The sequence below is a fragment of the Prionailurus bengalensis genome, chromosome E1 (assembly GCF_016509475.1).
Source record: "Prionailurus bengalensis isolate Pbe53 chromosome E1, Fcat_Pben_1.1_paternal_pri, whole genome shotgun sequence".
NCBI classification, from domain to species: domain Eukaryota; kingdom Metazoa; phylum Chordata; class Mammalia; order Carnivora; family Felidae; genus Prionailurus; species Prionailurus bengalensis.
Genome location: NC_057347.1, coordinates 29,309,457 through 29,379,927, shown reverse-complemented (window position 1 = coordinate 29,379,927; position 70,471 = coordinate 29,309,457). Strand labels below are relative to the sequence as shown.

Below are 70,471 nucleotides of genomic sequence, written 5' to 3'. Positions count from 1 at the left end.
AGGATCAGGAGCCCTTTCATAAAAGTCATGTAAATCTTTTCTTTTTTTTTTTAAAGTAGGCGCCACACCCAACGTGGGGGTTGAACTCATGACCCTGACATCAAGAGTCACATGCTCTACTGACTGAGCTGGCCAGGTGCTCCGACCACCCCCTCTTCTTTTTTTTTTTTTTTTTTTTTCCAGTAGGCTTCATGCCCAGCATGGAGCCCAATGCAGGGCTTGAACTCACAACCTTGAGATCAAGACCTGAGCTGAGATCAAGAGTCAGACACTTAACTGACTGAGCCTTCCAGGTGCCCTTGACCACTCCCTCTTTTAACACTTGTACAAAGACGTGGAACATATCCTGGAGGAGACTGGCAAATTCATTTCACACAAATGACACCTTGTAAGGGATGCAAATATTTATTAGTCTATAAAGATACCTTTACCGGATGGATGGAAGCTTTCCCATGGAAGACAGATAAGGCTAGTGAAGTAACAAAGACTTTATTAAGGGAAATTATCCCCGGTTTGGGCTTCCTTGGTCTCTTCAAAGTGTCAAAGGCCCATCCTTTACACCCCTAGTAACTCAACAGGTAGCCCAAGCCTTGAAAATTTAATATTTTCTTGCATACAATCTGGCATCCTTAGTCATCAGGCAAAGTCGAAAAGGCTAACCATAATGTAAAAAGATACCTCACTAAGATGAGCCTAGAAACACAAGAAAACTGGATAACTTTTTTACCAATAGTTCTCTTGAGAATAAAGACCACTCCACAGGAAAGATAGGGGTTATGCCCTTTTGAATTAATGTATGGTAGACCTTTCCTTACCATTGACTTATCCGTGGACCCGGATTATCATAATCTGTTACATTTTTCATTACAAACTGGGTTAATAAAAAAATAAAAAGGAGAAGCTGGATTAATCCATAAAACTCTTAATGAATATGCTAATAAGATACTGCCAAAACCAGATCTGATGAGACCCAAAATTCTCTGCAAGTAAACCCCAGAAGACTAGTCTGTTTAAATGCTCAGAGGAGCACAGGGGTGGCTCAGTCGGTAGAGCATCCGACTTAGGTTCAGGTCATGATCTCGAGGTTCGTGAGTTTGAGCCCCACATCAGGCTTGCTGCTGTCAGCACAGAACCTGCTTTGGATCCTCTGTCTCCCTCTCTCTCTGCCCCTCCCCTGCTCGTTCTCTCTCTCTGTCTCAAAAATAAATAAACATTAAAAATAAATAAATAAAAGATTGGAAGGCAAACAATTCTGGAGAACCAAGTCCTAAATGGAAAGGACCTTACAGGGTCATGTTAAGCACTCCCTCTGTGGCAAAACCAGAAGGCCACTCAACATGGACTCATGTTTCCAGAATGAAACTTATACTCCCTTCAACACAGGATGACAAAGAACGGGACCACGTGCTGTCATATTCCTGTGAACCAGTGGCAGATCTCAAACTCCTCTTCAAACAATGAGATTAAAAAAAAAAAAAAAAGGTCTTTGTTTTTATGCCTGCCATCTGCACATCATACCTAATTGATAACTCTTTTCTACAATGACCACAGCATTATGCCGAGCTACAAAATCAGTTGTTGTGCTGGATTTGTGGCTTACTGCCCATATCAAGCACTTCAGGCTTCCCTTGGTGGGTTTCTCCATTACAAGGTACAGACTGGCATTATTTGCATTAATATATAGCCGATATAATACATTACCCGAAGACCAGCACATCTAGGGATATTTCTTTTTTATCTTAAAAAATTTTTTTAATGTTTATTTATTTTTGACAGAGAGAGAGAGAGAGAGAGAGAGAGAGCATGAGCGGGAGAGGGGCAGAGAAAGAGGGGGACACAGAATCTGAAGCAGGCTCCAGGCTCTGAGCTGTCAGCACAGAGCCCGACGTGGGGCTTGAACTCACAGACCACGAGATCATGACCTGAGCCAAAGTTGGACACTCAACCGACTGAGCCACCCAGGTGCCCCTTTTTTATCTTTTTTTTTTTTAAACTTTTATTTATTTTTGAGAGACAGAGAGAGAGCACAAGTGGGGGAGGGTAAGAGAGAGAGGCAGATACAGAATCCAAAGCAGGCTCCAGGCTCTGAGCTGTCAGCACAGAGCCCAATGCAGGGCTGGAACTCATGAACCCTGAGATCATGACCTGAGCCGAAGTCAGACGCTCAACCGACTGAGCCAGGGATATTTCTATTACTAAAAAGAATGTTTCTTGCTGGCCTATGGTAAATGTTACATGGGACTCTCCAGGCCATGATAGGCCTTTCTCTTATCCTCAAATGATCAACATTTTAACTGAATATACCAACCCACAGGTAGGCCCATGACAACAGACTCCCTGCCTAACATAGTCCTTCCTATCGATACACCCAGGAAGGATTATATCGAATATAGGATGGATAAGTATGGCTTACTCCCACAATAGGACAACTAAGCCAAAAGGCTCTTTTCTTCTGGGAACAGAAAAACCATACCCTGATTCATGGCCCAATAGTACTCATCAAATGGGATGGTTTGCCCTAGAAGCCTGTGACCATACCATTATTTTACGGGCAACCGACTGGTTTGCTACTGACTAGACAAGGGGGCAAGACATCAGATGGCCAGCACCTCATGGAACTCAATGGTTATGTGGGCCAAATTTATGGCCATGGCTTCTACCAAGCTGGATTGGAAGATGTACTATAGGTTATGCCTGGACGCACGGCCATAGCAGTAAGATGATCACAAGTCCAGCGAATCTTCCATACCTAACACAATGATGGGTGAGGTCCATGTTCCATTGGCATGACCTTCTGACACCTATTTTTCTTTCATCATTAGGTCTAGAAGATGTTATCTGGCACATGGAGGCCCTTGATAAATATGCAGTTAAGGCCTTAAATAACTCTCAAAATAGCATTACATTATTGAACACTAAAATGACCTAAGTGGGCAAAGCAGTTCTACAAAACACAACGGCATTACATGTCTTAACAGTAAAAGCAGGGGCTGGTGCCATTATTAGAGCAGAATGCTGTGTCTACACTCCAGATTAAGATGAAAATATAACAGGGTTATTTACTGATAGGAATAATCAAGTTGGTGCTCATGGAGACCCTACATTGCTACTTAATGACTAGTTGCATTCCCGGTGGAAATGGTCCACACTAAAGGACCAAGTTTCTCACTGCTTTTCTTATTTTCATTATAATAATCCTAATATGTTGTTTCTTTGGCTGTGTTCTCTCCTATTGTCTAGATACACGCAAGGAGTTCTTGACTCCTTTGCCCAGACAACACATGGTCCTGACTACTCGAAGTAAATTCACCCCGATGTCCACTCTGGACTCCACAGCAATGGCTTGCCATTATAGTTACTTGTAAGGACAGATAGTGACCAATTGCCGTCCATAAGGAGAGACATCTCTCCCACCTCTGTCAGCTCGAAGAAATTCTAGAAGATGAACCCTTTGCCCTTCAACAATCTTAAAGATTTAAGGACTGAAAATTGGTCAGGGGGGAAATGATGAGTAATAGGAGGAGAAAAGTGTTCACCTTTAGCCCAGAAGGCTGACCTAAAGCCTGCATAGTTTCGATAAAGATCACATACGTGCCGGTTGCTGCATTCTTAAAGGGTCTCATGACTGCCTGTACTTCTTACTGATAGTTAATATCAAACTGAATAATAAGCACCAGAGAAATCTTGCAGACGTATTTTAATGTGTAGAAATTTGAAGACATTTATGATCTAATACTCCCTGCATGTCCTTGGAACTAAGCATATAACCGTGAGCTTCATACAGCAAAAGTGTAGCTCTTTCTGCCCACGGATCCAGTCTCCTGGCTACTCAAACCAAGCTGCACTTTCTTGACCGGCACTCTCAACAACATTGCAACACATATTCTTGAATGTTGCTAAGAAAGTAGATCTTAAATGTTCTCACTACAAAAAAAAAAAAAAAAAAAAAAAAAAAAGGTAATTAAGTGACAGGATCGAGGTGGTTGTTAACACTCTGGTGTAATCATTTTGCCATTTATAAATGCATACAATCAATACATTGTATACCTTAAATTTACACAATGTTATGTGTTGATTTTTTTTTTTTCATTTTTTAAAATGTTTATTTTTGAGACAGAGAGAGAGACAGAGGAAGACAGAGACAGAGCACTAGTGGGGGAGGGGCAGAGCGAAAGGTAGAATCTGAAGCAGGCTCCAGGCTCTGAGCTGACAGTATAGAGCCCGATGCGGGGCTCGAACTCACTGGCCGCGAGGTCATGACCTGAGCCAAAGCTGGACGCTTAACCAACTGAACCGCCCAGGTGTACCATATGTGTCGATTGTTTCTTAATAAAGCTGGGTGGGTAATGGGGGTGAGAAATGAGCCACCAAGCCAGGAAAAGACATGCAGGAAATTTAAATGCATATTATTACTTAAATGAAAGAAGCCAGTCTGAAAAGGCTACACACTCTATGATTTTAACTGTATCACATTCTGGAAAAGGCAAAACTACACAGACAGTGAAAATATCAGTGGTTGCCAGTAGTTAAAGAGGAGGAATGGAAGACAGGAATGAATAGTTGAAACAGAGGATTTTAGACCAATGAAACTGTTCTGATACTGTACATGACATTATGCATTTGTCAGAACCTATAGAACTATAGAACACAAAGAAGGAGGCTTGATGTAAACTAGTTCATAACAATGTATCGATACAATGTATTGAATGAATCGATATTGATTCCTTAATTGTAACAAATGTACCATACCCATGCAAGATGTTAATAACAGGGAGAAACGTGTGTAATTGGGAGAAGGGGGTATATGGGACCTCCCTGTACATTCTGCCCAAGTTTTATATAAACCTAAAACTGCTCTAAAAAAGTCAAGCCTGCTCATTTTTTCTTTAATTGAGAGAGAGAGAGAGATCATGAGCAGGGGAGAGGGGCAGGGGGGGAGGGGCAGAGGGAGAGAGGGAGAGAGAGAGAGCATGAATCTTAAGCAGGCTCCACGCTCAGCACAGAGCCCAATATGGGGCTCGATCCTGCACCCCTGGGATCGTGACCTGAGCTGAAATCAAGGGTTGGATGCTCAACCAACTGAGGCACCCAGACACCTGAGTCTGCTAATTTTTAACAAAATAAGTGAAGTGGAAGTAAAAATCCAAAGTATATGTTTTAGAATTTCTCAATAAGGGAGGGTTGCTTAAAAAAAAATCTTTTGGGGCACCTGGATGCCTCAGTAAGTTGAGCGTCTGACTTCGGCTCAGGTCATGATCTCACGGTCTGTGAGTTCGAGCCCCACGTCGGGATCTGTGCTGACAGCTCAAAGCCTGGAGCCTGCTACAGATTCTGTGTCTCCCTCTCTCTCTGACCCTCCCCCATTCATGCTCTGTCTCTTTCTGTCTCAAAAATAAATAAACATTAAAAAATAAATAAATAAAAATAAAAAAAAATCTTTGAACTTAGATTTGGTTGAGATAACTAAGAATGATGGGAAGAAAATTATTACCACCTAGAAGGACTTTACATTCAAGTTTCCTCTAAGTGACTCCAAGTTCTTGTTGTACATTAATAAGAAAAATGGAAATCCTAAAAAAAATTAAAAGACCAAAATATGCACTCTTTTTTTAATTTCTTTTTTTTAAAAATTTTTTTAAACGTTTACTTATTTTTGAGACAGAGAGAGCATGAACGGGGGAGGGTCAGAGAGAGAGGGAGACACAGAATCGGAAGCAGGCTCCAGGCCCTGAGCCATCAGCCCAGAGCCCTACGCGGGGCTCGAACTCACGGACCGCGAGATCGTGACCTGAGCCGAAGTTGGACGCTTAACCGGCTGAGCCACCCAGGCGCCCCTAAATTTCTTTTTTTTTAATGTTTATTTATTTTTGAGAGACAGAGATAGAGCATGAGTGGGGGAGGGGGGAGAGAGAGAGAGACAGAGACAGAGAGAGAGACAGAGAGAGAGACAGAATCTGAAGCAGGCTCCAGGCTCTGAGCTGTCACCACAGAGCCAGCATGGGGCTTGAACCCACAAGCCATGAGATCAGGACCCCATGAGCCACAAGATCATGACCTGAGCCAAAGTCGGATCCTTAACCAATTGAGCCACCCAGGTGCCCCCAGAAATATGCATTCTTCTCTCTGCAAATGTATCTTCCAATCTCTCTCTTTGTTTTAGCCCAGCAGTGTTATTTCATGTAACCATCCTGTATTTGCTGCCTTTGTTTTCTGGTCCCGGGGGGAGGGTGACTCATATTCACAAAGGGCGAGGTGCGCAGGGAGGCCTTCCAGAAATTTGAGGAGGGTGAGGGAGAACTTTGAAATATTAATTCCAGCCAGTTTTGCAAACACTGCTGAGATGGCTGGGAATTGCCTCCAGAGGTTGGGATACTGTGCTGTTAGAAGCCTTCCCCAGCAGAAGTGGCCTTGGTTTTATGGCTTTTCTTTTTTTTTTAAAGTAGGCTCCATGCCCAACATGGGGCTTGAACTCACGACCCTGAGATCAAGCATCGCAGGCTCTACCCACTGAGCCAGCCAGACGCCCCCGGTTTCACTGCTTTTTAACTGTCGGAAGCCAGCTTCCCGCCAGGTGTCTGGGAAGGCACACCCAGTTCCCCAGCTGTGGCTAGAGGTGAAAGTGAAAGGTTTACACTGAACTCGGTGGCTGGGAACTGAGCCACCTGTCAGGAGGGAAACCGGGTTGCACTTAACTCGAGGGTGCTCCCAAGTGGTTGTGGACCAGCAACAATCGCCTGCAGAGAGAGGCAAGATGTGGGAGCCAACCTGTAAGCATAAAAGTACGAGTAGATGGGGAACCGGAGAAGCCCGGGGTGCAGAATCCCTGACTGTGACTTCCAATAGTGGGCTGGATATGCCAGCACCACAGGGTAAACCAGGAGCTTAGAACAACTAACCAATAACTAGTACTTATTCAGCACTTCACCTGGACCAGGCACTGGGCTAAATGCTTCTGTGAAACATCTCACGTAATCTTCACAACAGTCGTATGAGGCAGGCACTACTCGTAACCCCGCCTGATAGAGGAAGGGATGAGGCACAGAGAAATTCAGTCCCTTGCCCAGGTCACCAAACTGTGATGTGGCACGGCTGGGAATGGAGTCCGGTTCGCTGGCCCTGAGACCTTGTCCTTTTACACACACTAGTGGAGAAGAGAGCAGAGAGATTAGGGAGAGAAAATGTTCCTTAAGTGGCTACTGTGGCCTTTAGCCGCTACTGCTCGATATCAGGTACAGTTGGGCCTACTGAGAAAGCAAGAAGCTAAGAGGGGGTGGGGGTGGGGGCGGGCTACAGCTGTGATGGTGACGAGGGCTCTGTTCCAGGCAGAAAGATTTTCAAGGTCAGAAGTACAGTCTCAGTACCCCCAGTGCCTGGCATAGTGATGGGCACATCGTAGGTGCTCAGTCAAAATTTGCCAGCTGAGTGCGGGAAAGATCTGGTGTTTTTTTGGCCACCACAGCCATTTACATGGATGGCATCACCCCCGGGGCCCGGTTAATACCCAACTGCCTGCTGATGACACCTTTTTTCTTTATTATTGTGGTAAAATGTAGATAGCATGAAATTGACCATTTTACTAATCAAAAATTTTTAGTGTTTATTTATTTTTGAGAGAGAGAAAGAGAGAGAGCCCAAGTCGGGGAGGGGCAGAGAGAGACACACACAGAATCCGAAGCAGGCTCCAAGCTCTGAGCTGTCAGAGCCCAGTGCGGGGCTCAAACTCATGAACCACAGATCATGACCTGAGCCAAGGTCAGATGCTTAACTGACTGAGCCACCCAGGCACCCCTATCGTGTTAATTTTTTTTTAATATATTTTTAACGTTTATTTATTTTTGAGACAGAGAGAGACAGAACATGAACGGGGGAGGGTCAGAGAGAGAGAGGGAGACACAGAATGTGAAGCAGGCTCCAGGCTCTGAGCTGTCAGCACAGAGCCCGACGCGGGGCTCAAACTCACGGACCGCAAGATCATGACCTGAGCCGAAGTTGGACGCTTAACCAACTGAGCCACCCAGGCATCCCTCGTGTTAATTTTTAAGGATACAGTTCGGTGGCATTAAGGACGTATGCATGCTGATAATTTTTAAATGATACACAAGTTAAGAAAGCAGCAATGCCTTTCCTCCTTAAACCAGTCAGCATTCGTATTGGTTCGGGATGTCCCAGTTGTGCTGTGGTAGCAAAAAACTCCAAAATCTCAGTAGCTTGAAAAAGCAAAGGTTTAGGGGATGCCTGGCTGACTCAGTTGGTATAGCATGTGACTTTTTTTTTTTTTAATCATGGACCCAAGTCAACAATGGATCCAGATATCTACCACCTTAAAAAAAAAAAATGTTTATTTTTGAGGGGGGGAAGGGCAGAGAGAGAGGGAGAGAGAGAGAATCCTAAGCAGGCTCAGCACTGAGTATGGAGCCCAACGTGGGGCTCTATCTCACAACTTGGGCTGAAACCAAGAGTCAGACACTTAACCGTCTGAGCCATCCAGGTGCCCTGATGTCAGGGTTACGAGGTCAAGCCCCAAGTTGAGCATATAGCTTACTTAAAAAAAAAAAAAGTAGGGGCACCTGGGTGGCTCAGTCGGTTAAACATCCGACTTCAGCTCAGGTCATGATCTCAAGGTCCGTGAGTTCGAGCCCCACGTTGGGCTCTGGGCTGATGGCTCAGAGCCTGGAGCCTGCTTCCAATTCTGTGTCTCCTTCTCTCTCTGCCCCTCCCCCATTCATGCTCTGTCTCTCTCTGTCTCAAAAATAAATACAAATGTTAAAAAAAAGTAAAGTCTTGTTTCTTTTTTAAAAGATATATATTTTTAATGTTTATTCATTTCTGAGGGGGAGGGGCAGAGAGAGGGAGACCCAGAATCCCAAGCAGGCTCCAGGTTCCAAGCTGTTGGCACAGAGCCTGACACGGGGCTTGAACTCACCAACTGTGAGATCATGACCTGACGTCGGACGCTTAACCGACTGAGCCACCCAGGCGCCCCATAAAGGTATGTTTCTTGCTCATGCTACATGTCCATTGCGGGTCGCTGGGGGCTCCGTCTCACATTATCCTTGTTTTGGGAGCCAGGCTGATGGGAGAAATACCATCCGCGGTGTTGCCGGTTGCTATGGCAGAAAGAAAGCAGCGGCAGACCTCGCGCTGGCTCTTAAAATGTCTGCACACGTGCAATTGGTCAAAGCAGGTGCCATAATCACACCGAACTTCAAAGAGGCTGGGACATGTACTCCCATCACGTGTCTGGAAAGAGGGAAACAGAAAATTTGTGGAGAGCCCTGGGAATGAGCACTACAAGTCTCTTTCAGTTGCAAATGACGGAAATTAAATTTGGGAGTGCATGGGTGGCTCAGTCGGTTAAGCGTCTGACCTTGGCTCAGGTCATGATCTCATGGTTTGTGAGTTCGGACCCCAAGTTCAGCGCTCTGCTCTGAGCACAGGGACCGCTTCAGATCCTCTGTCCCCCCACCTCTCTGCCTCTCTCTCTCTCTCTCTCTCTCTCAAAAATAAATAAATATTTTTAAAAAAGAAGTTAAATTCAAACTGACTAATGCACTTAATCCCGACACCTGTTGGTATGTCCACAACTGGCTAGGCAGGTTGAGGAAGAAGGTGGGAATTGGAGTGACCATGACTTGGCAACTGAAACGGCTTCAGAGTGGGCTCCTGGAGGCTCCGGGGCCCCTTATCTGAGAAAGTCAGGTTGGTGGGTAACAACTGGCCTACTCCCAGCGTTTGGTGGGCCCAGGTAAGAATACAAATAGAGACGCTTGTAGCATGTCTTAAATATGTAAAAGTTCAAAATCAAACAAACACATGGTTAAATAAAAAGTATCCTAACTTTCCACTTTAACAAGTACAGCTTCCTCACAACAAAACATACTTTCATGGCAAGAGAGTCAAAAAGCATCTGTAAGGGGCAACTGGCTTCCTTTGAGCCTGCAACTCTTGATCTTGGGGTTGGAAGTTCGAGGCCCATGTTGGGGGTAGAGATTACTTAAAAGTAAATCTTAACAAGAAAAAATCCAGGGCTCCTGGGTGTCTCAGTCTTGATTTCGGCTCAGGTCATGATCTCACGGTTGTGAGAATGATCCCCACATGGGGCTTGGCGGTAGGTGTGGAGTCTCCCTCTCCCCTTTGTCCCTCCCCAAAGTGCTCTCTCTCTCTCTCTCTCTCTCTCTCAAAAAAAAAAAAAAGTGTTTATGTGACTGAAACTTGGCAAAATAAAACCACTGAATATTAATTTCCTTGTTTTTTTTCCCTTTTGGTGATTCAGCAATATATATGACATACATAAATTGTTTCCCATGGCTTTTGAAATATATTACTTTTATAATAATAAAGAAAAAGAAATATAATAGTTTTATTCTGTTTCATCATATAATCTAGGTAAATTGAGTAACAAATATCTACCCTTTAAAAAAGTTTTTCTTTATTTTGAGAGCGAGAGAGCGTGAGCACACGAGCAGGGAGGGGCAGAGAGAGAATCCCAAGCAGGCTCTGCACTGTCAGCAGAGAGCTCGAACCCATGAACCGAAATATCATGACCTGAGCCAAAACCAAGAGTCAGAGGCTTAACCGACTGAGCCACCCAGGTGCACCTTAATCTCATTTCTAGTTCTCCATTCTATACAGTGCTCATTTAGTGCATTAAAAAACTTATATTACATGTTGAACATTTTTGTGTCACATTTTGAAATAATTTCTGTGAAACCTGGAAACTTTCCATTGCTCTCTATACATGTTGAGCTGTTGTGGCCACAAAAAGCATCATCATCCTCAAATACTGGATGCACATAATTTTAAAAGAACATCATACATCACATTAGAACACCATCTGTCTATGTTGAATGCTACTTTTGTTTTACTGTTTATTCGGTCTCTTAAAAATTAATTCTAGTAGTTGCAATATGTATTTTGTGTGTTTACATTATGTTTCACTTAAGTTTTTTTTTTTTAAACATTTATTTATTTTTGAGAGACAGAGTGAGTGGGGGAGGGTCAGAAAGAGAGGGAGACACAGAATCCAAAGCAGGCTCTGTACTCTGGGCTGCAAGCTGTCAGCCCAGAGCCCACCACAGGGCTCGAACTCGTGGACCACCCGGCAAGATCATGACCTGAGCTGATGTCAGACACTTAACCAACTGAGCCACCCAGGTGCCCCTGTTTCACATTAGCCAAGAACCTGTGTGTTTCCAGACAGAAACACCTTATTTGGCCAAAGCTGATCTTCAGGATCAGTGGTAAAACTGTCACAGCAGTAGAAAACCATTTTGGGACCTAGGATATAGAAACATATAAAGCTACTTCTACAATTTCTTTCTCCATCTACAATAACTCCGCTGTAAAGTCAAATACTAACATTTCTGCCATGTTCATGCAATAGAAAATTGTAATCATTAATTTGAATTGCATTGCACTTTGCTAGGGATGCATTTGCACCGTCAGAAAGATATGTGACAGGCATTTTTCGGGATCGCTATCCAAAAAGCATAGTAAAGCTCCAGAGATTTCTGGTTTTCCCGTTCAATTGCAGATTTGCAAATGCGGTTCTCTTCACGTGCAAACGGGTGCCCAGAACTGCATTTGGCTTTCTGAATCATCACTTTGTTACAAATAATTTTTTTTCCTCACTGTTTTAATCGATAATTAAGTCTTCCGTTTAGGGCAGAATGAGAGGTTGAGGGATTTCATCTGATCTTTTCAGATTGTGGGTTGGGAGATTTTTTTGTTTGTTTTCATTTGGTTAGTAAGGAAATCCTTATTAAATAAAAGATTTGTGGGGCACCTGGGTGGCTCAGTCGGTTAAGCGTCCGACTTCGGCTCAGGGCACGATCTCGCGGTTGGTTCATGAGTTCAAGCCCTGAGTCAGGCTCCCTGCTCTAGGCAGAGCCTGCTTCAGATCCTTTGTCTTCCTCTCAGTTCTTTCTCTCTCTCTCTCTCTCTCTCTCTGCCCCTCCCCTGCTCGCTCTCTGTCTTTCAAAAATAAGCAAACACCATAGGGATCTCTTAATCTCGATGACATTAAAATGGACTAAAAAAAAAGAGGTATAAAGTCCTGTCTGCAATTCTTATATGGGTCATGCTTGGCAGAAGTCTGTTTTACGTTCATTGTGTCCAGTTTTTAAAAATTTCAACAGACGCCTTTCTAGTTCCACTTCCTTCAGCCTTTCTCTTCTCTGAGCTCCACTTCTGCGCTTTCCGTGTTTAAGATGGTCTTCATTTGAAGTCACTTTCAAAATTATTTCCATAAAGCTGAAATTCATATCCAAATTTTTGGACATTTTACATTCTGGTTAAATTTTTTAAATAAAAACTCATAGTTCCAGCGTTCAGTGTGCATTTAGTTGCCACCGTATTTGTCTATCTAGTTGCCAGTTCATGTAGCGTTTCATGAATGTTGCATCTAGACCTGCCGAGATACAAATTCAAGAGTAATAGGAATGATTTAATGTTACAAAATATTCCTTAGCTGTCACTGGCAACTGTTGCAAATGCCAGGATCACACGCCCCTGGGAAATGATACCTTGTTATGTAAGAACTGATGGCGGTCAGGCCAGCTGGGAGGAAGGGTTTGACAAGTTCATCGATTTGCCTTTTTTTTTTCTTTTTCTTTTTCCTTAAGTGCTTTCCCCTCCTTGTACTCTGGAGCCCTGTCTAGCTCCATGTTACCAGCAGCACGACTGACAAATCTTCGTGGCATTTGGTCTTAGTCCCTTCTTGTTTCAGGGGCTGGAAATGTAATGAAGCAATTTCTGGGGACCCGAATAGCGTCAGTCATGAGAACAAATGTTTAGGGTTTATGGATTGTGCTGTGCCAGCACTGAGTGCCAAATCCCACCAGGTAGGCACCCTTATGTTCCTTAACACGCGCATCTGTTGTGTTCCTGGTATATGGGGTCCTCCAAAGCTCAAGGCCTGGGTTAAAGGCAGCAGTGGCCACTTTGGATGTTGTCTTAGGAACAAGTGAGAGATCTATGGAAAATGGGATCCCTGGCAGACTAGAAGCTAGGAGAGGGGCACCTGGCTGGCTCAGTCAGAGGAGCGTGTGACTCTTTGATCTCGGGGGCATGAGTTCGACCCCCCCCCCCCCGTTGGGCATAGAGATTAGGGATTACCAAAAAAATAAACTTAAAAAAAAAGGAAACTAGGAGGGGCGCCTGGGTGGCTCAGTCGGTTGAGCGTCCGACTTCAGCTCAGGTCGTGATCTCACAGCTCGTGGGTTCGAGCCCTGCGTCGGGCTCTGTGCTGACACCTCAGAGCTTGGAGCCCGCGTCGGATTCTGGGTCTCCTTCTCTCTCTGCCCCTCTCCCACTCGTGTGTGTGTGTGCGCGTGTGCATGCACACACTCTCTCTCAAAAATAAACATTAAAGGGGCGCCTGGGTGGCGCAGTCGGTTAAGCATCCGACTTCAGCCAGGTCACGATCTCGTGGTCCGTGAGTTCAAGCCCCGCATCAGGCTCTGGGCTGATGGCTCAGAGCCTGGAGCCTGTTTTCGATTCTGTGTCTCCCTCTCTCTCTGCCCCTCCCCCATTCATGCTCTGTCTCTCTCTGTCCCAAAAATAAATAAACATTGAAAAAAAAATAAACATTAAAAAAAACAAGTAAAAATAAACAAGTGAAAATATTTCTTTTTTTAAATTTTTTTAACGTTTATTTATTTATATTTTTTGAGACAGGGAGAGACAGCATGAACGGGGGAGGGTCAGAGAGAGAGGGAGACACAGAATCCGAAGCAGGCTCCAGGCTCTGAGCCGTCAGCACAGAGCCCGACACGGGGCTCAAACTCACAGACCGTGAGATCATGACCTGAGCTGAAGTCGGACGCTTAACCGACTGAGCCACCCAGGTGCCCCAAGTGAAAATATTTCTAATGATACGTTTGATTTAACCTGATGGATTCAAAATATTAATGAAGTCCTTAAGATATGGTATTATATGATCTTGTAGTCCTTTTCAATTCAGACCCGCCATGTTTAGTGACATATGGCTAGGGGGCGCCACACCGAGTAGCAGGAAAGCTCTCAATAACCCCTCTGTGTCTGCCTTCCAGTCCATGCTGGCTGGGACACTGTATTAGTTTCCTGCTGATGCTGTAGCACATCACCCCAAATTTCACGGAATAAGACAATACAGATTTATTTTCTTACAGTTCTGGAGGTCAGAAGTCCAAAATGGGTCTTACTGGGCCAAGATAGTTGTCAGGTCACCTGCTCTCTGGAGAAACTGTTACCTTGCCTTTTTGAGCTTCTAGAAGGCTGTCTATATTCCTTGACTCATGGCCCCATCACTCCGACCTCTGCTTCCATAGCCGCATCTTCTCTGACTCTAACCCTCCCACATTCCTCTCATAAGGACCCTTGTGATTGTGCCGAGCCCACACAGATTATCCAGGATAATCTCCCTATCTCAAGATCTGTAACTTAATGACATCTGTGAAGTCTCCTTTACCATGTAAGGTAGCGTATTCACACGTTCTGGAGATTAAGATAGGACATCTTCTTGAGGCAGTCTCTGCCCACCACAGGTGCTTGAGAGGCTGAGGCTTCAGGGGAAAGGTGCCAGGGTCTTCAGTCAAAGTAGGGTCAGGGAAAGAAAGAATGGCTCCATTTTGTCCAGAGCAAGAGCAAGAATAGGCTGAAATTCCATAGGAGAAAAATAGAGGAAGATGATGATGTTGAGTCTTTGGGGTAAAACCTGGCTCAGGTTGTCCTAACCAGCAAGCTCATTTTCTTTTCTCCCTTCCCTCCTTCCTTCCACTCTTTCTTTCTTCCTTCTTTCCTTCCTTTCATCCTTCCTTCCTTCCATCCTCCCTCTCTCCCTTCCTTCCTTCCTTTCTTGTCTTCTCTATGTCTTTCTTTCTTCTTTTCCTTTCCTTTCCTTCCTTCCCTTTTCTCTTTCTTTCTTTCTTCCTTCCTTTCATCCTTCCTTCCTTCCATCCTCCCTTTCTCCCTTCCTTCCTTGCCTTCTCTATTTCTTCCTTCCTTCCTTCCTTCCTTCTCTTCTCTATTTCTTTCTCTTCCTTCCTTCCTTCCTTCTTTCCTTCCTTCCTTCCTTCCCTCCTTCCTTCCCTTCTCTATTTCTTCCTCCCTTCCTTTCCTATTTAGAAATTTGCCACAGTTATCAGTACTAGAACAGAGCTTGTCCTTCAAGGATCATATCTATTACACGTTGCTCCCTTCCTCTTTGTCTGCTATACACACACACACACACACACACACGCACACACTCAGTGCACAAATCAGGCAAAACTCTCATCATATGCTCAGTGGCAGAATGGATCATTCAAAAATTAAAATATTTGGTGCGCTTGGCTGGCTCAGTTGCTGGAGCATGCGACTCCTGATCTCAGGGTTGTGAGTTCAAGCCCCACATTAGGCAAGGAATCTACTTTAAAAAAATTAAAATATCCATCGAGTATAAAAATGAATATATGTATTTCATGTTCTCATAGGAATACTATTACAATGGGACAGTGGGTTTCACCAAGGACTTGGCACTGAATGAGTCAGAGATATGGCCAAAAATACACCTGAAGAGAACAGATTATAAAATCTGTAATCACCTAGAACAATAAAAGTGTGTGACTTCACAATTTCTATAAAACGGACTTAAATGTACTCTATGCAATGATTATACGGGAGTCCAATGAGCTGTGAAGTACATAAAAGTCACATTGGGTCATATATTTGAACTGGAGCCTAATTTGATGGCCATAATATGGTCAGTGAAAATTTTGCTCAACTTGTTAGAGTTTAGGATGGCTCATATGAGATGATTTAATGATCCAGAATATCTCATAGATGCCTTTATTTTTTCTTGGTATGTTTCCCTGGAGCCAGCAGAGATATTTTAAACTATTCCCACGAGTCAGTACATCCAGTGCTCAAGTGCCCAATGCATTATGGGTAATGGTGGTCATCCTAGCCAACCTGCACCAGAGCACTGAAGAAGGAAGGCACACGGGAAGGGGTGGGGGCCCGGCACTTCATGCACCTGCTCAGCGGTGCCTGGCTCAGTCAGTAGAGCATGTGACTCTTGGCCTTAAGGTCACGAGTTTGGGCCCCACAATGGGTATAGAGATTACTTTAAACACACACACACACACACACACACACACACACACACATGGGGTACCTGGATGACTCAGTTGGTTAAGCATCTGACTCTTGATTTCAGCTCAGGTCATGATCTCGCAGTTGTGAGATCGAATCCCGTGTTGGGCTACACACTGGGTGTGGAGCCTGCTTGGGATTCTCTCTCTCCCTCTGCTTCTCCCCTTCTCTCTCTCTCTCTCTCTCTCTCTCTCTCTCTCTCTCAGAAACAAACAAACAGACAAACAAAAACCAACCACTCAGGATATACCCAGGGAAGGCAGTCCACAGGTGTGGGTTCTGGGAAGCTGTCCAGTTTGCAGGCAGAACATGGAATCTGGAGACCAGGACAATCGATGATAAGCAATTGTTTAATAAGGCAGAAGGTGTCTGGGTCATCTGACAGGAAAAGAGGTTGGTAGAAGGTAGTGACAGAACAGGTAATAAATTAACACACTTGGCTTGGTACTCTTGGATGCCACGGTCGCCCCATAAAATGCTTTTGAGTGACCCCAAAGGTCTGTGGCATGCAGCCATTTGTCACTTTGCCAGGACAAACATCGTAAACACATGACACCTGGGAACTAGTTGAATGAATGACCGGTGTCCCACCTCACCATAACTCTGGTTCTTTGCTCATGATTTGGCACGCAGAAACTTTCCTTAAGTGATAACAATAACCCCAATTTTTTTCCTTTGGAAAAGAAAGTCAGCTGCTGATGCCGGTACGGAAGTAAAGAGAAATTTGGTCAGAAAATGAAATATAAGTGAACGTCGAACTCAGTTGTGCTAGGCTTGAAGGGATGAACAGTCCAATTGGACACGATGCAAAACAAAACAAAACAAAACAAAACCAACAACGAAGAAATTGTTCGAATATGCCACGAAAGCTGGTCATCAAGGGAAAGTTACATGCTAGAGAAAGTTGGAAAGGAGATGGAAAGGTAAACGAGGCTCTGTACAACAAGCAGGCGGCTCTTTGCATCTGGAGAACAAGAGCCCCGTGTACAGACAATGTAACGGTTCGAAATGGCTGGGAGGAGCATCGCTCGAGCCTGTCATGGGTTCGCTGCGATCGGAAATCAAACTCGAGGGAGCTGCTACCAGGAAAGCACGTTTGCCGGCAGTGGCCTCTGCTCCCGCTGGCGTTCAGAGGACTGGGGTGGGGTTGGTGGGGCAAAAGCGACTCAGGGACTTAGTCCTGGGAGGCCTGGAGAGAACGCTCAGCAGATCATCAAAAGGGCATTTTTGGGTCCGGGAGCCAGGCAGAAGCCAGCCGACAGAGACCAGGACAGGAGCAGGAAGTCAGAGGTGCTCTCAGAGCAAACTTAACTTTGTGTTGTGTCCCCGGGCCGTGGACGTCACAACCATCATCTTCCTCTTCCCAAGTTGGGATGGGTCCTAAAAATTGTGACAGGGCTGAGCCTGCGGATTCGAAAGGAGGATCGAGGGCTCTCAGGTATAGAAGAGAGGGCCACCGAGCTGGAACCTGGAAGGGTGTGAGAAAAATTGCCCGGCAAGAAGAGCAGCTGGTGTCTCAGGGTCCGACTGCTGCAGAACCCCTCGTCAAATCAAGCGCCGTAGCGTCTGATTCTCTTTCTTTACTGGAGGACCTTTACACGGAGTTCTCCATGTGCGGCTCCCTGGAGAAAGGTTAGGGCAATGTGTGCTGTGTCGGTTTGAAGAAGGCGGGATCTCTGTTTCCCAGAATCCTCTTCTCTGTGGGGTTCCAGGTAGGCACTGGCCGTAAGAGGAAGTTGCATAAGATTTGGAAGGTGGGAGTGAAGCAGCAGCTGTTATCCTCTGAAGGCTGTCATGGTTGGGAATACTTGCAGATAGATGCTTGTTCTCACTCTCCTCTGCTCCCGATCTGCCTCTTCTTACCACCCCCTGATCCTACAGACTGATAGATAGTGTGGCCCCAGACTCACTGCCAGATGCTTGACAGTGATCCACAAAGTAACTAACCACACGGCTTCCCGCTGATCCCTGGCGAGCTTGCATTTGCCATCCCATGTCGGTGCTGGATGTGTTTAGCTTCCTGGATGGACCAAACAGTGACCTCTTCTCTGAGCCCTGACCTTTCTACTGGTCCTGCACGTCCCCAGGGTATTACTTGGGCATCTTTAGATGGAGCTCTAAAACACGTCTCATGAGAGGGTGGAAGACATTCTGACAATGAAAGAGTGGAGACCTTCTTCGTTCTTCCATATTACAAGAAAAAGAAGGAAGGGTAGAAGAGAGATAGAAGTTTTAAGTGGGAATCAAAGGAAGTGAAAGCTGGAGTCTCGCCAACCACAAACGTGGCGTATAATCTCGCCATTTGTTTAGGAATTCGTTTATGTCTTTGAATAAAGACTTTTAAGTTTTCTCCATAGTAGTTTTGATCCTATTTTGTTAGACCTATTCCTGGATAGTGTATAGATTTTGGTCCTATTATAAATGGCATTAAAAATTTTTTTTAATGTTTATTCATTTTTTTAAGAGACAGAGAAAGACAGTGTGAGAGAGAGGGGGAGACACAGATCTGAAGCAGGCTCCAGGCTTTGAGCTGTCAGCACAGAGCCCTATGCGGGGCTTGAACTACGAACCGTGAGATCATGACCTGAGCGGAAGTCAGATGCTCAACCCACCGAGCCACCCAGGTGCCCCTATAAGTGGTATTTTTAAAGTTAAATGTTCTAGGGGCGCCTGGGTGGCTCAGTCGGTTAAGCGTCCAACTTCAGTCAGGTCACGATCTCGCGGTCCGTGAGTTCGAGCCCCGCGTCAGGCTCTGGGCTGATGGCTCAGAGCCTGGAGCCTGCTTCGGATTCTGTGTCTCCCTCTCTCTCTGCCCCTCCCCGTTCATGCTCTGTCTCTCTCTGTCTCAAAAATAAATAAAAACGTTAAAAAAATTTTTTAAAAAAGTTAAATGTTCTAATTATTTGCTTACTGGTATATAAGGAAAGCAATTTGGGGGTGGGTGTAAAGATCTTACGTCTGGAAACTTTAGTGAACTTTCTCATCAGTTCTAAGAGTTTATCTGGAGAGGCTCTTCAATTTCCTATATTTTTTTTCTCCAAATTTTTATTTAAATTCTAGTTAGTTAACAGATAGTGTAATATTGGTTTCAGGAGTAGAATTTAGTGGTTTATTATTTACACACAACAGCCAGTGCTCATCACAACAAGTGCCCTCCTCAATACCCATCACCCATCTACCCCATCCCCCTGCCCACCTCCCTTCCAGCAACCCTCAATTTGTTCTTGAATTTTCTATGTATTATCTCCTAATTTTCACATGAAAGTTAATTTTCTTTAGGTGAAAAATCCAAATGAAATAATATAAACCTAGGACCATAATACCCTGTATTAATTTTCTTTGCTTTAACAACTAACGTTTATTTAACTCTTACTGGAAATCTGGTCTATGGAAGCGTTTTGCAAAGTGTGCTCATCCACCAGTATAAGGTTTTTCTATTTCATACTATATTCTTGTCTTGGAAGTTCACAAAGGCTCTGAGAAGTCCTGCAAAGAAATCTTTCTAACTTGGTTAAATCATGTATTTCAAATTTATTTCATCATGAAACCCCCTTTCAAGCAATATCTTCCGGTCTCCTGAGGAATTACTTTTTACAGACTACACTGTGGGAAATAATGGTCTTAGGAAACCCAGTCATCATGAAAATTGCTTAATTCCAGGATTTTCTCAAATAATCTACTGTCATTTTCACTATATTCTCTGGAAGTTAAGCTGGGGAGAACAAGGCTCTATTTGGCTTTTTCGGTTTCTACTTTTCAGTCTTTAATAATCACTCAATATAGGCCAATGCCAGCATTATAAAAGAAAAACATGCTTATTAAATCTTATGAGACTACCCACTACTTCTGTTCCTCAAGAAAGGTCCACAGCTGGTCACAGTGGGAGGTTGTCCTAAATCCTGTCAATACGTTTTGACTGATGTGGAGATGAGATCTTTTTCTGCTTCTATTACTCTTCCCGCTGAACCCCAGGTCGTCAGCTCTTAGGCCATGTTTTTTTCCCTTACATTGAACAGAACCCTGTGTGTTTTTCAAAAGCTGTCTTTTCTGTGTTCTGGATTATGTACAAAGACTACAAATTTATCAGAGTACAACTAAATAAATGGGCATAGAAAAGGCCCACAAGTAGGAGCATATTTTATTAGGGGGGGAAAGTTTTAATTATGTAAATCTTCCTTGTGTTACTATTTTTTAAGTAAACTTTACGCCTAATGTGGGGCTCAAACTCATGATCCCAAGGTCAAGAGTCACGTGCTCTAGTGCTGAGCCAGCCAGGAGCCCCTTGTATTACTATTTCTGATCAGAGTGTTTATTAGATCATTTGAAAGGATAATGTAAGTCTCTAGCTCAGTGGATCTCACGCTGGTGTGCATCAAAATCATGTGTGGAGCTCTGAAAAAATATAAATAGCTAAGCCCTACCTGAGCCCCTCTGAACTAGGATCTGCAGGGGGAAGATTAAGCACTTGTTCTTTTAAAGTCACTACAATTTGGGGCGCCTGGGTGGCGCAGTTGGTTAAGCGTCCGACTTCAGCCAGGTCACGATCTCGCGGTCCGTGAGTTCAAGCCCCGCGTCAGCCTCTGGGCTGATGGCTCAGAGCCTGGAGCCTGTTTCTGATTCTGTGTCTCCCTCTCTCTCTGCCCCTCCCCCGTTCATGCTCTGTCTCTCTCTGTCCCAAAAATAAATAAACGTTGAAAAAAAAATAAAAAATAAATAAATAAAGTCACTACAATTTATTCTCATGGAAACCAATTTGACAATAAATTTCATGTATTAAAAAAATAAATAAATAAAGTCACTACAATTTATTCTCTAGCGTCTACTTACAGCATTTCTTTTTTAATAAGCCATCTTCCCCTATGGCCTTGCCTAAATGTTCCCCCTGATTTTGATTTTAACTAATAAAAAATATTTTTAATGTCTATTTATTTTTGAGAGAAAGAAAGAGAGAGAGAGAGAGAGAGAGATGGTGGGAGGGGCAGAGAGAGAGAGACACAGAATCTGAAGCAGGCTCCGAGCTGTCAGCACAGAGCCCAACACAGGGCTTGAACTCACGGATCGCAAGATCACCATCTGAGCCAAAGTCAGACGCTTAACCGATGGAGCCACGCAGGTGCCCCTAATAAAAAATATTTTTAAAGAAAATAAATTCATTCCAAACTCACTTCCCAAACATATGAAAAAAATTTTTTCCATGTCTGGTTCTAGTCCTTGTTCACATAGAGACATTTTTGAATTCTGAATTTGTCACTGAGCATTTTATTTCTAAAATTTTCCATGCTATCCTATAGTGATACAAATTGTTATTTTGGGGACTTCTATAATATTCCAGAAGGTATTTATTTGTATCATAATCTAACTAACCATTCCCTTACTATTGGACACTTAAGCGGATTCTCTATCTTTTTTAAGTGATCTCTACACCCAGTGTGGGGCTCGAGCTCACCACCTCAAGATCAAGGGCTGGCCACTCCGCTGACTGAGCCATCCAGGCACCCCTGTTTCTCTATTTACAGTCCTCCAGAGAAAATGGCAATGAAGAACTTGATGGGTATGTTGCTTTTCTTTTAAATGAATTCCCTTGAGATAATTTTCTGAAAATCGAGCTATTGGGTCAAAGTGTATGAACGTTTTTTTTTTATGTGAGTCTGTTAATGATTACTAAATTGCTTCCCAAAAGGTTGAACGAATTCGCAAAGCCATTCCCCAACTCCCTGGCATAATTGCTGAGGTTTTCAGGGAGGGGCAGGCAATACTAGAGGTCTGTTGTTGGGTGTTCCCATAACAGGTGGAAGAAATATCTCCAAATCTACTAGTGACATTACCTTACCTTACAAGAAAACTAGTAACGACAGTATTCTGCCCCTGCTCAACTATCTTATCTACCATGTTCAAGAAGAATGAAACTCATTGACATTTACCACCTTTCATCCCACCCCTGTACTTACCTCTGTCACAGCACCGACCCCACTGCCCGTGGCCTTTACCTCCTCCACCAGATTGGGGAGATTCACCTTGGTGACCCACAACACCTCACACGTGGCCTGGCACAGAATAATCGCTAATACATGTGTATTGACTGAATCTTGACTTGCTCTTGATCTCTCAATAAAAGCACTTGAAACGGAATACTAGCTTTTATTTCTTGGGCTCAGCACTATGCAAAGTATTTTATATGGATTATCGCGATCTTCACATAAATCACATGAAGTAGGTCCTGTTATTACCCTCATTTTACAGATGGGGAAACTGAGAGGCTAGGTCAAGTTACTGGAGGTTACAAGGGTTTTTTATTTTATTGGTCAGTTTATGTATTTATTTAAAAGGAGATAGAAGTTTATAGAATACACAGCAAAGGGGCAATAGGCAGGGCAGCAAAGGAGAGACTCTCTGCCAGGAGGTGGGGGGGGGGGTGCTATAGTGATGGGGGTGAGTGAGAAGATATAGGAACGTATGGAAATTCTCTTTTTTGGTACCTGTGCCCAGTTAAGTAGCCCATTGGCCAGCCAGGGCCTGTGGCTATTTTGAGGCGGGTGGCCTAATGATCCTGTTTGCTCTCAGCCCCATGGTCACTGCAGGCCCTTCTGCCTTCCTCGGGTTTCCGCTGCTCAGGCCTGTTGCCTAAAAGTGGCCTCTGCATTCTCTACATCTCTCGAGCATGGCAGAGCCTTGACATGTGGGTGGAGGTCTCATCTTCAGTAGATGCTTCATGCTGGCCCTGAGCAGGGTGGGGTGGGAGGTGGGCCTGTCCCCACCCAAACTGGTGGGTCGATCAGGGGTTCTGGGGAGTTAGAGACCAGAGCATGGTATGAGATTAACATGCTGATGGGCGATTTGAGGGAAATTCCCTGGTGGCCAGGTCCATGGGGATTAGGGGGAGGGGACCTCTGATGGCATGGGCTAGAACCCCTGTGGAGTCATCATTTGTATACGGACATGTTGGGTTCACTCGGGCCCGCGGCAACATATTTTGCCTGTAGATCAAGATGGCAGCCAGACCCGCGGGAGCAAAGGATAAAAGTGGGGGCTGAAAGAAGCGAGGTGGCCCGGAGTCAGTGGTTTCAGGGAAGTGTCCCATCCGAGTCTGTAACATGTGCGGATTCACCCTGGACCAGCTGCCGCTGCCGATCACACGGCACACCGGCAACGGAGGCCTCAGGGGGACGGAGTGGGAGAGGAGAGGACAGCCTTACCTGTTCACCCGCAGACTTTCAGTTGTCTGAGGAGTGCTCGGGTTAGGCTGCCGAAGGGCTGGAAAGAGAAAGGAGAGGGAGGGAAGGATCCCTTGGAAGGGCAAGAGGGGACAGGGTGGTGCGGCTGGTTCCCCTGGGTCTTCGGATCCTCACTGAGGAGTAAATTCAGCCAGAGGTTCTCAGTTCCCCCAAGGAGGGCTAGAGTCGGTCCACCGAGAAAAAGTCCTGAGTAATTCATGGAGAATCCAGGGACAGTCCCGGCAGGGGTCCCCACGAGGGCCACTGACTGCGGGACGACCTGATCGGGTGGAGGCCCGCGGTGCGGCAGCGAAAGCATCCACCCAGGGCAGAACCAAGGATGTAGAAGTTTACTGAGTACACTGCAGGCGAGCAGCAGGCAGGACAGCAAAGGCGATGTCTGCCACTGGTTTTTAAAAATTTTTTTTTCAACGTTTATTTATTTTTTTGGGGACAGAGAGAGAGCATGAACGGGGGAGGGGCAGAGAGAGAGGGAGACACAGAATCGGAAACAGGCTCCAGGCTCTGAGCCGTCAGCCCAGAGCCCGACGCGGGGCTCGAACTCACGGACCTGGAGATCGTGACCTGGCTGAAGTCGGACGCTTAACCGACTGTGCCACCCAGGCGCCCCTGCCACTGGTTTTTAAATACCTGTGCTGAGGGGCGCCTGGATGCCTCAGTCAGTGGAGCATGTGACTCTTGATCTCGGGGATGTAAGTTGGAGCCCCATGTTGGGTGTAAAGATTACTTAAAAATAAAATCTTAAATAGAAACACCAAAACACCAAACATGCCCCACCCCCAACAAAAAATCCCAAAGAAAAATAAACAAGCAGAAAACCCCTGTGCTGAACAAGGCAATAGCTTAGGCTTTGGCAGTGGTTAAGTGAATAAACCCATTACAGTGTGGAGCACAAAACCCCCGGAGGTCTGATTGGCTGATTGTGACCCAGTAGACAGCACTAGTTCTGTTAGGAGTCACTCCCAACTGCAAGGGTGTCATGGAAGGTTATGCAGGTTGTGTCCGGCACAAGGGTATCTAGCCCAAGGGCAAGTGGAGTCTGAAATCCAGGCTGTGCTAAGTGCATTCTGCTCACCATGGAGCCTGGCACAGAGCTGTGCCTGTCTGGGGGGAAAGGACACTCGTTACCTAATTTGCACAATGCCACTGTGGGGCTAGTGACAGTCCTGGGTAGAGCACGTCACTTTGTAGGAAACTGGAGTGCCTGATTGCACAGAAGACAGAAACTTGCCAGGCTTCAGTATCGATAGAGCAAGAAAATGGTTCCAGAGAAGTTGCAGAGGGTGTGTAGAGGTTAGGTACAATGGAAAATTTGGGCGCAGTGTCTGAGCTCGCATATTGTTAGGTGCTCTACCCCGTCGCTCCTAGAGGTGGGTCCCCTTGGCAACAGCTCTCATTCCCACTGAAGTTCCTACCCCCCGCAGTTATTTGAGACTTCTAGATCTTGCTGTTTTCAGACAATCCCAGCGGCAACGGTGTACAAAAAGGTATGCAAATTAACAAAAGAAACACCGCACAACAGATTATAAACCTTACCAGAGAGGGCTCACTGCAGTTTTCTTATAGGGTCCAAGCAATTCAAATATCCCTACTCAGGCATGCAGCATGGCCAGGGGGCTCCTGGGAGGATCCCAGAGGGAAGAAAATACCCAGAAGGAAATATCTCCCATGGAATAAAATGAAGTAGGTAACAGTCTCTAATAGTTAATTGCTTCTCTATATGCATGAGCTTGGCTACAGTCGGAGACCTAAATTGGTGTTGGGTACAACTTCTCTCTGTTCGAAGCGGTTTACAGAGTTTCTTGGGCTCTATCTCCAAATGGAACTTCCATTGGAAGAAGCTGGGAAGAGTGGAGGGGGCTCTGAATAATGGCCAACCATACCCCTGCAGGGGGCCCACTGAACAGAGCCAGAATCAAGATCTTAACAAAAGAAATTTTTTAATGTTTGTTTTTGAGAGAGACAGAGCACGAGCAGGGAAGGGGCAGAGGGAGAGGGAGACCCAGAATCCGAAGCAGGCTCCAGGCTCCGAGCTGTCAGCACAGAGTCCAATGCGGGGCTCGAACCCACGAACCGTGAGATCATGACCTGAGCGGAAGTCAGAGGCTTAACTGACTGAGCCACCCAGGCGTCCCCAGAATCAAGATCTTAAACATGTAGCTGGAAAATCCCCAAGAAATATGTGGTGGCAATGGTGCCAGAGCCTGGGCACTTCACGATAGCCACTTGGATGGAGCCTGCGCCCTGGGAAGCCAGGGCACCTTGGATCCAGAGGGGAGTAAGGGGACAGCCCCCTTTCGTCACCTGCTGAGTGACTTCACATTCCCTTTTACCATCTGTGCTTCCAAGGGGTGAAGGAAGAAAGGTACTGTATCAGTTTCTTAGGGCTGCTGGGACAAAGTACCACAGACTGGGTGGCTCAAAACAACAGAAATTTGTTGTCCCACAGTTCCGGAGGGAAGAAGCAAAAAAATCCAGGTGTTGGAGAAGTGTTGTCTCTTCTTCACTTCTGGTGGTGCGCTGGCAATCTTTGGCATTCCTTGGCTTCCAGATGGATTAACTCCAATCCTCTGTTGTCACATGGTGTTCGCCCTGCGTTTTCCATTTTCCCATGGCTGTCTTCTTTGAGGACACTAGTCATATTGCAACTAGGGGTCAAATCTACTCTGGCATGACCTCAATGTAACTTAAATCCCCAGCAGCCCTATTTCCAAATAAAGGCACATTCTGAGGTGCTGGGGTTGGGACTTCAGCACATCTTTTGTTTTTTTTAAAAATTTTTTAACGTTTATTTATTTTTGAGACAGAGAGAGACAGAACATGAACGGGGGAGGGGCAGAGAGAGAGGGAGACACAGAATCGGAAGCAGGCTCCAGGCTCTGAGACATCAGCCTAGAGCCCGATGCGGGCTCAAACTCACGGACCTCGAGATCGTGACCTGAGCTGAAGTCGGACGTTTAACCGACTGAGCCACCCAGGCGCCCCTCAGCACATCTTTTTTAAGGGGGCACAATTCAAACATGAAGTAGACATGTTCTCATATAGAACTGCTGGCTGGTTCTGTTCGGTCTGCCTCTGGCAGCACTGAAGTGAGTTGGTTAATCCATGGGCTCCGAGTCAGATTTCTGGGGTTAAAACCTTGCCAGTGGGGCTTTTATGGGTAAGGGCTGTAGAATGGGAATGCGGTAACAAGAGCATCTAGTATTTGGGGCTGTGCGAAGGAGAAAGTACTTTACACGGTGCTGGGCATTGAAATGCTCATTAAGTATTAGCTATGAGTACTATTAATCCCTAACTCTTTCTATTGACTTCTATAGGAGTAGATCATTTACTCTTCTCTGTAGACACACCTGGGCTTGGGGCAAAACGGGTGGAGAATGGGAGGGGTTTAGTTCCACTCGTTTATCCAGTGAAAGTGAAGGTGTGAGGACGCTCCTTCATTGGACCGCCCATGAAGGAGACAGTTCATACATGTTGGCGCTCAAAAAGTTCCTTCTGTAGATGCTTCCTGTAGGAAAGGCAGGGCATTCCTGAAACATGTGCCCCCTGAAGGTGGTGGATGTGCTGCCAGGACAAGACAACTGCTTGACTTTTTAAGAGCCCCACAGGGGCCCCTGGCTGGCTCAGTCAGTAGAGCACATGACTCTTGATTTCAGGGTCGTGGGTTCAAGTCCCACGTTGGGTGTGGAGCCTACTTAAAAAAAAAAAAAGCCTCACAAGATGACGTATTGATGAGGTTTTGATGAAAGTTGTCATGGCCCTTACTCAGCCTTATGACAGACTCAGAAACTCCACCGTGTTCACATCCCAGAACTGAAAGCTAACTCAAACAACAAACCTTCACAAAGGCATATGAGAGGTAAAAGACACGAGAGCCACTTGTGTAATTTGCAATGACCAAAAGCTACCGGTAAGGTGGACGAGTGCCTGCCACAGGTCCAGCCATGTCTCCTTGGAGAGAATTATCAGAAGGTTGCTTGGTGGGTTTGGACTCAGAATTAGGGTTAGAGTTACAGGATTTAAATGAATAATAGCATTGGGCTCTGATCTGACCATTTCCATTTCCCAGAGAGGGCAGTGTTGATTATATTGGATTGGGTACCTTTTCTCTTCAGTGGATACTACCTACTCCCTGCTTTTTTTTTTTTTTTTTTTTTTTTTTTTTTTGGCCTCCTTAGGGTGTTTTGTCACTTCCTCCTTCTGACTGACATATTCCTTTTTTTTTTTTTAAAGATACAGTGTTACCTTCTGTCTTGCTCCATTACCAGATTCTTATTCTTATCATCATCATTATCATTTTAACATTTTATTTATTTTTGAGAGACAGAGCATGAGCAAGGGAGGGGCAGAGAGAGAGGGAGGCACAGAATCTGAAGCAGGCTCCAGGCTCCGAGCTGCCAGCAGAGAGCCCGACGCAGGGCTCCAACCCACAAACTGCGAGATCATGACCTGAGCTAAGGTTGGATGCTCAACTGACTGAACCATGCAGGTGCCCCTCTATGATTATTTTTTAACATCAGGATTAGAGAATCTGGTAGAAGCTATCCATAACTATTTCCACAGAAAAAAACCTCATCCTTACAAAACCATGTGAGCAATTTCAGGGAGTTCACAGACATCCTTGAAGCTGTTTTGTGCATCCTAGCTTTAAATCCCTGCCTAAAGCAGACTGTCCATTTTGAGCTGAGGCTAAAATTTCAGCCTGATCCAGTCATCCTCTTCTCCTCAGGGCTAAGTTTTTAGGATTACCTCCCTTCTCATTCCTCCCACCTTCTAATTTCATACTAGGGCCACCTTGTGACCCGTGCACTGCCCTGACCTTGTGGCTGCCTGCTTCTCAGCCCCAGCTGCTGGGTTGATCTGTGGCTGTGATTATAGTTAATCCTGTGTTTTCAGCTTTCTCGCTGTGGCTTGTATCTTGCACTTTCCCTAGTATTCCAGTTACTCTCCATTTCTTCCTTCATTCCTCCTGTTCTGGAAGGCTTTGCTCACGTGCCCACACACAGGATAGGACTAACACGTTGATCTCATTCGCCGCTGCTTTTCTGTCCCTCCTCATAGACACATTCACAGTCTCATCTCCCTCTTCCCCTTTTATTCCTACCAACGCTTTCAGGACATAACTGCCTGCACACCATTCTCTTAGTTTCTTCCCTGTACACATTCCATCCCTCCACCACCACCAGGGCATTCATTGTCTTTCTTTAGAACATCCACTTTTGACGTGATTTTCAATACATATTGGTTTTCCCACCTGGACCACTTCTCTGAGCTCCAGGTTTGCACAAACAACTTAACTACTTATTTCCACTTGAATGTCGCAAAAGCAGTATAAACTCAGTGGGTCCAAAGTGAAAACAGTGCTCCACTGCCCCCATTTTCCTCATCTCAGTAAGCTGTACCCCATTGAACACGGTGACTCAAGCCCGAGGAAGCATCATCCATCACTCCCTTTTCCTTACCCCCAACAACATGAGTGAAGTAATCCTCTTGCTACTACTTCCAGAAGATACACCGCATCCAACGCAGCCTCTATATACCCACTGCCATGATTCTTAGCTCAGGCCAGTACCATTTCTCAACTGGCCCACTGAGACTGACACCAGCCTCCCTACTGGTGTCCCTGAGTCTGTACTGGTCTTCCACTCCCTTAACAGCAGTATGTATGTATGTATTTAAATATTATTTTGAGAGAGGGCGCTAAAGTGCAAGGGGGGGAGGGGCAGAGAGAGAATCCCAGCAGGCTCCACATTGTCAGCGGAGGGCCAGTGGAGGGGCTTGAACCCGCGGAACCATGAGAACGCTCAACTGAGTCACCCCAGTGCCCCTTTGGCTCCCATAAAATTTTTTTTTAATGTTTATGTATGTTTGAGAAAGAGAGAGAGAGGAGGCGCACGTGCGACCATGAGTGGTGGAGGGGTAGAGAGAGAGAGGGAGACAGAATCTAGGGCAGGCTGCGGGCTGTCAGCACAGAGCCCGAGGCTTGAACTCATGAACCGTGAGATCATGACCTGAGCTGAATTTTGACGCTTAACCAACCGAGCTACCCAGGAGCCCCTTCAGCTCCTTTTTAAAAACAGAAATGACATTGTATCACTCCCTACTTAACCTTTTTTAATGGCTTCCCCATCCATTCACTAAATGCCTTTTTATTGAATGCCCTCCATGTGCCATGCTCTCAGTAATGTCTCCTCTTGTGAATAAATGAAGTATATAGTATGTAGACAGTGATAAGTGCTATGAAGAAAAATAAGGGGTGAGGGACAGAGAAGTGTGTGTGTGTGTGTGTGTGTGTGTGTGTGTGTGTGTGATTACAGTTTTAAATAGGGAGACCAGGAAGGTTTCACTGAGACTGAGTAGATGACCATGGAGCAAAGGACTTGTAAGAGGTGAGTGAGTGAGCTCTGCAGAGTGCTGCAGAATATTCAGTTGCAGGGAACAGCAAGTGCAAAGACGCTGAGGTGGCAGGCAGCATGCTTGGCTTTGGGGCTGAGCACAGAAGAGAACCCATGCTTTACTATAATTTATAAGCTGGTCTAGTTTTCTTATCCTCTCTCCACGAAAAACCCTCCTCCCTCTATGTCTGCACTGACCCCAGCCCCCACTATATTCCATCCATACTGATCTTCTCCGTTCACCAAAAGCTGTTTCCTACTTTTGCCTGTGTTGTTGCCTCTGCTGGGAACACTTCCCAATTCTTATTCCCAAATACTATTTGCAAGGCTGGCTCCTTCTTCTCTGGTAGGTTTCAGTTTAAATGTTACCTTAGGCCTTCTGGAACCATAAAACTTTGCTGTTTCTTTCCTATTTCAACTTCCTCTTTGTTTCCTTCACAATACTGATGGCCGCATACAATTGGGATTCATATATATGTGTATATCTATCTATATATATGTATATACTTAAAAAAATATATATATATGTATATATATACTTAAAACTCAATAGGTAAGCGGTACCTCATTGTTATTTAAATTTACATTTTGATCACCAATGAAGATGAAGCCTTTCCCAAGTAATTTCACTGGTCGGTTCTTAATATGATCTCCTTTCTAAATTTTGCGCAAATGTTTACTTAAAGTCCCCATGTCTTAAGACTGAGAGCAGGCCTGGCCAGCTGCGACCCCATGCTGTCCACTTGCCTGGTGGCAATTTGTTTTCCCAAGTTTCCTGGCAGTTAGTGACTCATAGTGACCATCGCTTCGTAGTAATTCTTCCAAAAACCGAACCCATTTAGAGGAAAGGGTTTCAGTGCAACATCACCAAGTTGTGAAAAATGGGCAAAAAAGTTGCATTTGAGTAGTGCCAGGTACTCCCCGTTATGCAGTTATTCCTGAGCCATTATTAATGGCCACCTGATTATGCATTACAAAGTACTGGCGGTTACGGGAACAAGGGGCGCCCTGCCCCGCTTTGCCAGCGGGCTCTCCAAGGCCCGGCAGGCAGATGGTCTAACCGACGCCTCGAGACGGCCCAGAGCCGACGCAGGGGACCCCGCGCTGCCCTCGCGGGGTAAACCGCGGAGGCTCCGCGGCGCCGCCCGAGAGCCAGCCAGGGCTCTTTTCCCAGCCCCGCCGAGATTACAGCTCCTCTCGCGAGAGCCCGAGCGAGGCCGGGCTGCGGGCGGCGGCTGCGGGATGTTGGTGGAGCGCTTTAGACCGCGCCCTCTCTGGCGCAGCTGGGAGACGCGCGGGCGGGAGCGGCAGGCGGCGCGCACGCGCAGGTGAGTGAGGCGGCGCGGGGGCACGAGGGCGGGGGGCGGGGCCTGCGTCGCGCCGCGGGCACGTAGCTGCGCGTCCTCAGTATTTAATGTCTCTGTGTTCCTCCGGCCTGGGCAAGCACGTGGGGGAGCGGCCGCGGCGCAGCGGGGCTGGGCGTCTGGGCCCGGGGGTGGGGGGGCGGCGGCGGCGGCGGGCGAGGACTCTGCCTCCCGACTGTCGCGGAGGACTTGGTGAGTTGGGGCCGCCGGGGCGGCTGGACAGGGGACCACCTGCCAGGGCCCCCGAGGGCGGCGCCGTCGGGTGAAGGAGAGTCTAGGGTGCAGGTGCGGTGTGCGACGCGCGCTCCAGGTGTCCCGGAGGCCCGGGGCTGCGGACGCCGAGCGTGTGCGGAGGGGCTCCGGCCCGCCGCCTGCTGTCAAGCAGGCCCTTCTTTCCCTGCCGTCGCCTGCGCGTCCCCTCGTCCTCCCCCGCCACGGTTGTCTGCCCGCGGGCTCCTGCTGACAGATCGCGTGTGCGCGGCTGGGGCCGTGCTCTGCGGCCGCGTGGTGCCCCCCACACGCGTCACCGTCCTCTGGGTCGGTGGTCTCGGACCCGGCGCTCGGGGCACCCCTCTGCGGCTTAACTTTCCCGGAGCGCGCACACCCTCCCGTGAGACAGACCCGAGTGCGTCCCACCCAAGGTCGCCCAGCCCCACACGCGTTTACTTTTCAAAGGTCGTGTGTACCCAAGCCTGAGTCGGGAGAGGCGGCGGCGGGGCGGGTCGTGGGCAGGGCCAGGTGCTCATAAGGGCGAGGAGGTGCCCCGAGGCCCGCGGGCACCCCTTTCTTCCTCCTGAAGGGCTGGAGTCACTTCAGGAACCTTCCCCAACTTCTGGGCCCGTTTAGCTCGCGCTGGGGTGCTCCCCACGTAGGCCGGGAGGCAGCAAACCCGTGCTGGTAATCTAGCCCCTGAGAGTTCAGTGCGGGGAACCTGGGGAAGAGGCTTGGTTTGTGGAACCGGGAGGATGGGCTAGGACACCGGTGGTGATTGGAACCTTGTTTCGGGGGGAGGGACCGTTCAAACCGAGTTAGGGCCCCCGAAGTCAAAGGCTTGGCGTCTCTCGAGAGGATTAGCGTTTGCTGCCCCTTCAAAGGGTGTCCGGAGAGGGGGAGGCTGTCCGGCGCTGTGTGCCCGCTGACTTCATGCCCGGGGGCGCGTGGGTCACGTGTCCCACTCCGCCGGCACCCCTCCCCGCTAGGCCCGAGGTTTGGAGGGACCAAGCTGGTTTCGGGGTTACGGGTCAGAATGTGCTGGGGGAGACTGGTCTGAACGCCTCCGGGGCGGGCTCTCACCAGTTCCACAGTTCTGTGCCCGAGGGTACAGTCCGTCCCTATGCCCCTCCTAGTGAGGCTTATGGAAGGAAAGGCGCTGTTGGTAGTGGGCGGTGCCGAACCGAACCGGGAGTGCTGGAAGCTCTGGGCGTTTCGAGATCTTCCTCTCCGGCTGAGATGCCCAGGTTGGCGGGCGCCTTTCTGCCGCACCGCCGCCGCTAACACAAACCCGGTGCTCTTCTCTCCAGGTGTGAGTGGAGGCCGCTGGAGCCGGGTAGAGGGTACGGGCAGAGCAATTAGGTTAAACTGGCTGTCCTCCTCCTACTGAAGGGCAGGGTACTTGGTGTTTAAATTTATCTCTTGCGGGGAAATCTGGGCTGCTGGACACCTAGTATTGTCATATCTGTTGGCTTGCTATCCACTTCCCCACCCCCAACCCCTTTGTGGCAATTACTGATCAAGGAATACCATTCACAAAAAGCTATTAATTCTGGCAGCTAGTAACCTTACTGTGCTCTTGTAACCAAGTCCTTCTCAAATTAGTTTTTCTTTTTTTAAACTCTATTCAGAAAGCAAATCTTGGACTCTTAGTAAGCACCACCCATCCCCTTTGCTCTTAAAGGCACAGAGCAGCTTTGAGTTGAGTAGAGGGTATAGCATGAGTAAGACCTGTTATTTGCCCGATTTCTCTGTTCCTGGCATTTCAGTGGTTCACCTGCTGATTATTTAAAACTTTCTGAGGGGTGTCTGGCTGGTTCAGTCCACAGAGCATGCGACTCTTGATCTCAGGGTGGTGAGTTCCAGCCCCACATTGGGTGTTGAGATTACCAAAAAAAAAAAAAAAAAAAAAAAAAAAGATTTTCTGGGCACTGGAAACAAGTGAAGTTATCTTGGTGGAGGCTTTTGACTTGTGTTGAATTTTAACCTCTTCCACCTTTTAACTAGTTTTGTGGGTTCCTAGGTATATTCTCAGAAGTATGGGTCTAGGTAGTGCAGGTCTTTTGATCCTACAGATGTACAAATCTCTGAAGCTTCAGTGCCTACCTGAATTAAATTGGCTCAATTGTCATGCACATTGTTAGGTGATGGCCCAAAATTTGCTGCGAACTGATCCCCATCTAAGCCCTTGAGTGAGCCATCTCCGAGTCTCTGGAGCCTTTTGTATGAATATCAGTTCCTCCTCCCAACTATTTCTAGGAAGTACTTTCACACTTGGCCACTGCAGGGTGACTGTGTAGGTGTCTGCCTTCAAAGTGGCCTGCTCAGGTGCCAAGTGGATAGATCTCCAGTGTAAGGTTGCTGAGCATCAGTATTTTAAAGCAGTTTGTTTTGCTTTATCTGGTGATCCACATTATTCTTGGGCATCGGACCCAGGCCTTGGCCATGGCCATCGTTTGTGGGTGAAGGCTAGTTTTAGTCCTTACAGTGTTCCCTCTCCTCCTAAAGACAGATTGAGATACTATTTGAGACTGGGCACTGTGCCTGGTTCATGATGGCTGTTCAAGCGTTGTTTTTTCCCCTCCAAAAGAATCTGTGAGATTAATGTTAAATTTCTTTTGAATCACTTGGGTGATTTGGATTTTATTAAAAGTACCCCCCCCCCCCCCAGCCTCTGACCTAAAAACTTGGTTGGAAGGAAAACAAATTGGTTTCCCGATACTGTGCTGCCCGCCTCCTGGCTCTAGCCTGCCACATCATGACTTGGTCGAGTGCAGGTTTCAGGGTTTTGAGGAGCAGGCACTCCTTGTGCCTGGCCAGCTGGCGCCTTCTAGCCCATTCTCCCCAGGCCACTCCTTCCTAATCTTCCCTGTGAGTCTAGAAGAGAGGACCTCTCTGTAGCTTGGTCTGTTGTGCTGTTGTGAGGAAGTCAACAGTTTAGCGTACGAGTTAATACCTTCTGTTTGCCATTCTGTTTTCCTCTGCTCTGGGGAGGCAGGGTGCCTCTGAGCCCCTTGTCCCACTGAAATCATGTCCTGCTACTGGAGTTGCCGATCTGCGTGGGATGTATTTTAATATTTAACTTTGCTTTCTGAAGCAAGTTCTTTTCTCCACAGCCCTTTCTGGTGTAATGCCTCATGCAGGTTTCACCTTTATGATCATTTAACATTAAGTACCCATTGTATGTGGCACTCCACAGAGCCTACCTGCTGGCTCCAATACTGATTTTAAACTTGGGCTGTGGAAAACATGATCAATGACAATATTTTGAGTAGTGACAGAATCTGGTTGGAGAGGTAGCTAGTGGGGATGTGGGAACTAAAATTGAGAGGATGCCTTTTCCTTGACAGTTACTGTCTGTGCTGGTAGAGTTACAGGAAAACACTTCCCTAATCCTTTAATCCTCACACCTCTGAGTACAAATGAGGAGGGTGAAGCTGGAGGTCAGTCGGGATTGTTTCAATGGCTAATCAAAATACAAATTGAGGGGTAGAGAAACTGACAAGTGTGGGTTTGCACTTAAATTAGGTTCTCTGGAGGACTTTTGTGAGAAGAACCAAGGAATAGTCAAATCCGTGGGCTTTTCTCCTAATCTTTCTGTTGCTTTCTAAGCAGATTGTTGCAGTGTGAAGGAGTGTATGTTATCATGTAGCATTTTGAAGACTGGCTTTCAGTGATAAGTAGCTTTCAAAGAGTTCTTTTCCTTAACTTTCTTTTCCTCCTACTAAATGGTTCTGTCCGAGTCCTGGCCGTTTGGCTATTTCTACAGCTCGGTTTGGTAGTTTGCACAAGTTGATAGTAAACATTCTGTACCCATCTGGTAATGCTGGCTGCCTTCACTTAGCTGGGACTTACTGAAGCCCGAGCATTTAGGAACAAAGCAGAGCCCCAGGTGAGTTCTGGAAGTAAACATGTCTAGTGCTGAGGGCTCACAAGGCTTGTTTCACCACTGGTTTTAGCTGACAAGAGCCCTGGATTGGGGGGTGAGGACTGGGTGCAGCTTTCAGGGCTGAAACCCAGCAGTGGTTCTAGACCTTTCTGAGGTCTCCGTTTCTTCCGCTGGTAAAAGGAGGGTTGGTCAACATCAATAAGAGGTGTTCAGATTCTTCTTCTGGGAGCCCTGGAGTTAGTCTAGAGTGCCTCTGGGCTGCTGCAAGGTGGAGATGTCTGCAGGATTGTGTATGGGGAGGGCTGTGTTTGGGGTAGGATGCATGGCTCCATGGATAGTATGAGTCAAAGACTAAAAAAAATGCCACAGTCCATTGTTTAAGTGCATCGCGAGTACTTTTTAGATCTAAGGTGCTACTGTGCTAAATATTTTTTTTAAGTTTTTGTTTATTAAGTAATTGCTACACCCTGCTCGAATTCACGACCCCAACATCTGGAGTCACTGGCATCTGAGCCAGCCAGGTGCCCCTTATTTTTTTATTATATCTCTATTCTTATCTCCTAAACTTATCCTTAGGAGAGAGGGTCTAGAGCTGCCTTGTCCTGTGCAGCAGCTACTAGTCATGTGTGCCTGGCTCAATTTAAACTTTTAAGCATTAAATAAAATTTAAAAATCTAAATCATTAAAAATGTGATGTTAGTCTCATTTCAAGTCCTCAGTAGCCTCATGTGGCCAATACTGGACAATAGTGTAGGTCTATAACATTTTCACCATCACAGAAGTTTCTGTTGGACAACACTGGTCTTAGTGCTTAATTGCCTCACCTTATAAAGCATCATGTGTTTGGGCTTAGTCCTCTGTAGTCCACAAATCCAACAGCTTTGGTGACAAATTATTTGTCAGTTCTCTCCACGGCATGTTACGAAGCAAGTTCTGGGGGCGCCTGGGTGGCTCAGTCGGTTAATTGTCAGACTTCGGCTCAGGTCATGATCTCATAGTCCGTGAGTTCGAGCCCTACATCTGGCTCTGTGCTGACAGCTCGGAGCCTGGAGCCTGCTTCGGATTCTGTGTCTCCCTCTCTCTCTGCCCCTCTCCAGCTCATGCTGTGTCTCTGTCTGTCTGTCTGTCTCTCGAAAATGAATAAAAAAGAAGCAAGTCTTGTCTGCCAGTTTGGAGGGCAGTGATCAATTATGAAACAGCTCTAGAGAGGAGCTTAGGAGTCTGGGGATGGAAGCATGAAGCAGGAGGGGCAGAAAGCCCTTTTGGTTTGAGAACTTATATTATTATCATGAAGGTCCCTGCTGGTTGTCTAAGGCCTGGGCTCACTGTCCTTGTTCTTCAGATGTCAGCAGATTTGCTACTTAGTCCTTCACCCACCTGATGACCTGAGGATTCTGCTGTGTGACCAGTGCTGAACCAGATTTGCAGGCACAAACAAACATCCTTTTCATTCTGCCCCTCCAATCTGTCTGGGGGTTAGGAGACCTGTTTTTACAGAGGGCATTGGGGAGAGTTGGGACACTGGGGGGGTTCTGAAGTGTTGGCCTGGGGCTAGCTCTGGGGATTCAGTTTTATTTCCAGATACCCTCTCATCTAATTCTGGGCATGCTTAGTTTGAACCCTGCTAGACTGACCTTTGGCACATGATGTGAGAGCTCTCTTTTCTTGGAGCCGGCCAGAAAGCATAGGGTGTATAACGGGTACTTACTGAGCCCCTACTGTATACCTGGCATCTTAGGAGGGTTTTTTTCAAACTGTAGTTGGCCCTTGAACAACATGGGGATTAGGGGGACCAATGGGCAGTGAAAAAATCCATGTATGGGTGGCCTGGGTGGCTCAGTCAGTTAAGTGTCCGACTTTGGTTCAGGTCATGATCTCCCGGCTGGTGAGTTCGAGCCCCACGTCAGGCTCTGTGCTGACAGCTCAGAGCCTGGAACCTGCTTCAGATTCTGTGTCTCCTTCTCTCTCTGACCCTCCCCGGCTCACACTCTCTCTCTTATAAAAATAAATAAACACTAAAATTTTTTTTAAAAAACTCCATGTATAATTTCTGGCTCCCCAGAAACGGAACTACTAAGAACCTACTGTCTACTGGAACCCTTATGGGAACATAGATAGTCAGTGAACACATATTTTGTAATATGTATTGTATACTGTATTTTTACAATAAAGTAAGCCAGAAAAGAGAAAATGTTATTAAGAAAATAGTAAGAGAGAAAACACAGGGCTGTACTATATCCAGAAATCTGCATACAAGTGGATGCATGCTGTTTAAAGCTGTGTTGTTCAAGATCAGGTGTATTCCCTTCTTATTTTATCTCAACCCTATGAGGTTAAGTACTTCTAGTTTGTGTGGGAGGAAACTGAGGCCCTGAGAAAGCTAAGCTGATCCCTGGACCCAGGCTGGTTTGGACTCAGATCAGGGTTCTCTCTCCAGCTCTATGCTTAGAGGCCATTTCTTATTTACTGCCCAGTGATATCCTTCCATCCTCATCCAGAAAATGAAGCTGAGTTTTTAGGAGATTAAAATACTTCATCTCACAAATGGAGTCAGGCTGTTCGGTGTTTTGAGTCCTGTCTGCCTCATTACAGCCCTATGAGGGAGGTATTTGTAATCCATTTCACAGGATATTTTCGTTTTATGGGAAACAAGTTCAGGATCCTACTTTGTCTTTCCAAAATCATGTTTTAGCTCTGAATTATGCAACCGTCCGGTGCCTTAGAGCTGCACGAATAATGACTAAGACAGCCTCGTAGGCTAGGCTGCTGTGCCTGAGGGCCTGGAAAGCTGCTCTGAAGGCCACGGTGTAGCTCAGTCACCTGCTTGAAAAGACAACCTTGAAGTCACTCATTCCTTGGCTAATAATAATGTGGCCTGTCAGACCTCACATGGAGGTCATGAGACCCATTCCCTGGCCCTCAACAGGCTGTCGCCTGGGTGTAGCCTGGTGTGTCTCTGTTGGAGGAGGCCACATATCTGCTGGAGCCCAGTCTTCAGCATGCCCACCCCTTTTCCTCCAGCCTCGGCCTGGGACAGTGGATCTGAAGGCCAGTTCAGTCTTCCACGGACCTCCTTCTCATCGCTTACTCATGTCCCTCCCAAGGGGAAGGAGCTGGAGTGACTTTTGCCACACCCTGATGTGCCTTGGGCTCCGGTGAGAAAAGGCTGTGCTGAGAATAACCTCTTTGCTTTGTCCTTTGACTTTGGTGAGGCCCACCCAGCCAAGCTTGTGCTGTCATGCTATTTTTAGCAGGTGGCATCCCTTGGGAGGGCCAAGTGCATGTGGTTTTGGCTTCAGCAAACAGGCAGGTCCTGGTGCGGACGCTGCTGTCTCCCAGTCAGGGGAGGAAGGAGAATAAAGTCACCCTAGAAACTGTCATGGGTGTGCTTGGGGCAGTGGCTGCCTAAGGGGTCTCTGGGGCTGCCTTTTCTGTTCTGGATCTGTGGCCGATCCTGGGCCAGGCGGGCCTGTGACACAGCTCGGGAGCCAAAGAACTCCCTAGTTTTAGGACCCCTTGTTGCCCCAGTGGCCAATTTCTCTGGAAATGGCATTATGCCATTTTCATGGGAAGTCACCAGACCCAAGAACAGACCTCCACGCAGACACTAAAACTTTGTAAAACTGTGGCTCTGCTGGCAGCCTGATTACTGGTATCCTCTGGCTTAAAAACCAAACCAAAACAAAACATGAGAGGCAGCAGAGCTATGGCCCTCACTAGGAATTCTCAGTGGGGAGCCACTGACGTGGAAGAGATAGGAAAAAGGAGTTTGATGAAGTTCTGCTCCCCACCACCATCCTGTCTTTCTCCCTATTTTTCTGTTTCTCTTTTCCTCTAACTTGGAGCTCCCAACTCCAGCCCATCTATCTTTTTCTGATTAAGAAAGCTTCGAGCCGTATAAGGCCCTCTGTTGCCTATGGTTTATGTTGGCTGGAGACCGAGGTTGTTTTTGCAGAGTCTGATTCACAGAAGTGGCAAGGGTGTGCGCACGCATCCATTCCCATCCGCTCCCCGGGGGCCGGACTGCCTTCTTGGAACAGATTCATCTGAGGGGGGGCGGGGGGGGGGGAGAGTCAGGGCCTAGCAGTGGCTCTCAGGCTAATGAGTGGTGTGACCTCAGGGTTTCCTGGCAAATGCGTTAGTCGAGAACTCCAAGTAGAAAGCGGGCCCCTGTTGGACTCACGCGGTATGTACCTGCTGTGCTATGAGCCACAGAGGCACCCTGTTTCCGAAATGGATTCTAGGATTCGCTTCTATTGAGAAACTACCTGGATGGCTCAGTTGGAAGAGAGTGCGACTCTGGATCTTGAGGTTGTGAGTTTGAGCCCCATGTCGGGTGTAGAGATTATTCAGTAAGTAAACCTTTAAAAATAAAATCCAAAACTGCATGAGTCAAAAAGAAAAAAAAGAAAGAAAGAAATTACTGCCCCTTGGCTCCTTGGGCAAGCCGGTTCCCCTCTCTGCAGAAAGTTCAGTGAGCCTGTTCCCTCCAGGTTTGTGACCTTCGGCACGGCTTCTGCTCAGCGATGGCAGAGAGCGATTTCTCTGGCAGCAGCCCTCCGACCTCATCTTTACCTCCCCTTCTTGCCGTCGCTCGAGTCAGCCAAGTTTGTTCCTGCCTTAGTACTCTGGCACGTGTTCTCCCTGCCTGGAACTTTCTCCCCCTCGCCCTTTTGTCCTCCCAGATCTCAGCACGGCTGCCCCTCACTGTTCCAGCACCCCTGCCATCTCTTTGGAGAGGCGTGCCCTGACCGTTCTTGTAGAAATCCCTCTCTCTCGGGCACATTTCACCCAGCCTTTCTCAACCTGGGTCCCTTATCTAAACTATAGAACGCAGAACATGACTTTCTCAACTGTGTCCCGGCTCGTCCCCTTCCAGATGCATAGGAGTAAAGTTAATTCATTACATACAGGGGTGCTTGGGGTTCCCTTCTCCGAACGCCCTTGGGAGAGGCCGTGCAGTTTTATCCCATTGGGTGGCTGCATCTTTGCGGTGTCTTATCTGAAGTGTGACTCCTTACCCCTCCTTCCACCACTGCTGCCACCACCTCCCCCACACCCCTCTCTTGTGGAACCTGGCTCATGGGGGGAATTAAAATGTTTTTATTTTTTTTTTAATTTTTTTTTTCAATGTTTATTTATTTTTGGGACAGAGAGAGACAGAGCATGAACGGGGGAGGGGCAGAGAGAGAGGGAGACACAGAATCGGAAACAGGCTCCAGGCTCTGAGCCATCAGCCCAGAGCCCGACGCGGGGCTCGAACTCACGGACCGCGAGATCGTGACCTGGCTGAAGTCGGACGCTTAACCGACTGCGCCACCCAGGCGCCCCACAAAATGTTTTTAAATGGCTAGCCCTGGGGCACCTGGGTGGCTCCATTGGTTAAGCATCAGACTCTTGATTTCAGCTCAGGTCATGATCTCATCGTTGGTGAGATCAAGACTTGTGTTGGGCTCTGCGCTGACAGCATGAGCCTGCTTGTGATTCACTCTCTCCCTGCCCCTCTGCTTGTGCATTCCCTCCCTCCCTCCCTCCCTCCCTCTCTCTCCCTCCCTCCCTCCCTCCCTCTCTCCCTGTCTCCCTCTCAAAAATGAATGAATGCATAGCCCCGAGGGGTGCTGCTACCTGATGCTGGCTAGACCTCAGTTGGGTGGGGGAACCAGATACCTTGGTTCGGAAGAGTCTTACCATCGGTAGGCCCCTGCTCTTTGTGCTTACTGCTGTTATGTCATCAGGGTGGTGGGGGTCTCTGAAGCGGAACTGGCATCAATTATGGGAAAATCAAAGCATTACAAGTTTGTACACAGATGAGTTGACACTACGCATTTGTTCTGCTTCACAAGAATCCTAAAGCCCTGTGGTAATAGAGCATCCCTTGCTATCTAACAGCTAAGAATGTATTTTTTGTTTGTTTTATCAAAGCATTACTTATAGAGAGATTTGACTTTTAACTATACACAGGGTTTGAAAGAACAGCCCTTTGCCCTGAGTGCTTCCTGACCGGCCCTCTTGTCTAGAGACAGCTGCCCTCGATTCTTCTAGGTGTCTTTCCTGGCATTTACACCTGTATTTCTAAATAGTGTGCTTTTCCTTTCTTTCCGTCCTTTTTAAAAATATTATTTGACTTGTTTTTCTACTCTGGAAGGCAAGGACTTGGCTCATTCCTGCACTTTCTTTCTCCTCTTCTCTTCTTGGTACAGAGGTAGCACAACTTCTAGTCAAGTGTCTATTAAGAGTGCACGTTGTGATATAAATATTGCTTACGGGTGCCCAGTTCTTGGTGTTCCATATTTCCTTTCTTGTGTCCTCCCCGCCCCTCATTAATTTCCCATGTTTCTTGAGCCTCGTTTTTTGTGTCTCCCCAGTTCTCTGACTCCCCTGGGCCTTGGCCCTTGCTGTCGGAGCACCTCTTTGTGCTTCAGCATACCAGATTCTCTGCTTGTGTTGCTCCCGGGAAGCACCTCTCTGCCCGGCTCTGCTTCCCGAACTTCATCCTGGGAATCCATTCTTTCCTTTGGTTGTGTTGCTTTGTGGGTGGGTGCCCCCTCCTTTCTTGATTTACTCCCTGGTCTTCCAGTAGCTTGCTGAGGAAGAGTGGGGGAAGGTAGGCAGGCAGCAAGAAGGAAGCTGATTCATGCACACGTCCCTTTGAAGGCATGGATGTGGGGTGTGGCTGAAGATGGGACAGTTGGTAGAAAGTCAGCAGAGACAACGAGGCGCCCAGACCCCTTTCACCATGCCAGCAGAAGCTCTGGCTTCACTTCGTGGAATAGTTTAAGCGAGAGGGGATCTGGATTTGAGCATCACGTAATGATGAAAATGGGTATTGAATGAAAGTTTGCACATTGAATGGGACAAGCCAGGCCCCCTTGGCTCTCACAGTGCTGGCATTCAGGCTCCTAACCTCTCCTCTCCCACCCCAGGACATGAGAACATTCCAATCTGTGGAAACTGGCAGCCTAAATCCTGTTTGCTGTCCAACCAGGATACTTGCTTGACCCTTGGACCAAGGTCGTCAGTTGGTCAGTGGCAGAGGGTGGCAGCAACAGACCCATTGAAGAAGAAGGTTATTGGTTTTTTTTCCTTTCCTCGAAAGAAACTGTGAAAGACTTGAAAATGCCTCAAAAGTGCGTTTGTCTGATTCATTTCTGTATCCCACTATGGTGTGTACCCTGTAGCTGCCCATAAATACTTGTTGAATAGAAGTGACCTTAGGCCTTTATATGATTTCTGAGTTGGTCATATTCTACTGCCTGCTGTTTGGAAAATCCTAGTCTTTCCATTGCTCTGCCTACCTGAGGTGGTGGTGTGAAGGACTTTTTCTTTTTAAAAAAAATTTTTTTAACATTTATTCATTTTTGAGAGTGAGAGAGACAGAGCACGAGCAGGGGAGGGCAGAGAGAGGGAGACACCGAATCCGAAGCACGCTCCAGGCTCCCAGCTGTCAGTGCAGAGCCCGACGCAGGGCTCGAACTCACTGCGAGATCGTGACCTGAACCGAAGTCGGACACTCAACTGACTGAGCCTTCTAGGTACCCCTTTTCTGATTTCCTTTTGAAGGAATCTTTATTAGCTTTTTTGAGTAAGCTTGTTGTCCGAGCACAACTTCATACCTTTTGGGCAGTCTCGTGTAGTGTTCTGTGGTCATGGGTGGGAATTCTGCGTACCTGGGAACACTTCCCTGCACCTGTTTTATCACTGTCCTCAGAAATGTCAGAATTTACTGGCAAAGCGTGCTGGTTGCCAAGAGCTGGGGAGGAGGGGCAGGATGGAGGTAGCATAGTCGTTATTAAGGTTTTTGAAAACCACATTCATGCCTCCCAGATGAAGCAATGTGAAGACCTTTGTAGAAAATACTGACTTTTCCCCTCCCCTTTTTCAGTTGAAGCCTAATGAGACTGGACCTGTCAGGAGTGTTTGGTCAGCAGAGGGAGGGAGACTGGGCATTTCACTTTTGTATGGAGTTCTCTTTCCCTCCCTCCCTCCCTCCCTCCCTCCCTCCCCCCCTTCCTCCCTCCCTCCCTCCCTTCCTCCCTCTCTCTCCCCCTCTCCCTCCCTCTCTCCGTCCCCCCCCTTTTTTTTTCTTTTTTCCACCAAGTTTTCCAAATTGGGGGTTCCTTTAATTTGTAACTGAACTGGAGGAGGACCAGCTCTTAATCGGAGACCATGTCCGGAGATAGGATTTTTCACTTCTGGCTCTTACCTGGAGCTGGTGGGACTTGGCTCTGGGTCTCCACAACCGGAGACCCAGCTGGAGAAGGCTTCACTGAGCAGGTACTCCCACCCAGACGGTACTGGGTTAAGGTCAAACCTCCAGTCTCCTGGAGAGCAGCTGGGGAAGGGTCCTTGACTTTTTGGCCAGTTGGTCTGCCTAGAACAGGGAGTAGGGCTGGTCTGGCCACAGTGGCCCACCTGGCTGCTCTTGGGACCATCACAATGAAGGGTGTGGGGGACAGTATGGGGCAGGACCTCATAGCCCCACTGTGAGCTAATTGGGAATCTTTAGGGTGCCAACACGAGTCACAGCTCACACGGGCCCCCTACGGATGAAGGCAACAACCCCTTGAACATCAGGACTGGGCTGAGATCAACATCCCTGAGGCATGGCTCTGACACTCTGATTCCTGGGCCCCAGCCATGCTGCTAAGTGCGAGTGGCCCAGACTACCACCATCCCCCATCCTCAGTAGCAGCCCCAGACACTGCCCATCAAGGTAGGCATTGGCTGTCACGGTATTTCTCTAGCTCTCGTGTTTGCTTTGGGGCTTCTGGGAGTACCCTCTAGGACTACACGTCCAGTAGGTAGCTACCAGCTCGCTGTATGTGGCTATTTAAATTTAAATTAATATTAAATAAAATTTAAAATTCAGTTTGTTATGTTGATCGCATTTCGAGTGCTCAGCCCCCTGTGACAAAGTAGCTGCCAATACTGGACTGTAGTTGTCACTTGGGGAACACCCAGGCCTTTGCCTTTTGTGACCTGCTCTGCTTTGGCCATGTTGCAGCTGCTGCAACTTGTTCCCATTGCCTTGACAGTAAAGGTCAGACTCCTTTTGTCTGGCCTCTACCAGCTCTTCAGCTTTGGCTTCCAGGACTTCTGCTCTCTCTGGGACTTGCTGTTCCCTTCCACCCCCAAAGGCATCTTGGGTTTAGAATCTTAATTTATGTCATTAATGCAGTGTTGCAACCTTAGAAAATTCCGGCCACCTTTGGGACGGCCTTCTCAGGGTTCTGTTTGCCCACTTCTGAAATGGGCTCAGCGTGTGCAGGTGTGTGTGTGTGTGTGTGTGTGTGTGTGTGTGTGTGTGTGTGTGAGAGAGAGAGAGAGAGAGAGAGAGAGAGAAATTCTTCAGTATGCACTGTGAGCTTCTGGTGGACAGAAGCTTTTTCTTGCAACTTAAACATATTTATGTGTGAATTACTACGTGAATGTAAGTATATAACTTCAGCCTTGTAAGGAATTAGGTAAACACATGCTGTAGAAATCAAGAGGCCCTCTTGGTGGTCTTGCAAAGACCTCTGTTTGTGTGTGGTCTTCCTCTAGCAAACTGGGGGGAGGGGTGAGGCGGGTGGCCCTGACCTTGACCGTGCCCACAACCTGCTGTTGTGCTCTGAATGCAGTGACAGCAGGTGCTGGGCTTCAGGTTCAGGGTTCAGGTAGCTACTCCCTGTCCTTTGAAGACTCCCTCCCCCCCACCCCCGCCCCCCTCCTTCAAGGGGAAAAGCCCCTCAGCAACAACTTGGTGTGCTGGGCATTCTAGGGATGGAGTGTCTTGAACACCTGGGAGACCGTCTTTGATAATGTGAACATATAACCCTGGAATAATGGAAATGTTCAGATTTCAACTTAGCGGGTATATAAAAGTCTGCTCAGAATGCCGAGTGGATGTGGCTTCACTGACCAGGTCCAGGCCCACTCTGGCTTGATAGCCACTTGGCTCCTAAGTGATTGTTTTGTGATCAACTTTCCCATCAATTAATTACACACAGCTCCTTTTTCCACAATAACTGTAGCCAAATGGGCTTAGTCACTGGGACCAACACTGTTTGTACTCTTCCCAGAAGTTTGTTTTCTTGTTTAGCAGAAGGCTCTAGACTGCAGTAACCGAGTTGGTCATCGGTGCTGGGAGTGAGGCCATTATTTCTCCAGAGGTAAGCTTTTCTGAGAAGCTGCAGTTTCCTCTGGGAGAAAGGAATCATTTTAAGGATTTTATTTTTTATTTTATTATTTTTAATGTTTGTTTATTTTTAATTTTTTGTCATGTTTTTATTTTATTTTTGAGAGAGAGACAGAATGCAAATGGGTTAGGGGCAGAGAGAGAGGGAGACAGAATCGGAAGCAGGCTCCAGGCTCTGAGCTGTCAGCACAGAGCCCGACGCGGGGTTCGAACTCAAATATGGTGAGATCATGACCTGAGCCAAAGTTGGATGCTTAACCGCCTGTGCCATCCAGGCGCCCCGATTTTTATTTTATTTTTTTTTTAAGTGATCTCCACAAGCCAGTATGGCGCTTAAACTTACAACCCTGGGACTGAGAGTTGCATCCTCCACCAACTGAGCCAGTTAGACGCCCCAGGAAAGGAATCCATTTAGAACCTGGACCGAGCAGGTGAATGCTAAGGCCTTGTAGGGCCGAGACACGTGCGCCTTCAGCTCTGTGTGACCACTGGGCAAGCAGCCAGCGTGCATCTATTCCCGGGCAAATGGACCTGCTAAAAATAAGCAGGCAGCTATTTAATTCCAACAGATTCAAAATAGCCAATTCTCCTCCCCACCACCCCTCAGGCAGGGCTCTGCATCTTTCTGCAAGGCTTTCCTTTGGCTTGCCTGAGTGTCTGGGGCCTCTGGAGGGGGAGACCGTGGGGGAGAAGGCTGCCTTCAGTTAGTTTGTGCGTGTGAAGGCTTTTAGACCTGCAGTGTTAAATGCCACTTATGTCTTGAGAAGTTCAGCTTTTTTACAGAAAACAACAAAAACAAAACAAAACCAGGGCAAGGAGAGCAACTCAAGAGTGTGTTCCCAGAAAAGGAAAGTAGCAGAGAGCCTCGTAAGGCTGAAGTGTGCACTCTTGTGCGTGTGGGCATATGTGTGTATGCACATGTGAGGGCGGCCCTGTCTGAGAATTCGGGAAAGGCTGCCGCGTCTTCCGGCACCTGTCTAGGCCTCTCCAACGGTGTAAAGCAGGGAAAATGGCATCCTACCTATTCACAAGAAGTCTGTTTGGGGTGAGAGTGGCTCACGGAGGACTCTTGGAAGTGAAGGGCTGAGGAAATGAGGAACTTCTCTTGACCAGTGGGAAGTGGGGCTTTGGTCACCCGGCGATCCCTGTGAGGCTCCTCCTGGTAGCGGTGCCTTCAGTGAGTCCCAGCTAGGCTCCTCTGGGTGGGGTGGCTGCTGATCCCCCGGGCCCTTGGCTCTGTTCTTGGTGGAGATGATTAATATCTCTAATCACAGTCCCCAGGCGGCAAGGGCAAAATAAACCAGGCGTGCCTTCTCCTGTCTGGGGATATCACACCTCTTTTCTCAAGTTGCTGCAGCATTTCAGTTGGGCAGTTCCTGTGTCCTGGAGATTTCATGGAGACAAGGGCTTTTCCTGGGTACTGGGTTAGACATGGGCGGGGGGGGGAGGGGGTTGGGGGCAGTAACTGGTGGGCGCTGGGGATCCAGGTGGGGCATTCAGTATTCATGGGTTGGGTGACATAGCCTCAGGGGACCAATGTTAAACACCTTCTAGGGAGTTCTGCTGACACAATAGCAGGAGGCATCTGGTGTGGAAATGGTGCAGAGACTTCTGAGCTGTGATTAGTTGAGTAGCTATAGTTGACTGTCTGGGGGGAGCTGTGGATGATAGGTTTGGGGTCTCAGCCCTAGTCGGTGGGGAACAAGCAGGACGGGGAAGGTTAGGTGTACAAGCGTTAGAGGTGTTCTGGCAAGCTGCAGAGCAGTGTTGTGTCCCCAGGTGACAGGTCTCTGTGTTTAGTGTAAGCTAGGACTGGGAACAGAAGGGATGAAATGGGGACTAGGGGATAGTGACATGGGGGAGCCAGAGTCTGGGTTGTGGTGTGGATCAACTAGGGTGCCTGGCCAAAGTAGGCTGAGAGTGTATGCTTGAGTGTGGGCCTCTGCTTCTAGCCAGTTCCTGGGATGTCTGGAGGCAGGGCAGGGGTCAGCTGCTGGACCCTTGGGATCAACTTCTAGTACCAAAGGGTTGGAGGCATCTCCCAGAGAGGGCACGTACAAGCAGGGGGAGGGCCAGAGAGAGGAGAGAGAATCCCAAGGAGGCCCTGTGCTGACTCGGGCTCAATCCCATGAACTGTGAGACCGTGACCTGAGCTGAAATCAAGAGACACCTAATCGACTGAGCCACCCAGCTGTTTTTAGAGGCGGTTTGTATCTTGGTTAGCAACTCCTTCCTTACACACACACCCCCCATACTGAGTTTGGCTTTGGGCCCTTGATCTGTAAAACAGGGAAACTGCCCTCTGTGTGTTAAGTTTTAGGATTCTTCATCTTCCTCTCTACCCCATTCCATGTAATCTTGTTCCTGAGATCAGAGAATTGGTAGGAGACTGTGGGAATCACAACTATAAAACCCTGTAGAAATGGGATTGTCTAGTTAATAAGGAATCAGAACCTAAATTGACTGCCAAGAAGAGAACTTGGGTTCAGACCCCAGCCACACTTTCCGTTGCGCGTGACCTGGTGGGTGGGACTGACAGGCCATGGGGTAGGCATATTGCCTTATCCTGAGAGCATCCTTCCCCCATGACCTCTATTCCTTCTCAGATTTTATTTATTTTTATGTGGAAGACACTGAATACAAAGAAAATAGCCTGTATGTAATTTGCCACTTTTTCAGGGGCAAGCACATTGTTCCAGAACAGTGGTTCTCTGACTTGAGTGTACATTGGAATCATCTGGGTTAAAAGAAAAAGAAACACCTGGTGCCCTGATCTGACCCTCAGAGATACGGATTTAATTGATTTGGGTGCCACCTTGGCCTTGGGAATTTAAAAGCTTCCCAAGTGATGCTAATGTGCCACTAAGTTGGAGAACTGCTGAGAGAGAAGTTTCAAAATCTCTCTCCCTGGAAGGAAGACTATATTGGCAGATAAGAAAAAAACCTAAAAAACCGAAAAGCTATCAGAACTAATAAAAGACATCAGTAAGGTTGTAGGATGCAGGGTCAATGTACAAAACCTTCGCCACCCTTCCAGCCTAGAGGCTTGGTGTGTGTCTTTCCTGGTTTGCCTATAGGGTTGTCTGGGCACAGACAGCACACACAAGTGGTCCGGGTTTGACCTTGTGTCTCACAGCAGTATTTGCATGTCTGTACATGAGATCCCCTTCTCTATGACTGGCATGTCCACGAATTCTGCAGTGTGTTTAGCAGTGATTCCCCAAGAATTGTTTCAAACAATGCCCCAGTGACCATTATATAGACCTCTGTGCAGAGCTGTTTTTATTCTTTTTTTTTTTTTTTTTTTTTTTTTTTTTTTTTTTTTTTAAGAGAAGATTGCAAGGCGGTGCCTGGGTGTCTCGGTTAAGCACCCAAGTCTTGATTTTGGCTCAGGTTATGATCTCACGGTTTGTGAGATTGAGCCCCGTGTCAGGCTCCATGCTGATAGCACAGAGCCTGCTTGGGATTCTCTCTCCCCCTCTCTCTGCCTGCATGCTCACACACTGTCTCTCTCTCCCTCTTTCTCTCTCTTTCTCTCCAAAATAAATAAGCTTTAAAAAAAAAAAAAGATTTCAGGTGTGGTGTTTTTAGGTCATAGGAGGTATGGTCATAACTTTTTTTTTCATGTTCATTTATATTTGAGAGAGGGAGACAGAGACAGAATCTGAAGCAGGCTCAAGGCTCTGAACCGTCAGTACAGAGCCTGATGTGGGGCTTGAACTCACGAGAGATAGTGAGGTCATAACCTGAGCCAAAGTCAGACACTCAACGGACTGAGCCACCTAGGCACCCCTTAACCTTTTAAGAGCAGTATGAACTTCCCCTCCTTGGCCCATACATTGCCTCATTCTCTTAAGACATGAGTGGGTTTCCAGACTTAATGTGGAGTAGAACCTGAGTTCCAGTCCTTGGTTATATGATTTTGAACCTTTAGTTTTTTTTTTTTTTTAATTTTAAGTTTATTTATTTATTTTGAGAGGGGGAGAGAGAATACCAAGCAGGCTTCGCACTGTCAGCACAGAGCCTGTGGTAGGGCTGAAACTCGGGAACCGTGAGATCATGACCTGAGCTGAAAACCAGAGTTGGATGCTTAACTGACTGAGCCACCAGGTTCCCCTAAGTTTTTATTTAACCTCTACACCCAGCGTGGGGCTCAAACTCCCAACCCTGAGATCAAGAGTACCGTGCTCCACCAATTGAACTAGCCAGGCGACCCTGCATGGAGCTATTTATTTTTTAATTTTTTAAATTAAAAAAAATTTTTTTAATGTTTATTTTTGAGGGAGAGAGACAGAGGCAGAGACAGAGCGCAAGTGGGGGAGGAGCAGAGAGAGGGAGACACAGAATCCGAAACAGTCCCGAGGCTCCAAGCTGTCAGCACAGGGCTTGAACTCACAAGCTGTGTGATTATGACCTGAGCCAAAGTCAGGAGCTTAACTGACTGAGCCACCCAGGTGGCTTTATTTTTTAATTTTTAACGTTTATTTATTTATTTAAAAAAAAAATTTTTTTTTTCAACGTTTATTTATTTTTGGGACACAGAGAGACAGAGCATGAATGGGGGAGGGGCAGAGAGAGAGGGAGACACAGAATCGGAAACAGGCTCCAGGCTCTGAGCCATCAGCCCAGAGCCCGACGCGGGGCTCGAACTCACGGACCGCGAGATCGTGACCTGGCTGAAGTCGGACGCTTAACCGACTGCGCCACCCAGGCGCCCCTATTTATTTTTGAGCGAGAGAGGGAGAGGGGCAGAGAGAGGGAGACAAAGAATCGGAAGCATGCTCCAGGCTCTGAGCTGTCAGCACAGAGCCTGACATGGGGTCGAACTCACAAATGGTGAGATCATGACCTGAGCCGAAGACGGATGCTCAACCGCCTGAGTCACCCAGGTACCCCTACATTGAGCTATTTTAACCTTGATGATGGCAATACCTTCTAAACCAGGTGGTTGAAGATTAAGTGATGCAAGGGAGAGTATCTAGTGAGGTTCTGTGTTTGAATGTGAAGCTGTAAGGAACATCACTGAAGCTTCTGCCTGGAGGGATTCATGGGGTCTTCCGAGTGTGGCCACTGCTTAGCTTCTGCTTTGTGTTTTCTAATCCTGTGGATTTACTTCAGATATTAGCAAGAAGGTTTATGGCTTTCCCCACCCCCTCACTTTGGGGCTGAAGATGTTTCCCAGTGTTCCTTCACAAACTGTAATGTGGTTGTGAATCCCCCAGGGGTCTTGTTAAAATGCAGCTAGTCATTCAGGTCTGGGCTGGGGTTGCCTTTGTAGCAGGGTCCCAGGTGATGCTCGGTGTTTCTGGCCCATAGACTGCACTTGAAGAAGTAAGGTCCTACAGCAGTGGCCCCCAGCCTCCACTGAACTTTAGAACCACCTGGGAACCGTGTGCTCTGGTTTTGCCAGAGACCATTAACATAATTAAACCAGGAAGAGTTGTTAAAGCCTTTACATTTTGTCTCTGCAACAAAGCTCAAACCCAAATTAAGGTATAATTCACCATATCAATGGAGGAGTTTTGGTTTTAAGACGTCTTGTGATTTTTGCAGACAGATTAAAATTTACTGGCATGGGAGGTACTGAGTTACAAGCATTCTGGAATAAGTCTGTCACATACCTCTAAAGAGAGCTAACCCTGCTTTGCATAGCACTTAATACATAGCTCATCTTCATATCAACCATCCTTTATGAGATGTGTCCCCGTCTTATGATGAAGAAAACTGAGGTTCCTATCTCCTTTACACGTCTACCACCTTCTTCTGTCTAGGCCCTTATCATCTCTCCTGGCCTGGATCCAACTGACTTAGGTCTCCAGGTTCCTGTCACTTGATATGCTGTTTATCCTACTCCCAGAATCACCTGGTAACAGTTTGGTGTATGTGCCTTGCAGACCTCCGCTGGTTCTCTGTTGCCTACAGGATAAAATCCAGACTCCACAGTGAGGCCCCAGAACCCTCATCGAGTCCACTAAGCAACTTGATTCTTCAAGCATGACCTGTATCTCCATGCCACTGTATGTTTTGCTGGTCTCTTGCCCTGGAGCAACCCCCTCATCCTTTTGAAATCTTCTTCATCCTTTGCTCCAGCTCCCTCTTGCTACGTAACGGTTTCATTGACTCATGATTTTGTGGGTGCATGTGCGGGACGTACATACATGTGAATTTCAACAGGCATTTAAAAATACTCCAACATCATCTGAATAGATAAGTGTTCTGGGAGTTTAGGGAACTAAAACACTAGACACACTATCCCCTTGGGGGAGCATAGAATTTGGCATTGAGGAGTGATGCAGGAAGGGATTTGGGCCCAAGAGAAGGCTTGTCTTGTTTCAAGGGAGCGTGCTCAGGAGGAGGGAGCAGAAGGGGGCATCTCTCCCTACCCACCCGCCTCCAGTGGATCACACATAGGGTGCGAGCAGGAGGAGGGATGTCGCTTACAGAGGCAGGGAAAGGGAGGGAGAGTAGCTGATTGTCTTTCCTGTGCAGTGGTATCAGGATCCCCCTACCTGGCTCTCATCGCATCTCTCTCTCCTCCTCTCCAGGTATCATTTCTTCAGGCCTCCAGGATGGCCATCCAGTTCCGTTCACTTTTCCCCTTGGCATTGCCTGGAATGTTAGCACTCCTCGGCTGGTGGTGGTTTTTCTCTCGTAAAAAGCATGTCAGCAGCCAGGACAGACAGGTGGAGGCCAGCACTGTGGAGCTGAGGGCTGGCCACGCCATCAAAGAGCCACTCCCCATGGAGGACCCCCGTCCTGGAGTAGCATCCACGCCCCCCAGCGTTGCGCTGCCCGCGGAAAAAGAGCTGTCCACCTTGAGTAAGCCTCCCGCCGAGCCCCCAGCCTTGCTGCGGGCACATCCAGCCTGTCGCAGGTCAGAGTCCTCAGGCAGCCTTCCTAACAGCACAGACGTGAGATTTCGACCGGGAACACGCAGAGATGACAGTACAAAGGTGGAACTAGCCCTGACGGGTGATGAAGAAGCCAAGTCCATTCCTCCTGAGTGTCCCCTTATGACCCCAAAAGGTGTTCCTTTCCCCCACGAAGCGGCCGAGGTGTGCAAGCAAGAGTCCCCGTTCAGTGGGCCGGCAGGGCGGGGCGGGCAGGGCCAGGCTGCGGCCCCCCAAGAGAAGCCAAGAGAGACGGGTGGGGCGGAAGGCACTGGCGACGCGGTGTCAGCAGAAAATGTGCCAGAAGAGAGTGTGTTGTGCCAGGAGCCTGGCTCTGAATCCCAGACCAGCAAGTTGCCTACCCTGGCTCCCTTGGGAGGTGCCGGGGAGAAGGGGAAGGGCCGCCCGCCACAGGCCGAGGAGGACACAGCAGGGCAGCTGCTGAGCAGCCTCGTGGGGTCGGCTCACGTGGAGCTGACGGAGGACGGCGAGCCGCCGGTGCCTCCGGCCAGTGGCAGAGCCTGTGATGCACACCGCACAGGAGAGCCGGGCACAGGGGGCGCTGCGGAGCAGAATGAGAAGATTGAGCAGGCTGCCTACCAGATCATCTCCAAAGTGATCTTGGAGGCGACCGAAGAGGTGCTGGCCACCACCATGGGCAGGATCGCAGGTCGGGTGTATCAGGCTTCGGCCGGGCAGCTGCACGGGCAGAAGGAGGAGAGCCGCGCCCCAGCCTGCCAGAAAACCGCCCCAGGGCGAGAGGCCGAGGAGCCGGCTCCAGCCGCCGTGGAGGCAGAGGCGGCCTCGCGCGTGTCCGTGTCAGAGTCAGATGCCGCCCTCCTGTTGCCAGGCCCGCCCGCGGAGGACCTGCCACCACCAAAGACCTACGCGAGCTGCCTGAGCAGCCCTCTGTCCAGCCCCAGCAAGGACAAGAAGCCAAAGAACTCTGCACACCACATCTCCCTGGCCCCCTGCCCACTGCCCGCTGTCCCCCAGGGGGAGTTGCTAGATGGGGCACGTGTCCTGGTGGAAGATACCGGATGTGTCACCTGCACCTCTGACAGCAGCCAGAATGTCCCTTCAGTGGTCTCTGAGCAGTGCTCAGATTCCATCAGCGCTTCAGGGCTTGAAGACTTGTGCACGGACACCAACTCAAGCCCCAGGGACAAGGCCATCACCCCGCTGCTGCCAGAAAGTACTGTGCCCTTCAGCAATGGGGTGCTGAAGGGGGAGCTATCTGACTTGGGGAATGAGGATGGATGGACCGCGGATGCGGAAGCAGATCATTCGGGAGGTAGGAGGGTCTTGGGCATCCCTCACCTAGAGGACGGGGTGGTGGGGTGTCTGTTCGGTGGCCAAAGGCTGCTGGTCTGCCTCTCCCTCTGCTGCTTCTGCAGTAAGAATGCTCTTCGACTCTGTGTCCCAGCTGGCCTGCAGAAGGTCGGGGTACAGCGCAGCAGTGGTGGGTAACCGAGAAGTTGGGCTGCCCTGAGCCGCCCAAAGCCCCAGGAGCTGTAACTTGGTTCGGCAGCCAGGGACCCTCCCTAGTCCTCCTGAAGGAGCCAGCTCAAAGTTGGTTTCGCTGATTAACCTCAGCGTGCCTGTTTTCTCTCTTTCAAACCAACCTCTTAAAGGTTTTTGTAATGGAGAGGCCTCCTTAGCTTAATCCAAAGTACCAAGAGTGGGTGTGAGCTTTTTTTTTTTTTTTTGAATGGTTGATTTCCTTTTAATCATGTGCTTGTTCCCATGTCTTCACCTGCCTTCCTTCTCCAGAAGCTCTTACCGGGTAAGTGCCCAGGGAGCGGCCACGGCTTTGACATTGCGGGAGGCTCTCGCTTTCCTGCCTTGTCGCCACTGTTCCTCGGCACAGAGCCCTCCACCATTTCCTTTCCGTGCGGCCGCAGCTCCACCCCGGGAAGGAGGGGCACTTTGGTAACCAAGTATCCACTGGGTTTTTCGAGTGCTGACCCCAGCGTAGACAGTTCAGACCGCTAACTTACAGGTCAGCAGCTCCTGACCCTGGTTTTGCAGCCACCCTGGGGTATTTTCATTTATCTCCCGGAAAGAGGCCATGAAGATCCCCTCCCCCGTGGGGGTCTCTGATCTGCTTGCCCTGGAGCCATTCCCTACCCTTTCTGCTCCAGGCAGGTTGGGGGTCTTTGCTGGGAGTTTTACTACTTGCAGCAGTACTTTCATCATAGCACATTTTGTCACCTTTGACGCTGCTGATTTATGTACCTCTAAAGGAAAAAACTCCTCATTGTGATCATGAGCGTACAAGGCCAGAGACTGTAAGATGCATCCTAACGTCAGGGATGTTAAAATTGTTTGTTTGTTTGTTTGTTTGCTTGTTTTTTGTTTAATAAAAAAGATCTTAAAGTGGGTAAACAATTTTTTTTTTAAGAATAAAGGAATTTCCCTTTGTCTGCTGGCCCTCAGCCAAATTAACAGGCCTGCCAGCCGTGTCATGCCACCTCTAGATTGATTGTGGCGGCTACTCTGCTGCGATGAAGGCCTCGTGTTTAGGCCTTTTGGAAGAGAAGGCGGTGATGGGGCGTGGTGATGGTGGGGAAGTGTGGGGACAACAGATTCGAACTTGGCGGTACCATTTGCCCAGCACTCCGTTGTGCGCAGCACAGGCTCCCGCCTCCCCCACATCTGCACCTTGGTGCACGGCCCTCCCTGCGCGTGAGGAAGTTGAGGCTGAGCGGGGCTGGGACCACCAGCTAAGGAAGCTGGCCTGTGAGCACAGCCTGCTAGAGTCCTGTGTGGTCTGAGCCACCTCTGGGTGTCCTTGGGGTGGCCGGTATCAGCCAGTCCTGTTTTGTTCGGGAGAGGCTGGAGCCCCTGATGTTGAAGGATGAAGTCACTTTCAAGGTGATTCTTCCTTAGCTGGGAATGGAATCTCTTTTAAGCCTTGCTCTGCATCCAGACAGTACATGCATTGCTTGGCAAAGGATTATGTCCAGAGTTTGGAAAAACCATGTGGATAATAACCTAATTAGTAGACTCTCAGGAGCGATCTATTTCTGGCAGTTGAGTCGTCCATATTTAAGCTAGAGTCCTCTTAAGCTGGTCTGGACCCGTTTTTCTGAGATGGCCTCCTGGCACATACTTGAGCAAGAGTGGAGCAGACCACATTGATCTCAGGGTCCTGCTTCCTGCTCTGTTGTCTGGAGCATGAACTTCAGTTCAGTCTTTTGACCAGGGGTTAAAGACCACCATGAGCCCAGAAGAGCATTCAGAGTTGCACAGGTCAGGCCTAAGAGAGGAAGAGGAGAGCCGCCTTCCTCCGTCTACTTCCAGTAGGCCCCAGGTGGTATGGGATGAGAATGGCGCCTTCAAGGGTGGACTCTTTCTAGCTCTGCCTGGCTGAAGGTCATGGCCCTTGAGCCCAGGCCTGGGGCCTTGGGGGCCTTAGAGTCTCTTGGTTTGAGGGACTGGCATAGTCAGAAGGGCATGGGCCAGTTGTGACTGGTCGGTCTCCGTGGAAGCCAGCACCTGATACCCGGCTCCTGGGACCGTGTGGACCTGCTGGCCCGCTCCCCCGCCCCGTGGACTCCCCTTCCCAGCTCACCACTTGTCTCTGCTCAGGCAGCTGTGGCTGGGCGTGGCTGCCAGTTCAGCAAGTGGGGCTGTGAGCGACAGGCTAAAATTAGGTGTATCTACACCCCCAGTTCTCCTTTCATTGGGGTCGTTCCGAGCCTTTTAGACTGTGGGTTGACAGCCGCCAAGCTTGAGGAGGGGGTGTGGGGCGGGGGGCCTCCTGGGAATGTGAGTTCGGAAGTTCTGCATTATTGACTTCTCTTAGCTGGTGTCTGTGTGTCTGTGTGTGCCGCTTCCTCCCCTGCAGGATCGGACAGGAACAGCATGGATTCAGTGGATGGTTGCTGTGGCCCCAGGAAGACTGACGGTTTCCAGAACGCCCAAGCGGGCTCCAGTCCTAAGAAGGTCGACCTCATCATCTGGGAGATCGAGGTGCCAAAGGTAAGGGCTGCAGGGTCATGGGGCTTTGGGGGGGGGGGACAGTAAACCCGAAGCAGTCCCTGAGTGAGCCAGAGGCTGAAGGGAAAAGGGAGCGCCACACTCTGCCACGTTCGGAGAGCTTGCTGTGAGGTGGAATCCCCTCAGCCGCCCTCAGGAGGGGCCTGTTCTTGTCCGCTTCAGACTCACAGGCCGCTCGCTCCCCCCTGGGGCTGCCCTGTGTGTGTGTTCTGGGGCTCAGGTCATCTGAGATGCCCACAAAAGCCAGACTGAGGATGTGGGCCAGGCAGGAGTCCCTTCACTGCGCTCTGCCCGAGTTCTCCAGTGCAAAGTAGATTTGGTAATTGAGCACAGCATAAGTCCGTATTTCGGAGAGCTTGAAAAGTATAGAAATGTATGAAGAAAATAACAAGCTGCTCTAGTCTCACCCCCGAGAGTGACTGTGAAGACTTTTATTTCCTTCTCGTCTTGCACCCTGTGGTTTTTAAGCAAAACTGAGATTATGTTGCTTTAATTAATGCTTTTAAATATTTAACAATTTAATTTTCCTGTGTTATTCTCTGAAAATATAATTTTAACTGCGTTATTCGTTGTGTGAACGTCAGTTTACTTCACCAGTCCCCAAATCCAGGGTGCTTAAGTGGTTTCTAGCTTCTTGCTGTTCTAACTTACAATTTATGAGCTTGATCTTGATGTTTATTGCTGGGGCTCAGAAATAATTGGCCAACTGAATTCTCCTGGGCGCTTAGCTCCCTGCTGCTGTGGAGACTTGGCTTGGTTTGAACTCTGGGTCAGGCGGGCTGCTTTGACCCCAGGGTGCTGGCTCCCTTGGTGTTTTCTCCTGCCGTGACCCTGATAGCAATCCTGCCCTCTTCTCCTTCAGTGGTTGCAAAGGGCGCGCCCAGGCAGCTCTGGGTGCAGAGCGACTGTGTCCTTTGTGGCTCTGCTGGGGTGGGGTCGTTTGGGATCATCTCCGAGCTTGTCTTACATCATGGCTAAGTTTGGCTTCTTCTGTCTGCCTTGAACTCTTGGCATGCTGGGCACTTTTGCAAGCCTCGTGCTCTGAAGGCTCCAGCCCGCTATCAATTGGCAGCAGAAGCCCAAGGGTTCTTTTGACTTTTACTTTTCAAACGAGCCTCTATCTTTGAAACCAGATAGACTTGAAGAGGTCAGAAACCAGATAGACTTGAAGAGGTCAGAGAAGTCCTAAATCGTGCTTGTGCTGGTGAAACATCTAGTGTAGATTTGGGGGGAGAATATGCTGCTTTGCAGCTTTCTGGATGTAGGCCAGGTTGTCGGAGGAAGAAATGGGAACTGCTGAGTCCTGGGGGCCAGACTGTGCCGTTCATCCACTTAGTAGCTTTGTGATATTGGGTGAGTTACTTACTTAGCCTCTCTGAGCTTGTTAATTTGTAAAACAGTGATAAAGGTATCTGTTTCATGGTAAGTGCTTACAGCAGTGCCTGGCAAATGAGTGCTGGCATGTTAACCGTTAATATGTTTGAGCTTGACGTTGTGTAAAACAAAGGTAGGTCTTGGGGAACGCAGGGAGTTGGTTTCCCATTAACACCCCCAATTGTCTCTCTGTCTCTCTCAGCACTTAGTTGGTCAGCTAATTGGCAAGCAGGGGCGGTATGTGAGTTTTTTGAAGCAAACGTCTGGTGCCAAGATCTACATCTCAACCCTGCCTTATACCCAGAACATCCAGATCTGCCACATAGAAGGTCAGTGGCACCTGCCACCCTTTGTTTAGGTTTCTTGCCTGAAAGCATTTGAGTCCCAGTTCTTCCCCTTTTGGGATCTCAGTCTCCAAATAGAGAACGCTGATCATCCCAGGTGATCTTCAGCCCTCCTCTCCAGTTCAGGTACTTGAAGGGGCCTCTGCTCCCTCCCCCAGATCTTCTGGCCAGGAGAGGCATGGGCACTCAGGCAGGCCTGGGGGTCCTGGCCTTATAGTGCCCGCTGCCTCACACGCCTCCCTCGCAGAGCAGAACGGGATTCCCCTCCGGTCGGTGAGGGCTGGGCCTTTCCCATCTGCTAGCCTTCTATTGCATTCAAAGCATGGACACAGCGGCAGAGGTACCATTTGAAAGGTCAGTGGGTTTCAAGCCTCTGTAGATGCTTTTCTTCTTAAGGCAGAACTTAGCTGTTTGGCACTCTAAAGATTTACTTGAGCTCTGGGAAAAGTCTGGTGGAGTGGGGGTTGTGTGTGAGTTTGGTTTTGCGGTTTGTCCTACCCACTGTGGCTCTCCTGCTTTTACCCCCATCTAGGCTCTCAGCATCATGTAGACAAGGCGCTGAACCTGATTGGAAAGAAGTTCAAGGAACTGAACCTCACCAATATCTACGCTCCCCCACTGCCGTCACTGGCACTGCCTTCTCTTCCGATGACTTCCTGGGTGAGCATGCGCCTGGGGGACCAGATCCTCTTGCCTTCTTTTCACCCCAGCCTGCCCCAAATAAGAAACTCCCAAGACTGTGGGCCCACAAGGCCAAGAGCTCGTTGACATCTCTGACCTGTCACCTCTGGCCTCCTCTGGTCAGTTCAGTTACGCTTCTGTTTTTTTATTTTTGAGAGAGACAGTGCAAGTGGGGAAGGGGCAGAGAGAGCGGGGAAGGAGCGGAGAGAGAGGGGGACACAGAATCCGAAGCAGGCTCCAGGCTCTGAGCTGTCAGCACAGAGTCCATCGTGCGGCTCGAACCCACTAACTGTGAGATCACGACCTGAGTGGAAGTTGGACGCTTAACCGAATGAGCCCCCCATGTGCCCCTCAGTTATGCTTCTAGTCTGTGTTTTCTGGGGCTGGGCTTTAGGGCTGAAGTGCTGGTACAAAGCCAGACGTGCCTCTGTCCCCACTTGGAGGGATGGTTCTCCTCAGGCCGGCACCTGTTGTGTTTTTAAGGCATTTGCCTAGGAAGGATTATGGTCTATCCAGGAGACCGGGTGCACTTGGCTGGCTTGGGTCTCCTTAAGGCTGGTACTGTGTGCAGAGTCACAGCCTAACCCCTCTGAGGCCTGGGTGGGACCCACCATTGTGGGCTTGGATGGGCTCGTGATGGGTCCTTGTGTTCCTTACTCCTAGCTGAGCTGGGCCTAGTGGTGGCCCTGGTGAAGGATTCCCTTTCCCTTTCCCTTCTCATGGGAAATACCTAGATTATTAAAGGAGAAGAAATTCTCCCCACCAGGCTGTGGAAACCCGGAGGCTCTTTGGAGGGAAAGCTGACCTCTTGGGACCTCTGTGTGCTGGGGGCTGTGGCATTTCTGGGGCCTGTCACTCAGATCCTGCAACATGCCTCCATCTCTGAGCTTTATCTCATTGGTAGATGAATTGTAGGGTTTTGTAGGCCAAAGATGACTGTTGCATTTCACACGTGGGCTGAACGTGCTCCTTCAAGAAAATTGCCTCCCTAGCTTTTGTTATCTTGCCCCCTTCAAAGATCTCTGTGCCGTGGGTGAAGGCAGGGGATGGAGGTCCTGTTATCTTCTGTGGATGTTTGGGAGTGGGCTGAACCCCACTCTGTCCTTTACTTCTGAATCATAGCATTTTTCCCAGCAGGCTTGGACCAGACCCGCTCTTAAATTATACACAATTGAGCAGTTGTTAGGGCTTCCTCCCATTGTTCTCTGTGTGGAGAGGAGATCCCAGATACCTTGCAACCAGCAGCACTCGGGGAGGTGGGGAAGTCAGAACTCTTAGCCAGAGGTGTGGCCACCTGACTGGATGGTGGACTAGACATCTTTCTGTGTCCAGGCCCACCTAGATGTTGCCTGTAAGGGAAATTAGTGTCTAGGGACAAGTCTTTTTGAGACCAGGCTTAGCCTCTGCTAGGGCCTGTAATGTGGGGCCTGGCCACTGAGCAAATCTACATTCCGAATCGCAGAGTGGGAAGGACTTGGGAGGGTGTCTGTGGAGTGTAGAGAGGAAGAGACAGTAGGACTTTAACAGTTGGGTCCTTGTTGGCAGGAAAGCGGAGGAGAGAGAGCCTGTCAAACTTGAAGCTCCTGGGATCAGCTGCAGGGCCACAGATGCTGGCTGGGGGGCCTGAGGGCCTGCCCACCTCTTATCCCCTGGTAGCTTGTTCTCAGTGGCCCCTCATTCCCTTGCCTTCCCTGGTGCTACAGTCTCAAGTAGCGGTGGGGGGAATGGAGGCTCTGGTTCCTGGACCCTGCCCGGGGCCCCTCACTCTTTCCACAGCTGCCTCCTCCCTGCCCAGCCCTGAGGCGAGGCCACCTCTGGAGGTTACTGTTGGCATTGCAGGACAGGGCCTCTGAGGTGTCACACTTTCCATGGCTGAAGTAGTTTTCCTTGAACTTCTGCCATTTGGGTGCCATGTTGCGTTGGGTTGTCATGCCCTTTTCAAAGAGGTGCCAGTTCAGAGACTTGCCCTGCAGCCTCAGGGCTTACTTCAAACCCGAGGAGGATTGTTGCAGCGCCTGCTGCCCCTTTTCCTTCTCTGCAGCTCATGCTCCCTGATGGCATCACTGTGGAGGTGATCGTGGTCAACCAGGTCAACGCTGGGCACTTGTTCGTGCAGCAGCACACGCACCCCACCTTCCATGCACTGCGGAGCCTGGACCAGCAGATGTACCTGTGCTATTCCCAGCCCGGGATCCCCACCTTGCCCACCCCGGTGGAAAGTAAGTGCTGCCCTAGGGTCAGTGGGGAGCCCTGGCCAGGCCATGGGGAGAGGTTTTGGGGGTGGCCTGTTCTGCCCTTGGTCTTGACCCAGGAGGAGGCTGTTCTGGGATCCTTCATGGGAACAGCATCCCTGAGTGCTTGCCAGCAGGATGAAGTTATTGTGGGCTGGGTTACCCAGCGAGCCCAATGGAAATGGTCTTCCCACTGGCTAACAGAGTCCCGTGGGGTTGGAGTAGAGTTTTAACACACGAATTCTAGCTCTGCCATGTATCTGTGGAATGGGGCTGATGCCAGCTTGTTCCAGGAATTAGGGTTGGATTATTCTATGTAAAGAGCCTGAGCCAGATGGTGATTCTCGTAGAAGCTCCTGACGGGCAAGAGGCCTTTGTGGTGGGTTGGTTCATCTCCGTTTGACAGATGAGAAAACTGAGCCTCTGAAGTCGAGGGAGTTGCCTAGGTGACACTTGAGCAGGAACCAGGGTCCTGGGGTCTAAACTCACTTGTGGTCTTGAGTCTGTCCTTTGTCACAATTTTCTTTGTTGCCCGTATTGGCGAGAATCCAAGGTCAGAACATCTCTTCACCCATTGCTATCAGGGACTCCTAACCTGGAGCACCCTAGGGGGCTTCAAGGCATTCGAGAAATCTATGAAGTTACTGAGATCACAGAAATAAGGATTTAATTTTCATCAGAGTCTCTGTTGTTGCCTCAATTCAGCAGTGAAGACCAAACTGGGGTCTGAGTGACTATGCCAGGGGTTCCCCTTAAGGGTCAAGGTCAGGACACAGTGTGGTCAACTGAGTGTGCAGGCCCTCAGCCTGTAGTTCCGTTTGTTCTGGCCCTGCTGCTACAGGCAGGGGTTGGTGACCGCTGGCTGCCAGGGACACGTGTGCTCTGAGCAACTTCCTGAAGCAAAGGCTAGAAGAAGCAGGCTTAAGCCTGCAAGTCCCCTTCTGATCAACTTCTGAGTTGTCACAGGCCGGAACAGACCCTAGACGCCAGGCCAGTGAGATCTGCCACATTTGGAGGTTTTTGATTCTTTCTGGGACTCTCCCTTAAGAATATAAATCCCCCTTCCCTGAGTTTTAGATTTTACTTGGTTTCTTCTGGCTAATCCTTATCTATTTCAGGCTCTAGTAGGTTTCAGAGTAGATGGATCTGGAAGAATGCTTTTTGGTCTGCAGAGCTTTTTGGGTGGCATGTGGGAGGCCAAATTTCCCACATCTAGGTCCTTCCCTTGGCCAGTCTCGGGCTCCAGGGAGGCTGTGGGGGCTCCTTGCCATTCCCCTGCCCGGTGGAGGCACAGGACTCTGAGAAGTAAGGTGGGGAGGTGGGTAGCACTGACCGGGGACCCTTGGTGCCCTGTCCTATGCCAGGACTGTCCACACGCTCTCTTCCTGCCCTGCAGTCACGGTCATCTGTGCTGCCCCCGGCGTGGACGGTGCCTGGTGGAGAGCCCAAGTGGTGGCCTCCTACGAGGAAAGCAATGAAGTGGAGATCCGCTACGTGGACTACGGTGGATATAAGAGAGTGAAAGTGGATGCGCTCCGGCAGATCCGGTGGGTCCACACTCCTCCGACGAGTGCGTGCCATGCGTGTTGGGGCTGTGTGATCTCTGCAGAGCTGGCACGGTTCTACCAAGCCTGGGACGTAGGTTGACCCTTTCTCCTGCTGCCTACTCTGGTTTGGCAGGGTCTGATAGGAACCTACTACACTGCTCATCTCAGTCAAACTGAGCTAGAAAGGCCTGTCTTGGGGAGGAGGTCCCCGGGTATTGTAGGGCACAAGTGAAGCAGCTCCTCTGGGAGTTGGATGTGAGCAGTCCCTCTGAGGTCAGGCTGCAGCAGGGAGGTGGCCTGCATCCAGGGAGCCGCGGCCTCCTTGCCCATCGTAGAGGCCTCTGCTTCGCTTCATCCTGGGTCGTGGGGGCTCACAGCTCGAAGCAGAAGATCGGTATTGGAGTAGAGTCAGACTTCAGGTTCATAAACAGGGTTCCTTCCTTACCTTTCTAGGTCCGACTTTGTGACCCTGCCGTTCCAGGGAGCAGAGGTCCTTCTGGACAGCGTGATGCCCTTGTCAGGTAACGGTCCAGGCCTCTGGCTTTGTGGGAACAGTTGTTGAGAGTGGGTCTTTCTCTTTGAGCGCCTTCCTTTGCACCCAGAGGGCTTATGCTAAATGCAGATTGCTGCTTCTGACGGAGTTCTTGATTGAATAGGTCTGGGCCAAGGCCCAAGGATGTGCATCTCTCTAACAAGTACTCCGGTGATGCCAGTGCTGCTGGCCCTGGACCCACCTTTCAGGACCACCGTTGTGGACTTTACCTAGACCTCCGACTTTGAGAGGTTGCAAACACAGACACCTTCCAGAACATAGTTGAGACCCAGAGTCCTAGCATGTGTGGTTGAGGGCAGGCATTGAGGCCACAGCACTGCTCAGCTAGGCCCTGTGGGGACCATGCCAGCACTGAGCCATGTGGTATCTTAGACTAACTGCATCCCCTGAGGGTAGGGGACTAACAGTGGTCCTGGGCAAGTTGGTTAGCCTTGCCATTGGTTTTTGTTTTTTTTTTTTAAACCATGTGGAAAATGGGATAGTACCTGTCCTTCAGGGCAGCTGAGGAAATTACATAAACCTAGGAACTGATATGTGGATGGTGGTCAAGTTGCAGCTGTCGATGACCAGGATGTTTTCTATTTGTAGGTAATAAATAGTCCGATCATCCCACACTTTTTAATCTTGTTCTTGTCTAAAGCAGTGAAGTGCATTAGAGGCACTACAAGTCTGGTCAGAGTCCTGTCAGCTAGAGCGCTGGGCAAGGTCTGTCTCCTTTCCTTATTGCTCTGTCCAGCATCCCTCTCCATTTCTGTCCCACCTCCACAGTCCCGCCCAGCTGACATGCTCCCTCCCTCATCGGGCATTCCCAGACCTTCACGAACTTGCCTCTCCCATCCTTACCACCTCTTGCCTTGTCCGTGTCCTTGTGCATAACTTTATAATCCGACAACGAGGGCTGCCTCCATGGCTTGCTGCTTAGATTCAAAACCCACCTTCACCACTCTGGGGGCTGGTCGACTTCAGCCACCACCTGTTCCCAGTCTCTCTGTTCCCACCTGGAAAGTGGGGATAACATCGCATTCGTAGGGTGTTGCTGCTTCAGTGGAAGAAGATCTACAATGTGTTCAGCCCAGTCAGCACGCCAATAGGTGGTGGTCGTGGTGGCAGCGGTGTTCCCATTGAAGGCAGGGTTTCTGTCCCTTTGGGCCCTACCTGCGGTGGGTGGGTGACCTGTAGCGGAGACCCTGTGAGTGTGTCCACTTGGAGCCCCGTGGAGGCCTGGCCTGTGTCCCTGTCACAGGCGGCTCTTCCAAAGGAAGTTGTCACGTGCCCGGCAGCACCTGAGGCATCTTCTTGGAAAAGCCCTGGAAGCTGTGTAAGTCATGACAATGCTTTGCCTTGGTGAAAGCTTACCTGCTGCTTTTCTTTTTCCTTCTAAAGACGATGACCACTTCTCACCTGAGGCCGATGCGGCTATGAGCGAGATGACGGGAAACACGGCACTGCTGGCTCAGGTGTGTGCGTGGGGGCGGCCAGGCCGCACGGGGGCTGTGTGAGGAGCTTCCTGCCTGGTGTGGGCACAGCCTCCTGGCCTCTCTTATCCAGGATCTTGGATTCCTGGGAACTGACCTTTAAATTTCTTTCTCCTTTGTGGCTTGGGCCCTGGGCTGAGGAGGGGTGCATGGGGTAGCTTTTAAACATGCTTGCTTTTTTTTCTGTTGTTTTTCTAGGTGACAAGTTACAGTCCGACTGGCCTTCCTCTGATTCAGCTATGGAGTGTGGTTGGAAATGAAGTAAGTTCTGTTCTTTTCCTTTAAGTTGCTGGCCGGCAGTCATGGGTTGATTTGGAGATGGTTCTGCTGTTGTCTCCGCTTGAGACCATCAGAAAACTATAGGCCTGTAGCCTGTACCTGTAGCGATGGCGGGAGACGTTTTTGGTCGCCACAGTTGGGGGTGGTGATGCCAGTGTCGTCTAGCGGGTGGAGGCCAGGGACTGCTGCTTGGCTTCCTGCTGTGCGCAGACAGGCCCCACGACAAAATGTCAGCGGTCCTTCCTGGATCTTATCCAGACCTTTCTGAACCCTCTGTCCATTGGGTTTTCCATTGCGTTTCTTGGTATTAAAGCTCAGATTTCTTCAGTGTATTGAAAAGCCTGTCGTCCTGCCAACAGAACATTAAGTAAATGCCCCTTGTTGGCCTAGAGGGGTCCTGCCCCCGCCCCCTGTCTCTCTCTCGGACCTGTCGCGTGCAGTGGTTGTCTGGGACTGTGAGAGGGAGAACCCACGCTGGCTTGAGAAATGGCCCCGGGGTGCAGTGGGCAGAGCTCTCAAGGGAACTTTGTTTTCTAGGCGGTGTTGATAAACCGGTCGCTGGTGGAGCGAGGACTTGCTCAGTGGGTAGACAGCTACTACGCAAGCCTCTGACCCCGCCCCCCACGGCCTCGTCGGAGTCTCTTGCACTGGTGACGCTGGGCTTGGCGCTAAGGCAAAGACTTTACATCAGAATAACAAATGTTATCTTCCCCGGAAAGTTCTCTTTTTTTTGTACTGTAGTCACGTTGACAAGGAGGGAACCGTGGGTTCTTTCAAAGCCATAGGATGGTGTTGAACGAGCCAGTCGGCTTAACCTGGTTCCAAGCCTTTACAAACAGAACAAAACGAGACAAAAAGCCGAAGTAGAAAGGGTGGCAGCCGGGCTGTCCTCCACCACCTGCACTCCGCCGTCCCCCCCTCCCTCTGCAAGACCGAACCACCGCAGCCACCGGCCGAGGGATGTGCTGCTTGCTTCAGAGGGTTTCTTTTACTTCATTCAGAATCTTTCTTCAGGGAGCAAGACATGAAATCACTAATCAGCATTGATTACTTGTACAGCTGTCGTAAATGAATTTATGATGTTTAACCAGTTTTTATAAACTTCATCTAGGTCTCTCAGAAGGCAGACTTTTTAATGCATATGTAAATACGAAGCAGTCATACCTCTGGCCTTGGTCCCTGGGGGAGGGAAGCTGTTACCTTGCCAAGCCTGGTTGTAATTTGTAACCATTTTCTATTTGTGCAAACTCTGTAAATATATGTTTAAAAAAATGTAATATTTTGTATAAGATACACTGGAGAACAAAGGGAACTCAAGATTTTTCCACACCCACATCATCTGTGAGCAGAAGTTCCTTCTGGGGACTACAGCCACCTGCCTGGGCCAGCTCCTCAGGTGGCTTCCTGGGTGCTGGCTGGACAGGGTGACTGTGTGCTATAGATTGTGATTGGGGCTTTTTTTTTTTCTTTTTTTTTTTTCTTCCCTGTACAAATTTGTTAAAAAAAAAAAAAAAAAAAAAAGAAAAAAAAAAACATTGAATTACCTTACAGTGGTGTGTTTTGATTCTTTTTTAGACTGGCTTTAGCATTGTGCGATTTAAGAAAGTAACTTAAACTTCTATAAACCTTGAATCGTATACACTGTAGCTTTGAGTCCATTTCTTCTGTGCTGAGAGGGTTGGCGTGGGGAGTGAGGTGGTGATTGTGTGCGGTGGCCTGGAGGGGCCCGTCTAAAGGACACCCAGGGCTTTTAGGACACCGGTTAGCCAGAGATTTCCATCCAGCTTTTTCCTCTCCTTGCCCCACAAGGTGGCAGCCAAGCTTCCTCTGGCTTCCCCTCAGGAGTGTCTCAGATAGCCAGGCCTGACTTTAAAGCACCGGTTTCCAGACATCTTTGGGTGTTCTCAGTAGATCTTTGCAGTTATTTAATGCATTGCAGTGGTAGGAGCCATATCCCCCTACGTGGGGAGAGCTTTGATCTACCAGCCCCTCCTCTTAGGGCAAAGGCAGGCCCAGGCCAGGCCTGTGGCTCGGGGCTTTCCCGCCCTTCAGGGGTCTCTGGAGAGCTGAGGCTGCCCAGAGCTCTTTCACACTGAAGTGATCCTCCCAGGGAGAGGCTGCGGCCCCTCTCCCCGGCCGGGGGTAGTGAGTGGTTGGCGGCCTGCGCCCCTCCTCTGAGGATCAGCTCCTGGGACCCCACCTCAAGGCAGGGAAGTAAATGAAGTAAAATCATGGCAGTGTCCCCCGCTGGTACCGAGCTTGGCCCAAGGCCAGCTGTCATGCGGTCTCTGCTGCTGCTAGTCCAAAGTCCCAGCAGTAGTTGGCTGTGACGTGGGCCAACTTGGGTCACGCCCAGTCTCCCTTTCTCTGTGCAGTTCTTCATTCCTGGAACAGAAACTGGTGTGGAGGAGCCTTCAAGCTAGTTTGGGGACAGTCCCAAAGCCTGGTGTGCAGATGTGGCCTTCAGCTTTGACTGGAGGGAACCACACGGTTGTGGTGCCTGGAGGTGGGCAGAGGGTGGTGGACGAACAGAGACCAAAGCCAGGGTGGTCCAGACAAGACGGGGGCTCCCGGGGGGACGGGTTGGGGTGACGAGTGATGTGGCAGGATCCCGTGAACAAGGCCTCCAGGACGGGGGTGGGGGGAGGTGGGGCAATGGGGATGAGGGGGTGGGCTGCTCAGGTCTTAACAGCCTTAACCTTCAGGAATGGGTCCGTTTAAGGAAGTTTTGGGTTATTGGGAGGAAAAGTGCGTTTGGAAGGTGGGGAAGGGTATGTACTCTTCGAATAGACCCTTCTCAGATTCGAGTTCTGAGAAAGGTGACTTTGGCCATTTTGCTGGTAATCTTGTTGCTCTTACAGAGGAGAGGATTTAAGGAGGCCCTCACTCCCTCACTCTGGGCATCGGCCCTCCGGACCAGAGTATTTTAGACCCATTCTTGGTCTTTAGACCCGTTTTTGTATAAAGATTCATTTTTGAGAGAGTGAGTGCAAGCGGGGAAGGGGCAGAGAGAGAGGGAGACAGATAATCCAAAGCGGGCTCTGCACTGACAGCGAGCCTGATGCGGGACTCGAACTCAAAAACCGTGAGATCATGACCTGAGCCGAAGTCAGACGCTCAGCTGACTGAGCCACCCAGGGGTCCCTAGACATGTTCTTTGAGTTAACCGAGCCATCCAGGGGACAGCTTAAGTAGGAGTTTGAAAGCTCATGGTGCTGGAGGGAGACTGGATAACCCGCCATGGGGTGTGGGGAGGGAGGCTAGTTGTCACGAGGGGTGTTTATTCCAGCTGCTGGCCCTCTGGCCCTCGGGGCCCTGCTAGGTGTGGCTGGTCCCAGTCGGGGTCAGTATGGGTTCTGGGGTTACCGCTACACCTTGTGCGCCCTCCTTAGCTGCCTGCTTAGCTGCCACAGGAGTGATGGAGAGCTTACTGGCTCAGACGTCGTGCTGTTCAGCAGGGAATACTTGGTCCTCGTGACACCCCAGTGAGGTGGGGACGGAGCCCGGACATAGGTGGTGACTTGAGAAAGTGGTTTGCAGTGGGAGACTCAAAGCCAGGCTGTTGCCCCAAGCCACAGCTCCTCCGAAGCAACGCGAGGGTGGCTCGCGCTTTGTTCCACATCCCCACCTAAAGGCTGCACTTGCTACATCTTTGGCCCGCAGAAGAGTTTTGCAAGTTAGCATGGGAAAACACCACGACAGGAGGTGTTCAATCATTTGGCTTATATGAGAAATTAAAATTTAAGAAACATAAATAAAGTCAGGAATTACATGCCGTATCTAGGGCGGAATGAACATTTTGAATCTTTGATGACCCAAGAAGGAAAGAACTCTGGAAAAGGTCATATATGGACTGAGAATAGGAAATTTGGATTGTTTGTAGACCAGCAGTGTCCGAAAGAAATATGGGAGCCACACGTGTAATTTAAAGTTTTCCAGGAGCTCGATAAAAGGGGCGGGGGGGGGGGGGGGGGGAATAACCAGGTGAAATTAATTTTAAGTTTGTTTAACCCCACATTTCAACATGTAATGCACATTAGAAATATCATTGCGATTTTACAGTATTTTCATACTAAATGTTTGGAATCCCGTGTGTATATTTTACACTTCTGGCCTGTCTTTTCGGACTAACCACAACTCAGGTGCTCCGTAGCCACAGGAGGCTGCAGCGTCAGGTCCTGGACCATCCCATTGATCACCATCACGCCACTATTAACAGCCTTATGTTCGTCCTTTGCAAAACGTTCTAGGTTCTTTTGCACATTTATTGTTCCAGATGAACTTCAGAATGATTTTTTTGGGGAGGCAATCATGGCGAACGTTTTACTGACATTTGGGAAAAAAATGCATGTTGCCGGTTTGTTACGAAGTTTTATGTGATAATATATTAAATCAAGCTTGTAAATTATTCGTATCTGTTGTTTTTCTTACCCTCTCCTTCCAACGTTTTGTTTTGTTTTGTTTTGTTTTTTTCGTCTGTACTTTCCATTTCCAAGAAAAAAAAAGCACATTAAAGGCTTCTGGGATTGTCACGTTTTCCTGTTTTTCTTAACTGGAAACTTGTAAAAGGAGCTATTACGTTACTTAGTTTGAGAAAGCTCATGGGTGGTATTTTCTCATCAGTGTAAAATATCTTTGGTATTTGTTCTGTTTGGTGCTTTCTGTTTTAAATTTTGTATATTTTTCTGTCATTTAAGCAGGTGGGTGGATGGCTTGTAAACAGCACACTGCTGGAATTTTTTTTTTTTTTTAGCAAAATCTACGAAGTCACTAGGTGAATCTGACTTCTTCATTGTGGTCACTGTTGCATTATGACTTGCCATTTCGTTCATTTTTCTGTTATGTTTTCTAACTTTTATTTATATATGTTTTTGCTTTCCTCCCTTGCTTGACTCGAATTTTTCCATGTAGTAAAATTAGCATTTAACACCTTGTTCCTATGTTATCAGCAGATAGGAGTAATTCACCAGTAACATTGAACTTATATTTCTCTGACTCTCACACGGTTAAGGCCTCCTTTCTCCTCAGACAAGAAGAAACTCAGCAGAGAGATTTCTGCCCTTCTTCCTACAATTGTGCGTGTACACCCTTTCCCTGCCTCCTGGGTTTTGTTAGAATCCTCTAGAACCCAGGTCAGAATTTCACGTAGGCCTCTGTCTCAAGAGTTTTAAATAGTGACCTTAAAGTTCAGTCACGTTAGCAGGAAACATGTTGGCCCAACTTTGTTTCACTAGCTTTACTATTCATTCTTATGCACCTGTTCCTGAGTTCTTGATTTTGATTCACTTTTGTCTGCAGTAGTACTTTGACTTTTTTGTTTTGCTTTATTTTCAGAACACCTTGTATATCTGAACATTTCTATCTTTTTGTCCTGACAACACCGGCCGTTGTTAGACTGAGCATCCCTGTTGGAGTGAATGTCTTCTTGCCAAAAATTCCACCCTCCATCCCTGGAGTAGGATTGTATGTCCTAGTGCTCCTGAGCTTGGGCGTGGTCAGGGAGAGGTGGGTCGAGGCAGTGTGTGTCCCAAGGCAGACTCACGTTTTCTCTCCCTCTGGCCTAGTCCATGTCCCTGGGTCCCGGCGTGAAGATGTGTAGAACAGACTTGCAGCCGACCTTCCAGTGCATGTTGGTGTGTGAAGCAAGTCTGGCATAAGTCACAGGTCAAGGTTGTATGTTATCTTCAGTCTGTTCCAGCCTGTCCTGATTGA

At 48.6% G+C, this 70,471-nt stretch overlaps 1 protein-coding gene across 10 annotated transcripts; it reads left to right on the top strand.

Moving 5' to 3' along the window:
- Positions 1-31,162: 31,162 nt before the first annotated feature.
- On the top strand, positions 31,163-69,167 carry AKAP1 (A-kinase anchoring protein 1). 10 transcript variants are annotated; one of them, XM_043583982.1, is made up of 13 exons: positions 43,658-43,916; positions 45,288-45,354; positions 51,275-51,397; positions 51,926-53,564; positions 56,082-56,257; positions 57,852-57,978; positions 58,526-58,653; positions 60,716-60,893; positions 62,302-62,452; positions 62,906-62,973; positions 64,389-64,462; positions 64,679-64,741; positions 65,297-69,167. In XM_043583982.1, the coding sequence occupies exons 4-13, from the start codon at positions 51,950-51,952 to the stop codon at positions 65,369-65,371; spliced, it is 2,655 nt and encodes an 884-aa protein (XP_043439917.1). In that variant the 5' UTR covers positions 43,658-43,916; positions 45,288-45,354; positions 51,275-51,397; positions 51,926-51,949; the 3' UTR covers positions 65,372-69,167. The 10 variants fall into 10 exon arrangements, 9 of the variants coding, with proteins under 9 accessions (XP_043439921.1, XP_043439914.1, XP_043439919.1 ...); XM_043583978.1 differs by having other exon boundaries at positions 45,285-45,354; XM_043583985.1 differs by having other exon boundaries at positions 43,668-43,916; positions 45,285-45,354; positions 56,124-56,257.
- The last annotated feature ends 1,304 nt before the right edge of the window (positions 69,168-70,471 follow it).

Coding starts and splice junctions, on each gene's coding strand:
- AKAP1 (XM_043583979.1), top strand. CDS start 51,950: ATGGCCATCCAGTTCCGTTCACTTTTCCCCTTGGCATTGCCTGGAATG. Junction 56,258..57,851: donor GGGAGATCGAGGTGCCAAAG/GTAAGGGCTGCA, acceptor TGTCTCTCTCAG/CACTTAGTTGGTCAGCTAAT. Junction 58,654..60,715: donor CTCTTCCGATGACTTCCTGG/GTGAGCATGCGC, acceptor CCTTCTCTGCAG/CTCATGCTCCCTGATGGCAT.